The sequence below is a fragment of the Peromyscus eremicus genome, chromosome 8a, assembly GCF_949786415.1.
Source record: "Peromyscus eremicus chromosome 8a, PerEre_H2_v1, whole genome shotgun sequence".
Lineage (NCBI taxonomy): Eukaryota > Metazoa > Chordata > Mammalia > Rodentia > Cricetidae > Peromyscus > Peromyscus eremicus.
Window position 1 is genome coordinate 81,822,232 of NC_081423.1, and position 71,334 is coordinate 81,893,565.

General features: G+C 43.2%; 3 protein-coding genes and 1 long non-coding RNA gene across 4 annotated transcripts; 2 read left to right on the plus strand and 2 right to left on the minus strand.

Moving 5' to 3' along the window:
- Nucleotides 1-19,764: 19,764 nt before the first annotated feature.
- Smarce1 (SWI/SNF related, matrix associated, actin dependent regulator of chromatin, subfamily e, member 1) lies at nucleotides 19,765-42,739 on the minus strand. The gene is made up of 11 exons (XM_059271729.1): nucleotides 42,613-42,739; nucleotides 40,816-40,867; nucleotides 40,597-40,640; nucleotides 37,300-37,404; nucleotides 32,937-33,017; nucleotides 31,969-32,100; nucleotides 31,518-31,689; nucleotides 26,174-26,346; nucleotides 24,592-24,693; nucleotides 23,636-23,846; nucleotides 19,765-21,147 (listed from the first exon to the last, which is right to left on the minus strand). The coding sequence occupies exons 2-11, from the start codon at nucleotides 40,820-40,822 to the stop codon at nucleotides 20,939-20,941; spliced, it is 1,236 nt and encodes a 411-aa protein (XP_059127712.1). The 5' UTR covers nucleotides 40,823-40,867; nucleotides 42,613-42,739; the 3' UTR covers nucleotides 19,765-20,938.
- Nucleotides 25,237-28,058, plus strand: LOC131917706 (uncharacterized). Its single transcript, XR_009380729.1, has 2 exons — nucleotides 25,237-26,416; nucleotides 27,974-28,058. It is a non-coding gene; the product is annotated as an uncharacterized LOC131917706 (long non-coding RNA).
- Nucleotides 42,532-44,340, plus strand: LOC131917703 (uncharacterized). Its single transcript, XM_059271728.1, has 2 exons — nucleotides 42,532-43,138; nucleotides 44,162-44,340. Exons 1-2 carry the CDS (start codon nucleotides 42,574-42,576, stop codon nucleotides 44,209-44,211), a joined length of 615 nt encoding a protein of 204 aa, XP_059127711.1. The 5' UTR covers nucleotides 42,532-42,573; the 3' UTR covers nucleotides 44,212-44,340.
- Nucleotides 44,341-48,686: 4,346 nt separating this feature from the next.
- On the minus strand, nucleotides 48,687-58,926 carry Krt222 (keratin 222). The gene is made up of 6 exons (XM_059269677.1): nucleotides 58,831-58,926; nucleotides 54,571-54,699; nucleotides 51,869-52,089; nucleotides 49,959-50,038; nucleotides 49,633-49,765; nucleotides 48,687-48,915 (listed from the first exon to the last, which is right to left on the minus strand). The coding sequence occupies exons 1-6, from the start codon at nucleotides 58,924-58,926 to the stop codon at nucleotides 48,687-48,689; spliced, it is 888 nt and encodes a 295-aa protein (XP_059125660.1).
- Nucleotides 58,927-71,334: the final 12,408 nt, after the last annotated feature.

The window sequence follows — 71,334 nt, forward strand, 5'->3', positions numbered from 1 at the left end:
CTCATATCACTGGTGCCAAGTAAGGCCCTTGACAGACGGAAGGTACATAGTAGCCATTTGTTGAGTGACTCAAAGGAAACTTGTGAGTTGCTGGCCTCTCGGCTCAGCCTGGGCTGCAGAGGCCAACGACACAGTGTTCTGTCCTGATGACTGTGACTCAGAATTTCCCTTTCTCTCCTCATTTCAACCACAGCTTGAGGAAAGTAGGACGGCATGAGTCTGTCCGACTCCCTGCATACAGTTTCAGGCTCGCCTTTATTTAGTGAGGTGACCAACTTGTTTCTGTTACCCAGGGACTTCCCCAAGGTTGTGGTGAATGCCCTTACCCAGTCTCGGGTTCAATGGAGTCAGATTTTGTCCTGGCTCCCCGGGGCCAGTTCTCGCCGAGCTCCTGCAGAGGGCGCTGGAGGCCAAGCAGAGGAGGCGGTGCCAACCTGCTCAGATTGACACTTCCGGTTCGGCTATGAAAGTGCACGCATCCCGGGCACCAGCGGCCTTGGGAATCTGTTATCGCTCCCTCCTTCACCTTCCCGCCAGGCACTGCAGTCAGAGACGATGCTTGTTGGAAAAGACGCGGCAAACCTGATGCCTTTAAACCTCTCTCGTCCCTCCTTTCGTCCTTCATTCTTTTTTTGTTCTGAGACAGGGTCGCACTCTGCAGGCCAAGCTGCCTTCAGACTCACAGCCATCTTCCAGCCTCAGCTTCCCAGTGCTGAGATCACAAGTATGAGCCACCAGGCCCCGCTTACTTTCCTTTCTTGATCCTAACGAAGCTAATTGCTTGTAAAGAAATGGAGTTGTTACAGATTCCCAGGCTTCCAAGTGTGTTCTTGCTCTCACTATCCCGATGGCAGGGCATTCCAGCAGCACTGGCAACTTAGACCAGAACAGGAAAAAAAAAAAAAAAAAGCTGATTTTATAAGCATGGGAATCTCTCTGACCCCACCCCCTTTAACCCTTCTGGGTGCCTGTCTGGATTTTTGTAACAAAAGACAGATGAACAAGAAAAAAAATCATTGAAAATTTTAAAAGTTTTATATGACAATAGAACCTTATAAGGAAGGAAGGCTGAGTGCGACACAGTGCAGTAAAGAAACTGAGGGCAGGACCACTCCTTTTTTTTCTTTTTTTTTCCTTGATTTTTTTCGAGACAGGGTTTCTCTATGTAGCCTTAGCTGTCCTGAAACTCTGTAGGCCAGGCTGGCCTCGAACTCACAGAGCTCTGCCTGCCTCTGCCCCTCCCCCCCAGTGGTGGGATTAAAGGCCTGCACCACCACTGCCCAGCCCATGACCACTCATGGAAAGGTTTTTATTGTGAATAGGAGAGAAATTATCCAGAGGCATCTGGAAGAGTCCAGAGCAGAGGGAAAGAGAAACAGATTGGACAGGCACAGGGCTAGAGAGCTGAGAATAAAGAATATCAGAATATCGGGAGATGTGAGAGATGGGGGGGGGGAGCCTGGAGGTGAGGAGAGAGAGGATGCAATTGTGGTGAGTAGGGACTGAGCAGCTGGAGGCCAGCACAGGCTTTGGTATGCCATCACAGGTATAGTCAATGTGTGACCGGCAATGTCAAAATGCTGGCACTTTGTCAAGCAGCAAGCCATGTCCCTTCTGCCAGAGACAAGGAAATGACTCCCCTTGGGGATGGAAAAGCTGTTTCACAAGTTCCTGAGCTGGCTTTTACCTAACCACCAGGAATCCTTCTCTAGTCCAGCTTGACCTCATTTCTAGACATGTGGAATGTCTGAGGCCTAACAAAGACCCCAAGAAACAGTTAACTGTGAGCATGTAACAGGTTGATGGAAAGTGCAAGGCTTCCACATCCCACAGGACAGAGGGAGCTGAGGGGAAGAGGAGGGAAGCTGGCTCGGTTGGGAATGCCTGTCTAACCCCTCCCCATGTCCCTCTTTGGGACAAGGATGTTCCCTTCCTGAGCCATAGGGAGGACACCTCTCAGAGCAGTCTAAAACTCAGTTCAAGAGGAATTCAGAAAGTCCATTTCTCAAATTTCTTCTACTTAAAATATTCAGTAGTTTGAGAACACAATGTTTTAAGAAAAAGTTGTGGTTTTTGTTTGTTTTTTTGAACTCATATGGAGCACCAATGACTCCACCTGGATTGTGATAATGCTAATCACTGCACATAATGGCCCCAGGCTTCGCCTGACACCAGGGCTGTGCCCAAAATGTGGACACTGTTGGGGTGAGTGCCCTACTCTGCATAAGTCAAAGTGGGGTCAATTGTCCCAAATTCCACAGGAAAATCTCCCAAACCTGGGTCTGGCAGCCAAAAACTGGTGCTGCTCTGTATGGCAGATTAAATTCTGTTTTGTATAACAGCCAAAGACTGACCACTGCCTCCAAGGAAGCCACTGAGACCATGGGAGCCTAGGGCAACTGTCTAGGTAGAAGGTAAGTCTCTGTCATTTTAACTGATACATAGGCCATTTGGTCTCCATCATTACCCTTCTCAGGTGGAGTTGACGCCTTCTCTGCTGGTGTTGACGGCTAACTGTAGGTCAGAGTTTAGCAGCCACTGCCTGGTCACTGCATTTCACATACGAAAACCAGGCCTTACTTTTCTAGAGCTATTAGGTGTCCTGATGAAAAAGACAGACTGACAGACAGGTTTGCCTCACCAACGGGCTTCGTATTCAAGGATAAACAGGTGTCAGGTGTAACTTTCACTATTTAAAGGAACTTGCTTTGCAAAGACTGCTGTCAGTAATTAACCACTTATATATGTCTAATGATAAATAATTGGATAGAAAGGTTTATATAAACCATGAAAGTCTAAAAATAATTTAAATTAGAAACATCAAAGGATATAAAGTCTAAATAAGTTGTGAAAGTCTAAGAAAATGTTTTAAGGTATATAAATACAAGTTACTCTGTGCTATTATTATACTAAGGTTTCAAAAATTCAAAGTTTTAACATTAATCAATGGAGTTCTAATAAACTGGTAAAGTACTGACTACTATTATCAGTTACAAAATGATTTTGGATTTCCTCTGGTTGTTTCTAAATATAGACTTAAAGATGCCTCTCATCATGCTGAAAGCACCTCTCTCCAATTTACATATCCAGCCCCCTGGAGAGAAAAAAAATGTTCTTTTTAACCCAAAGCCATAGCTTTTGGTATGACTCAAAGATATGACTCTACTCCAGCTGTTTTACAGACAATTGCTGGCTGCTATGTCTACAATGTGGATTTCGGTGCAGATTCCAAACAATGGTGATGTAAGCTCCAGGGAGTCAGAAAGTCTTAAGACGGGTCCACCTCTCACAGGTCAAATAGACTCTGGACAAGTACTCCTGCCAATCAACAGCCTAAGCTTCCCTGCCTTTTGCCTATTCCTGAAGGGAAAGCTCCAAATGTAAGGACTTCCTTTAAGTTCTTTAACATCTGTCTCTAGTCTGTATCTGTGTTGGCAGAGTTCCACTCACCTGGTAGCCACCATCCAGAAATCAGCTGTGGACTACAAACTGCTCCAAAGGTGATCTCAATCACACCTGGCCCAGGTAGTCCTACAAAGCCTTGAACTTGATGAAAGCTGATGTAAACCAGTCCAGTCAATGTGACTGCTCCCTGTCTCTTCAGCTGGGTCAGCTAACCGGATACTTCTAATGAATACCATATTGCCCTAATCCCCTCCTGGACTTTGGCTAATACCGCAGCCTTCCAGGACCCTGTCAATGGTATCCTAATTTCAGCAGGAAGTAGTTACAGAGGAGAATATGTTGCCCCTTGTCATTAGGTCCAAGGGAAACTCACTGGCAAATAGCACCTATTAGTATACTGCTGTGGGATGGTCTGTATGTCAAGTGTGTTGCTGATTGGTCAATAAATAAATCACTGATTGGCCAGTGGCCAGGCAGGAAGTATAGGCGGGACAAAGAGGAGAATAAAGCTGGGAAGTGGAAAGGCTAAGAGAGAGACACTGCCAGCCACCACGATGACAAACAGCATGTGAAGATGCCGGTAAGCCACGAGCCACGTGGCAAGGTATAGATTTATAGAAATGGATTAATTTAAGCTGTAAGAAAAGTTAGCAAAAAACCTGCCATGGCCATACAGTTTGTGTTTACTTGGTTGAGTCTGAGCGGCTGTGGGAATGGCAGGTGAGAGAGATTTGTCCTGACTGTGGGCCAGGCAGGAAAACTCTAGCTACAGTATACCAAGATTATATTGCTTTAAAAATTTTGTTCTTTTTTGATGGGCAGTGGTGGTGCATGCCTTTAATCCCAGCACTTGGAAGGCAGAGGCAGGAAGATCTCTGTGAGTTTGAGGTCAGCCTGGTCTACAGATCGAGTTCCAAGAGAGCCAGGGCAACACAGAGAAACCTTGTCTTGAAAACAACAGCAACAACAACAACAACAACAACAACAACAACAAAGGACTGGAGAGATGGCTCAGCGGTTAAGAGCACTGACTACTCTTCCAGAGGTCATGAGTTCAATTCCCAGCAATGACATGGTGGCTCACAACCACCTATAATGAGATCTGGTGCCATCTTCTGGCCTGCAAGAACACATGCAGACAGAATATTGTATATATAATAAATAAATAAACCTTTGGGGAAAAAAGTTTTTTTATGCTAACCAATCAGGTATAATTTATAAATGGACCATGTATATTTCAAAGAATTATAAATTTTGTTCCCTCCCACCCCCGGTTAAAGAATGCTTAGAGCTAAGACTCTATCAAAGATTGACAGGCACACATAAGACAAGGGAGGAATGATGACCCAGCCTGCCTCCATCTTAGGCTTAAAAGCCATCTTATAGTAAAGACAAACCAGGCTCATTCATGTTTATAACTAAATTAAATCTTTGTTTCTCAAGTATTGGGCTGTGCCCCACCTTTAACCTTAACTACAAATGGTTCTGTACTGTCTGCTACAGGAAAGGCCATCATGTCTTTGTTTCAAAACCATCTTGCAACCTCTACCTTTGTTTCAAAAGGTTGTTATGACTACCTCATTATGACCACCTTGCAATCACATCTTTCTTTCAGGAGCTTGTTACAACTAACTTGTTATGCTTATGTTTTGCTCCTGTATCCCCGCCTATTTTGGTCATTTGGAAACCCCTTATCCCTGAGCTATAAAAACTTTGTCTTCCTCACATCCAAGGCTGACCTCCTGAACCCTGTCTTAGGGGGAGGCAGCCCATGTACACAAATTAAAAAAAAAAATCTTGCTTTAATTAATTGTTTGCTTAAATTAATTTGGCCGTGATAATTTGGGGTGGTGGTCTTTCTCCTTGACTCTTTGGGATTAACAGTGAGAATACAACTTTTTGGAAGCCAGTTCTCTCCATCCTGGGTATGGGTTGTGGGAATCAGGCTCAAACCATTAGTCTTGAGAGCAAGCACCTTTGCTGCTGTGTTATCTCACTGACCCCACACCATGTTTTGGGGCTGGTGTTTCCCAAACCCCATCAACTTTTTTTCTCTCCACTGCTTCTTCTCAGGTTTAACTGCCTCACTTGGGAAGCCGGGTGAGTGGGAAAAGACAAAATTTATTTTCACAGTGGGTAGAAAGAGTGAAAAAAAAAAAAAAAAGACTTTTAAAATATAATTCCAGCAAGCAAGGAGACACACACAGATCCTTCTTTGGGCACTGACTTGGGTTTAAGCTCACAGCAAGTGAATATGGCTTCTGCCAAGTGAAGATTTCTTGGGGCTTTCCACATGTCCATCTGTTGTGTGATATTTTGTTTGCGTTCTGACAATAAAGTTTCTTTGAATCAGAGGGTGGGGCTAGCTACTAGCTGACCAAAATTAACCATAGAGGTTTTGGAGGACTGAGGACAGAGAGAGAGACAGGAAGTAGTAGGGCAGGGCTTAGAGAGGGTCTAGGCCTTTTGGATGGAGGAACGACAGAGATAGGAGGTCACTGGTCACTTCTCCTCCACTTTTCAGATCATTCAGGTTCGTACCCCAGTATCTGACTCTCGAGTTTTTTTTTTTTTTTTTTTTTTTTTTTTTTTTTTAATGATTTATTTATTTATTATGTATACAGTGTTCTGTCTGCACATATCCCTGCAGGCCAGAAGAGGGCACCAGATCTCATTACAGATGGTTGTGAGCCACCATGTGGTTGCTGGGAATTGAACTCAGGACCTCTGGAAGAACAGCCAGTGCTCTTAACCTCTGAGCCATCTCTCCAGCCCGACTCTCGAGTTTTTATTGATAAAGAATAATTAGATAAACTCATCATCCACCCCCCAGCTTCACTGCATATTTTGTGCGGCTTAGGTGCTCAACTGGATTGTGAAGTATTTAGGATAGATAGCCTCATGGTTGGCTCTTTCATAGGCTTTTCCATGCAGTCTTTGTAGTTAAAGCCTACACTCTGTGTAACAATAGCAGCTGGGTATGCTGGAAGAGTTTCTCTGCAAAGAGGACCAGGCTAGACACACCCACCAAAGGATTTCGAAAACACACACAGCTGCTATTTACTACTGGGAATGTCATCTGTGTTTTTGTTTTTTTCTTTGCTAAGCTCCGGGAAGTGACTGTGGGATAAGCATGTCTCTTCCTGTTCAATAAGAGGAAGTCATTTGTAAAAGTCATTCACTCTCTGTCATGAGAGCCCTCCCAGCCAAGCAGCCTCCTCCATCTTAGCGATTCTGCTGTGCACCATGCAAAAGCATCAGCTCAGCTGGGCTTGTTGACGGCTTACACTCTGTCTTAGGGTTTCTTTTTTCTTTTCTTTCTTTTTTTTTTTTTTTTTTTTTTGTTTTTTCCAGACAGGGTTTCTCTGTGTAGCTTTGCGCCTTTCCTGGATCTCCCTTGGTAGCCCAGGCTGGCCTCGAACTCACAGAGATCCGCCTGGCTCTGCCTCCCGAGTGCTGGGATTAAAGGCGTGCACCACCACCGCCCGGCGTCTTAGCGTTTCTGTAGCTGTGAATAGATGCCATGACCATGGCAACACTTATGAAGGAAAACATGTAACTGGGGCTGGCTTACAGTTCAGAGGTTTAGTCCATTATCATGGTGGGAAGCATGGCAGCATGCAGGTAGACATGGTGCTGGAGAGGTAGCTGAGAGTTCCTGTATCTGTATCCGCAGACAGCAGTAAAAGCAAGTGAGTTACTGGGCCTGGCTTGAGCTTTTGAAACCTCATACTTCCTCCAACAAGGTCACACCTGTTCCACCAAGGCCACACCTCCTAATAGTGCCACTCCCTATGGGCCTTTGGGGGCCATTTTTATTCAAACCACCACACACTTCCTTGTGAAGGGGTGGGGAGGGTCATGAGACCCTTACCTGAGTACCCAGCTGCTTCCTACTACCTGTTGTGTGCAACCTGCTTTAATTGCTGCTACTGGGAAGCCTCACCCCTGCTGGTTAAAGGCTTTCCAGGTGTGGTCTGATGGGGAGGAGCACTCACATCCCTGTAAGTAACCCTCTGCTCCACAAGGGAGCCCAGTAAACTCATTGGTTCCCCAGAGTGAACTTGGGCTTGTGCCATGATTTGATGTTGGAACCTTAGGAGAAGTGCTAGATGCTGTGTTTCCCCCTGGGGAAGATTTTAGCCACACACTCTTTAAAGGTTTATTTATTTATTTATTATGTATACAGTGTTCTGCCTGCACATATCCCTACAGGCCAGAAGAGAGCACCAGATCTCATTACAGATGGTTGTGAGCCACCATGTGGGTGCTGGGAATTGAACTCAGGACCTTTGAAAGAACAAGCAGTGCTCTTAACCGCTGAGCCATCTCTCCAGCCCAGCCACACACTCTTAACCATTTTTTTTTTTAAGAATTAGATAGGTTGACAAAGAGTTTATGGTTTTAAAATACGTACATTATTTTGTTGTTTATCACTGTGTGTACAGGGTTGTTTGTTTTGTTTTTGAGACAGGGTCTCACTGTGTAGCCCTGGCCTGGAACTTACTATGTAGAACAGGCTGGCCTTGAACTCACAAAGATCCATCTTCCTTTGTCTCCTGGTTCTAGGATTAAAGGCATGTGCCACTTTGCTTGGACAGAGGACAATTTTGTGGAGTCCATTCTCTCCTTCCATTTTTTTCATGGATTCCAGGGATTGAACTCAGGATGCTAGGTTTATGTGGTAAGTACCTTTACCTCCTGAGCCATCTTAATAGCCTGGTTGATGGGTTTTGCTTGTTTGAGACAGAATGTCCTGGCGTGGAACTTGCTAGGTAACCCAGGCTGGCCTCAGACCCACTGCCTAGCCAAGGATGACCTTGAACTCTTATCTTCTTGCTCCTACATCCCAAGTGACAATAGGCATGTGCCCTCATGCTTGGCTAGGGGTGGGATTTTGAAGAACTTCAACGAGGAAAAGGAGTTTGCTATCATTCTGAGTTTGTATCTCACAGCAGGATATCTATCAGCCAGATCCAGGTGGGAATCCAGCATTCAGTATAAGTCTTAAGATCTTGGACAAGTTATTTGACCTGACTGAACCTTGATTTCTCTATCTGCCAAATGGGAATGATGTTCCCAGTCCACATCATATTAAGGTATGGTGTAGCTTAAGTTTTCCTGCCTGGCCCACAGTCAGGATATATCTCTTTCACCTGCCAGTCCCACAGCCTCTCAGACCCGACCAAGTAAACACAGAGACTTATGTTGCTTTCAAACTGTATGGCCGTGGCAGGCTTCTTGCTAACTGTTCTTATAGCTTAAATTAATCCATTTCCTTTAATCTATACCTTGCCACATGGCTCGTGGCTTACCGGCATCTTCACAAGCTGTTTCTCATCGTGGCGGCTGGCAGTGTCTCTCTGACTCAGCCTTCCACTTCCCAGCTTTATTCTCCTCCTTGCCCCACCTATACTTCCTGCCTAGCCAACAGCCAATCAGTGTTTTATTGATTAATTAGCAACACATTTGCCATACATCCCACAGCAGTATGGGTAGGCTTCCATGAGATTAAAGCCTGGGAAGCATTTGGGCCAAGACTGGCACCTGCAGGGTTCTGCAACGTGAAAGATGGAAACGCTTCCTTTTCCTAACTCCAAGCTGACTCTCCGTCCTGTTAACCCAGTGTTGCTCAAACTTACATTGTGGTAGATTGAGTCATAGCTTTCCTTGGTGGCATTTAGGTACATCGATGGATGGTGTAGATGTTTCTCGAGTTTTCTCAGGAGCTCTGTTTTGATTTGTCACCATCATCACAAGATGACTATCCTTGTTTGCTTTGTCCTGTTGCTGTGACAAAACACCCTGAACAAAGCAGCTTAAGAGAAAGGAAAAGCTTTATGTCATCTTACAGGTTACAGTCCATCCTTAAAGGAGGACAAAGGAGGCAGGAGCTCTGGAGGAACACTGCTCAGAGGCTTCCTGTCTGGCTTAGTTAGCTTTTTTTACAGGACCCATCTGCCTAGGGATGGTGCTGCCCATCATGGACTGGATCCTGCGTCATCAATCATCAGTGAAGACAGTGTCCCACAGATATGTCTGCTGCCTAATCTGATCAAGGCAATTCTTTCACTGTGGCTTCCTCTTCCCAGATGACTCTAGATTGTGTCAAGTTGACAAGAAAGACTAAAATAAAGCACAGTTGTCATAATCCATGACAGTAGCAATTGCAGCTAAGGGCTGCCAAATGTCTACTTTATTTCAGGCAATGGACAAAGTGCTTTCTACACCAACTCATTTTCTTCTCACAGTCACGCCAAGAAACGGATACCACAGTCATTTTTCTCTCTTGTGCACACGAGGAAACACAAGACTCAGCTTGAACTAAAACCATACTGTAGGTGGAAGTTTTTGTCCTGCAAGCTGTTTCCCAAATAACTGACACAAAGACTTAATATTAATTGTAAATGCTTGGCCAATAGCTCAGGCTTGTTACAAGCTAACGCTTACATTTAAATTAACCCATATTTCTTATCTATGCTTTGCTACATGGCTTGGTACCTTTTTTCAGTACAGCATGCCCATCTTGCTGGCATCTCCTCTGACTCTGCTCTTCCTCATCCCATCATTCTCAGTTTGGCTTTCCCGCCTAACTTTATCCTGTTCAGCTTTTGGCCAGTCAGCTTGTCTATTAAACCAGCCATAGCAGCATATACTCACATAGTGTACAGAAGGATGATTCCACAGTACCTCACTGAAGTTTGTGTCCTTGACCTGAGCTCTTCACTACCCATCCTTGTATAGTCAAGCATGGATTGTATCTTACCAGTTCTGCTCTGGAAATCTCAGAAAACTGTAGTTTCTGGCTGCTGCTTACACCTGGTTTTGGTGTTTGTGGACACTGGGGAAGGAAATATGCTGTCACCCACTACTGGAAAGCAGCTGGACACTGTTTTGGGGAGGAAACATTCAGAAGTCCCACATGCTGGAGGATATGTCAGGCTCGTGGCAGAGATCAGCGTGGTCAGGTGTGAACATGTGGTTCTTGCTCTGAAGATGATCTCGCCCCAGGAGAAAGAAGCCAGATAGAACTAGTCTTGGCTAGTTAGTTCTAGTCTTGGCTCTGAAGTAGTTGGGTTTGAGAGGAGTCACTCACATCTTTTCTTTGGGTATTGATTTCTCTTTTGTTAGATGAAGGGCTTCAGCAAAATCAATGTGCTAGGTTCCTTGGCTCCATCCTGACCACCTTGGATGCAGTAGTTGTCGGTGGGGCCCAGGCATCTTTCCTAGAGAAATGCTGACTGACATTCAGTATGGGAACTTGCCACAGAAACTGCCACTGGTATTGAGCTCCATTAAAGCTAGTCTCTCGGGGCTGGAGAGATGGCTCAGGGGTTAAAAGCACTGACTGCTCTTCCAGAGGTCCTGAGTTCAATTCCCAGCAACCACATGGTGGCTCACAACCATCTGTAATGAGATCTGGTGCCCTCTTCTGGCCTGCTGTCATACATGCTGTATACATAATAAATAAATAAATCTTAAAAAAAAAAAAAAAAAAAAAAAAGCTAGTCTCTCAAAAGATAGAGTGGAGAGGGGTCACGGAAAAAGGCCTACCCAGAGCTCACACAGACAAGAAAAAGTAGGTCATTTTTATTTTTTTATTTTTATTTTCCCCGAGACAGAGTTTCTCTGTGTAGCTTTGCACCTTTCCTGGAACTTACTCTGTAGCCCAGGTTGGCCTCGAACTCACAGAGATCCCCTGCTTCTGCCTCCTGTGTGCTGGGATAAAAGGCGTGCACTACCACTGCCCGGCTATTTTTTGTTTTTGTGAAAGAGTCTTACTCTGCAGCCCAGGTTGACCTCAGACTCCAGATCCTCAACCTCCCAAGTGATAGGATTATAGGCATTCGGAACCCCAAGAGTGAAGATTCACAGGAAACCACAGTAAAGGTAAACACACAAACAAAACCCACATAAAAACTCGGAAGATGGTTGTCTGGTTGCCCATCTTGAATTTTCCAGGCTTTCAGAGCTTCGGGCTTCTGTCCGCTGTGTGTGCACACTTTCATTTTGGCAGTACAGACAGCACCGGAGGGCAGGAGATTCAAAAGGGAGTCGTTTTTTACATGTGCCCCTCCCAGTTTTACATGAGAGGCTGGTCTCATGGATTTGTTTGCCTTGAATCTTTTGAGTTATTGACTCACATCTTCTGTCACTTAGCACCTTGTGCTACAGCCTGAGGCTGTTTTTTTCTCTTTCTCCAGGAAACATGCTTTATAGGAACTCATTTATCAACTCAGGCCAAAGATTTCAAACATAGATTGCCTTGGTAAAGTGATTCATTTGAATATTCACTTCAGGATTCAGACACTGAGTCAAAAGGGTCGGAGGTGACTCAGTGGATAAGACTGCTTGCTGCACAAGTGGGAAGACTTGAGTTCAAATTCCCAGAACCCTGGTGAAAGGCTAGGTATGTGTTGTGGGAATTCATTCCATTCAGCCAATGGCTTTGAAGTACAAGCCCTAGGGCGTGGCTCTGTCTGCGTATGTGCATAAAAGCTGAGGGAGAGGAGTCCGCTCTCTTGGGTGGTCAGGCAGCCGAGGGCCGCTTGCATCTGGTCCCTACCGGCCTTGAGCAGAATGGCAGCTGGATCAGCGGCAGATCAGCAGGACGTCTACCTTGCTTTGTATTAGTGAGTCTGTATTCCAATTGCACCCCTTAATAAATTGAGATATAGACTTTGGTGGGCTCTCGTTTCAGGTGCGGTCTCATGTAAAACTAGCTTGTAAAACTAGCGGTGAGGTAGAGGGGCACAGAGACAGGGGGATCACTGGAACTTCCTGGCTGTCAGTCTAGGCTTGGGTTAACTGAGAGACCCCATTTCTCCAAGGGACAAGGCAGACAGTGACAGAACAGGGCACCTGGCACTCTTCTCTTATTTCCTCCTACCCACATGTATGCACATCAAACCCATATACACATGCAGGCACAAAAAGTAAATCTTTTTAAAAAGCCAAAACAATCAGACATTGCATCAAAAGCTCTTGAGCACAGAGTAAGCACTCATGTTGGCTCTTATTATTGCTAGGTGACTATGAACGTAACTTCCTCTTATTGATCCAGTATATTAGTAACATCTCTCATTGTGTAACTGGGCCATGCCACCCGTCACACGGGCAAAACCCAGGAATGGAATCCCTAAACTATGCTTTATTCAGAGAGCCAGAAATCTGGGGAGACAATGGATCACTATCCCAAGGAGCCATCTTCCACCTTAACTACAGCATACAGATTATGTAGGGGAACCAAGCCATCTGTCACCGGAGCTCAGGCGTGGCCTGCTGTCAGTTGGTCAGCCATGTTCTTGAGGCCTGTGATGTCTATGTCTCCCTCCTTATTGTCACTTGCATCCTTCTGTCATTCTCTGCCCATCAGCCACTTCTTGGTAGAATGAGTCTAGTTAGTGTCTGCCAATATCAACCTTGTGCTTCTCCAGGGGCGTGTGGTCTGGGAAGGGATTAATTTAGAACAAACAAACCATTAATGGTCTGTAGGAGCTGGACTGGGGATAACATGAAATTGCTTCCTTTTTATGACATGGAGCACATGTATGCCCGGATAACACAGAATATGAAAGCACCCCTATTAGTTGCTGTGATAGAACCCTGACAGAAGCAATTTAAGGAAGGAGGGGCTTATTTTGGCTCACAGTGAGTGGAGTGTGTAGTCCATTGTGGTGGGGTAAGACATGGAGATAGGAGTGTGGAGACGCTGATCATACATGCGGCATTCAGTCCCAGCCAATGGAGTGGCGCCATCCATATTTATGGTGGTGCTTCACACTTAACTCCCTCATACACACACCTAGAAGTTTGTTTCCATGGGGATTCTGAATCCCATCAAGCTGACAATTGAGATTAATCCCCAGGAACAATTTTGTTTTGAGATGGGGTCTCAACTAGCCCAGGCTGTCCTGAAACTCACCAAGTAGCCAAGGATGACCTTGAAAGATCTTCCTGCTTTACCTCCCAAGTAACTGGGATTAAAGGTGTGTGCCACCAAGCCCAATTTTATGCAGTGCTGGGGAATGAACTTAGGACTTCTTCTTCTTCTTCTTTTTTTTTTTTTTTTTCCCTCTGGAGCTGAGGACCGAACCCAGGGCCTTGTGTTTGCTAGGCAAGCGCTCTACCACTGAGCTAAATCCCCAACCCCTCAGGACTTCTTGAATGCCAGGCAAATACTCTACCAACTGGGCTACATCCCCCAGGCCCAAGGGAAGAATTTCTAAGCAGACAACATTCCTGCAACCCTAGCAACTTTAAAATAGTAGATGTTAAATTTAAGTACAATTCCTGACATCTTTGTGTTTAAGATGGTTTTCTTTTACACAAAGCAATAGTTTTGTATTTGTGCTGACTGAAAACTTCCCCTTAAAATAAAGAAGTAGGAGAAGCTAATTCCAAGAAGGCTGTTTAGTAATAACAGCAGCGGTGGTACCTAGAAATGCTACAAACGTAGTAAGAGTCTGAAAATGACTGAGCTTCAGGAAGCCCCAGCACAGCATAAACAAGGTGTGGCTTATTCCAAAATGCCAACACCTGGGAGGGGCAGGAGGAGGATCAGGAGTTCAAAAGCATCCTCTGCTACATAGGGAGTTCCAGACCAGCCTGGGATATGTGGGGCTCTGTGTCAAAACCACACACACACACACACACACACACACGAAAGAAAAGGAGAGAAAGAAAGAGAGGGAGAAAGGGGAGAAAGAAGGAAGAAGGAAAAAGGAAGAAGTAAGTATTGAGCTAGTGAGTTGTATCTGTATGTTCTCCATTTTGCTACTTATGAAAATGCCCATCAATATTTATGGTTGGTTCTATAATATGGCTAAAACATTTTTTTTGTGTGTGTGTGTTGTATGGGACCCTGAAATCACTATAGGGGATCCCACTGTAAACAGATGTTTCCTGTTCTGATTGCCTGGTCTCAAATAACTAAGAGGCTGACTATGATTATAAATGCTTGGCTGATAGCTCAGGCTTGGCACTAGCTAACTCTTACATTTAAATGAACCCATTTCTATTAATCTATGTATGGCCATGTGACTCATGCCTTTACCTGTCCTCTAGCATGTCTTGCTTCTTGGGCAGCTGGCTGGTGTCTCTCCCAACTTCACCCTCCTTTTTCCCATCATTCCCAGTTTGGCTTTCCTGCCTAACTTCCTGCCCAGCTATCAGCCTGTCAGCTTTTTATTAACCAGTGAAAGTAATACATATTCATAGTATAGAAAAGGCTTGTTCCACAGCACCTCACCCCATTTTAACCAATGATTCTAGGGTGTAGGGATCTGGTGCCTCAATTGAATGCCAAACACTGAGAAAAACCATGATTTTTCTGTGCTACAGAAGGTCACTTTCTGGACCTCAGAGGTAGAAAAGGCAGTCACATGGCAGGAGAAGAGGATTATGAGCTCGGTATCTCAAGGGACACTTTTCTTTCTTTCTTTTTTTTTTTTCCGAGACAGGGTTTCTCTGTGTAGTTTTGCGCCTTTCCTGGATCTCACTCTGTAGACCAGGCTGGCCTCGAACTCACAAAGATCCACCTGGCTCTGCCTCCCAAGTGCTGGGATTAAAGGCTTGCGCCACCAATGCCCGGCCGACACTTGTCTTGAAATAGTTAATCTTTTACTTGGAAGGATGTCACATTTGTTCTTTTTCAAACCAAGGTGTATTTGTAAGAAGATTTGAAAGTATAGGCAAGCAGATTTTAGCTCAGAGAACTTTTTTTTTTTTTTTTTTAAATTTGGCTATGGAGGTAATGAGCTATTATAAGAGACGATGGTTTATCCTAGACCAGAGTATTTATTTAAATAGAATATGATGCCCTCGGGAGACCTTTGGACCAAGTGCCTGGCAGGAGCTGGAGGTGGCTCATCTAAGGTTGCCTTTCCTGAATGTCATGCAGTCTCTCTTACTTTCAAACAGTACATCAAAAGGAGCCATTATCTGCAGATACTATCTGAGTTTTATGTAAAGAGCAAACTGCATTTGGGAATTTCCCCTCCCTACTTAACATTTTTATTCTTTAAGTAAATGAAGAAAAACATTATTGATAGTGAAACCATGTGAACCCAAACAGGTGGTTTGACTATTTGGCTACTGGGGTGTGTATACCAGCAAGTTGGGGCTGGAGAGATGGCTCAGTGGTTAAGAGCCCTTGCTGCATTTGCAGAAGACCCAAGTTCATTCCTAGTACCCACATCAGGTGGTTCACAATTGCCTGTAATTCCAGCACGAGGGGTCTGATGTCTTCTTCTGGCCTCCGATGGTAACTGCATACCCATGCATATACCCTCACACAAACAGGGACACATTACACATAATGAAGATAAAAATAAATCAGAAGATCAGGATGTTAAATGCTGAGTACCTTGGGATTTGAATTTTAATCTGGGTTTCCTTGAACACTAAAACTACAGAAGAATGCAGGTCAGACTGGTGAATTGCAAACTGCATGCAAGCACTCGTACTTGGGGGTTAAAATGCAGATTTGTTAGCAAGCAGGTAGAAGTGTCATTCTGTAGATAACATGGGAGGTGGCTCAGTTGGCAAAGTGCGTGTTGTGCAAGTTTAAGGATCTGAGTTCGAATCCCTCACACCCACATAAAAAGCTGAGCACAGTGGTGTGTACCTATAATCTTAATGCTTGGTGGGTGGGGGCGGGGAGGGTGGCCTGGGTTGGGAGGTAGGGTGGAGATCCCAGGGGCTTGCTGGCCAGACAGACTAGTTCAATCAGTGAGCTTCAAATTCAGTGACAGACCTGTCTAAAAAAAGGTAGAGACTGATAGAGGAAGACATTTGTCATCAACCTCTGGTCTCCACATGCACGTGTGTGCACCTGCACACACAGACACAGATACACAGACACACACAGACACACATGAACGTGTACACAAGCACACACACAGACAAAAGCAAACTAATCAAATTGTGGGCAATTTCATGTGGTTCAAGACGACAGTTAAGACATTGATAAAGTGTTAATGGTTATTAACACACGTCTATCATTTTGAACTAAGCTGTTTTCCTTACCATACTGTTGGAAGACTCATTTTCACAGTAAGTCGAGTTATAATTCAGCATGGTGTCTTCTAAAAGGGCTTCAAACGTGCTCCCCAGCAGTCCACTTTCCATTTGGAAGACGTTAAGCCATCCTAAGCCATCTGAATGCAGATCATTAGGAAGTCAGCGGTAGTTGTCCCAGCAAGGTCGCCCCAGGGTGAAGAGCAACAAGACAAAACCCAAGCAGGAGGTGAGACCAGGTGGAGACTCGCTGGGGTAGCGCTTGGGGGTGGAGCGGAACTGTTTCTAAAAGGAGGATTTAACAAATTATGATCTCTGCTTCATTGCTTGTTCACATGAAAAACTAAAGCTTCCGTTTAACTGCAGGCGATAAGAATTTCATCCTGTTGGCACCCACTGTCTCCTCTCCAGGACTGGTATGGAAATGGGGAGGAGCAAAACCAAAGATTTGGATGCGGGTTAGCTACACCCAGTAGCCATCCATGACTTCAGATTCCTTTTTTGGATAGTCCTTGAATATTTTCCATTTGGCCTTTACATTATCACACCAAAATGAGATAGCACTTTGCTTCTCCCCAATTCTCTGCTTTAAAGAATGCAACTGTCAGTGGTGGTGCACGCCTTTAATCCCAGAACTTGGGAGGCATAGGGCAGATGGATCTCTTGAGTTCAAGGGCAGCCTGGTCTATGTACAGCCAGGGCTACACAGAGAGACCCTGTCTCAAAAAAACAAAACAAAAAAATTATATATAGCCATGCATCACTTAGTAAAAGGGACATTAAAAAAATCTATTGTTGGGTTATTTTTGTCAAGCAAACATCATGAAGTGTGTGTCTACAAGCCTAGATGATATGCACTCCAGCTCTAGATGATGGCTACTAGGCTACAATCTGTCAAGTCCATGAATAGGGAGACATAGTTCCATGATGCTGCCTCCAAGCCTGGGTTCTCTTATCTTTCAAGAGACTTGACTTTTTTTTCTTTTTCTTTTTGGTTTTTTGAGACAGGGTTTCTCTGTGTAGCTTTGCGCCTTTCCTGGAACTCCCTTGGTAGCCCAGGCTGGCCTCGAACTCACAGAGATCCGCCTGGCTCTGCCTCCCGAGTGCTGGGATTAAAGGCGTGCGCCACCACCGCCCGGCTCAAGAGACTTGAGATCATTGGGTTGGGCATAGTAAATAATTTCTGGACTAGACAGTATGAAGCAGAGGTGGGCTTATTATATTAGTTATCTTTAAAAAGGATTTATAAGTGTCTTGCCTGCATGTATGGGATGTGTACCACCTGCATGCCTGGTGCCCTCAGAGGCCAGAAGAGGGCATTGGATCCACTGGAGCTGGAGTTAAAGATGGTTGTGAGCTGCCATGTGTGTACTGGGACTCACACCCGAACCCTCTAGATCAACCAGCATTCTTTTTTTTTTTTTTAAAAGATTTATTTATTTATTATGTATACAGGAGAGGGTACCAGATCTCATTACAGATGGTAGTGAGCCACCATGTGGGTGCTGGGAATTGAACTCAGGACCTCTGGAAGAGCAGTCAGTGCTCTTAACCTCTGAGCCATCTCTCCAGCCCCTCAACCAGCATTCTTAACCACTGAATCATTTCTCAGTCTCATATTAGAGGTATCTTAATTTAGATTTTATAAGCCATAGTCAAAGAGAGGTGTTCAGAAAGAAAAACATACCCGAGAGCATGTGTGTGGGCTTCTCAGAGTGACACTTCATTGTTTTTACAATAGTCATATAGAAAATTTTGGGTTTTGAAGCTATTATCTTCAAAAGGTTGTGAAGAAACCCAAATGAGATCAAAGGGTGGTTCCTGAGGGGCACTGCCAGGATTATAAATTATTATGGGAGAGGCAGGAAATCATTACTAGCTAGTGTTGAAATTCCTAGAAAACGCCTGGGTGAAGGAGCGAGGCCCTACAATGCCACGCACACCCAGGCTTTAAACCGGCTTCATTGCCGTCTTCACAACACCCATACTGGAAAGGAATGTTCTGTTGGCAGCCTTCACAGCAAAGGGCAGTTGTGTTTGAGCCCCTGCCTGGCCTTCCAGACTCCTTGGTGAGCGGCTCCTTTGTTTCCATGTCCCCACGATCTTCTTTTCTGTCCTGCCTCATAATTCAGTGCAGTGTGCTACCACATTCAATAACAGGTACCCACAATCCAACAGGAAGCATTTGTACCTAAACATGTAAGAGTACAGTGGAAATTCCAACAGCTCAGGTATCTGTGATGGGACCAGTCTGACACACGCGCCTCTTGCTGACAGAAACACTATTATGCTGCACCTAGCTGTTCTGTTTGGGTCAGAGTCATTTAGAGAAAGGCCTGTAGGCTGTCTGGGCAGGTTGCAGAATAAGAATTTTCTACAAAATCGGGCGATTATGAATTCCTTTTTTCCTAGAACCAATAAAATTTAAATCCTTAAGTTTATGCACTCATAAACAAAACAAATGAACATCATGTGAGGTAGAGAGGCTTAAGATATTTCAGTGTAGTTTATACTTACCCAGTTTAAGCTACTTGTCCAATGCTTATGGGACATGAGATATCAAAGACTTGTTATACTCTGTATTCTCTAAATCAAGAACCTTCTCAAAGTGGTGTCTACATGCATTAGTCTAACATAAACTTCAATCTAATCCTTCCCCACTGACTAGTCCTATCTTAAATAATTCACTTTTGGCCAGTGCCAGCAGCCTACTCTGGCAGCCTTGGTCTAGAGCTTCTTCCCCAGTCCTCGGTAAAGGCAGGAGATGCTTCCATGCTCTTGGCACTGTAAGAACCCCAGGCTTCACAAGTTTCCTGCTCGTATTTAACAACTTTCCTGCTCCATCTCACCTTCTGGGAGTCTATCTATCTGTGGCTATCTAATTTGTCTGGAATGAGACGTTTTGAATAACAGACCTAGACCTGTTGATAACAGAGTTCTCTGACCCACAAGAAACTGTGAGAAAGTTCCATGTAGAATCATGGAAAAAATGACCAAAGGATGACCGCACACATCAGGCTTCCTCTCAGGAAACCGAAGAGTGTGGAATCAAACATTAACGGTGCTGGGTAGTCAACTACAGCGAGTTACTGTAACTGAGGAATGCAGGTATAGTGTCCCTGAATGAGCACAGGCTACAGTCATTACTTAGCCACACTTCTTACACACTATTCAAACATCATAGATTTCTTCACAGTCCGATTAACACTGACAGTTCATGAGACAAGGGTCTTATGTATGACATTTCATGACTGTGGGTCATTCCATGATGTCCATAAATAGGGATCAAATTATATGTCTGTCTTTTATTTTCTATAGGGCAATAAAAACACTGAGACCTTTGTCTTCATTTCTTTATTATGTTTGGATCTTTAAGAAACATACCATCATATATACCACTATTCAGTAAAAATCTATTCTAGGTTTTAGGAAACATACACCACAAACTATTTTGTTTCTGGTCTCTAAGTCTAGTAAGGGCTTATCAAAAAAGTAGGCTCTGATTTATGGAATCTCAAGCCTTGGGGTTTTCATCACTGCAAAATATGTTCAAGTGGATAAACTTCATTCCTGTTTTTCTTCTGGAATGGGAAAATAATCATTTTGAAGTTTGTAGTCCATTATAAGAATATTCCATTCCACTGGATGTGGTGGCTGACGCCTTTAATCTCAGCACTGGGAGGCAGAGGCAGGCAGATCTTTGAGTTCAAGGCCAGCCTGGTCTACAGAGGGAGTTCCAGGACAGCCAAAGAAACACAGAGAAACCCCGTCTCAAAAAACCAAAAGAATATTCCATTTCTTATCTTTCATATCTTTGGAAAACCAACCTGGTAAAAAGTATTTCTTTCCCCTGTACAGTAAGGATGAATTTCCCAGAACACATGCCATATTACCTAGAATGAAACCACTATAGACAATGTACACGCGCTGTGCTCACTTTAAGGACTATTCACACCAGCAACTACTCCACCATGGAGACACCTCTGCACCAGTCCGATCTACGTGTAGTTAGTTTCAGGCTACAGTCTACCCTGTAAGAGAACTCCTGGTATCTGACATTAGAAACAAAAAAGGGTAAGTGAACAAACATACTCACAGGATGTTTTCCAAAAGGTCCTCTGTACAAGTACACAAGACGGGGCCGGGAAGGTTTAAAGCTATGGCTTTGGGGAGCACCCAAGTGAGATGAAGAAAGGCATTTGTAAGAGTAGATTCTGCAGCATCAAAGGTAATTCTCGAAAAGAGCTGGGTGTCTTCTCGATTAATCTCAGTTCTGAGGCTTCAGAAGTTGAGAGCTACCAACAGTATCCAAAGGAAAGAGCCATTTCCAAAAAGCTAAGAAAGGTACGTGCCTGTCATTAGGCTACGATGTGGATGGTTGAAAACACTATGGTGGTATTAATGGAAAAGGAAATAATTAATACACAGACCACACAACACCATGAAAAGCAAAAAAACCTTTTTTTTTTTTCCTACATTTAAAAAAGTTTGCGGACACACAGACAGGCGACACTCATTCCTTCTTCTCGTCTTCTGGCGTGGGGTCTGTGGACGGCTCCTCCACTGTCGCACTGTTGCTCTCTGAGCCAGTGTTACTGTCACTGGTCCCTTCCACCTCCAGGCTGTCCACCCCCTCCTGCCCACTCTCCTTGTCCTCAGGAGTGGACGTGCCTTCCTCCCCGTTCTGTTGGCTCTCGGTCGACTCTTCCAGGTGCGTCTCCTCTGCAATCACACATGTGCCCCGTCAGTTCCCAGACAAACACTTACTCTAACTATGCTGACGGCACAGATGTCTGTTCAGTACGATAGCCACTAGCCTCACAGATCCGGACAAGCACCTGAAATGGACCAGTAGGACCCAGGGATTTTTAAGCATATTTGAGACAACTTCCGGTGCAACAAGTCTACATTTTCCGTTACAGGTTTATGAAATTTAAATCAAACCAAACACTTGCGAGAACTGAGCTTTTGAAATTATCAAGTCTATAAAATACACACTGAATTTCAAAGACTTGCTATGACAAAAGAATGTAAGATAGTCATAGGTGTGTGTGTGCACGCGCACCAAACACCATGTGTAGGTTAGAGGAGGACTGCAACTGTTGTGTTCCTTAAGAACTGTCCGCTGGGCTGGTTCCTCAAGAACTGTCTGTCTTAGCGGTTAACAGCACTGGTTGCTCTTCAGAGGTCCTGAGTTCAATTCCCAGCAACCACATGGTGACTCACAATCTATAGTGAGATTTGGTGCCTTCTTTTGGCCTCCAGGCATACATGCAGACAGAATACTTGTATACACAATAAACAAATCTTAAAACAAACAAACAAACAAAACTGTCTGCCTTTTGGAGACATGACCTCTCACTGGTCTGGAAGTCACCAAGCAGGCTAGGCTGCCTGGGAATGAGCCCTAGGGATCTGTCTGCTTCAGCCTCTGCAGTGATGGGATTCTGAGTGTGTACTGCTAAACCTGCTGTTTACACATGGGCTCCGGTCTCACCCACTGAGCTCTCTCTAGCCTAGAATGTTAATAATTGAAAGATGTTGGTAACATTTTACTATTTTGCATACTCGGGGTTAAATGTAACATTAAAATTAAGCTAGACACAGTGGCACCACTTGACATTTCAGCTACTCAGAAAGCTGAGGTTAAGACTGCTTGTGCCAAGGGTTTGAGGCCAGCCTGGGCCATACAGTACAGCAAGATCCTGCCTGAAACACACAAAATGAAGGCACAGGATGGAGATGCATGCTCTGTTGCAAGTCTTGCTGGGTCGTTTCCTTTAGGAAGTTAAAAACCACAAGGTTTTTGACAACTCAATTTTTTTTCCTCAGTTTCCCCCTCCTTTTTCTTTTCCTTAAGTTAGAAGACAGAACCTGAGTAAACACCCTTTGCTGTCAGAGTAAGACAGACCTCATTCAAGGGCAAAACAGACTGAGCACACGGTCTTGTTGCAAGATGAGCAAAGAACTGTACTCTGATTCTCAAGCATCTGCTGTAACCACAAAAATGTGCTTCAGTCCCAAATTTATGGTAAAAAACAGGTTCTCAAAAACTGAAAGAGGCCCAGAAAACAAAGATTAAAAACAGACTTGTCTGAAAAGATAATCTGCTGAGTTAAATACTGCATAACCATCTGGTAGAGGTAGTGATGTTCCATTAAACATTGTATAGGCAGTTGCTATTTAGGTACAAAGCATGCCCATGTCCCTTCTATTTCCTGCAGACTCTGCTGAGACTCTACCTCTGGCTTTACTCCTGTTTACCCACTAGGCAGGGCCAATAGTTGCCAGAAGGCAAGTTGATCTCAAAACTCCAAGAATAACCAAGTTCATTAATATTTTAAGTAAGTTTTTACCTATTTTTTTTTTTTTTTTTTTTGGTTTTTCGAGACAGGGTTTTTCTGTGTAGCTTTGCGCCTTTCCTGGAACTCACTTGGTAGCCCAGACTGGCCTTGAACTCACAGAGATCCGCCTGGCTCTGCCTCCCGAGTGCTGGGATTAAAGGCGTGTGCCACCACCGCCCGGCTATTTTTTTTTTTTTAACCCCAAAGAATGCTTTTACAAAAAGCAATTGCTCTAGGGGAAGGTCAGCTATCCATATATAAGGCCTAAATAATTGTCATTTTAGGCTTTGTGGGCCAGGAAGTCTTTGTTTCAAGTCCTGAAATCACACACACACACACACACACACACACACACACACACACACACACAACACACAATTACTCTGCCCAATGTCATCCTAAGACACCAAAGACAACAAATCTTGGGGACAATGATCACATCTTATGTAAATAAGTAGCCATAAAGGTTAAAATATTATTGCCTATTAATCCTATGCCAAATCCAGGACTGGAACACAGAGGCAGATGCTTATCAAATGAAGAAATAAGCTAAAAAGCTCAGTGAAGTCACAGTGCCAGCAATGGGGAAAGGGACGAGGCCCCTTTGTGTCTCCAGAGCCACACGCACCCACCTGGGTACAACCAAGAGCTCAGACCGCGAGACTGAGCCACCATAGTGCCCCGCAGCACCGAGTCTACTGTGGAACATGAGATTGGACAGTCACAGAGATGAACTAAAGAGGGCGCTGCAGAGCACCCATCAAGGAAGGGTCAGAAGCCAGCTGTCAAGGGCCCTCCCACATGCCAGGGGCGGAGAAGCCCGATTCTACTGGTTTCTACGAATTCTACTGGTTTCTACCAGTTACCTGTTTCTATGGGGTTGTTCTCCTCGTCCTTCTTCTCCTCGGCTTTGTTTGCCACTTGCTCTTCCTCAGGGGCGATGCCGCCCTGACTGCGCTCGGCTTGCTCCACTGCCTCCTTCTCCCTCTCCTCCTGCCTTTTGCGGGCCTGTTCCTCCGCCTGGGCAATTTCAGCTGCAATTTTCTCCATGTCTACCTCCACCTTCAGACCGCATAACTAGTCAAAAACAAATCAGAGAACTCTCAGCAATGCTCTCTTCTTCGAACCCTGGAGTCAGGCAAGTTGTTTCTTGGCTTAATAATGGTATTTACACGAGGGAGAAAAAAGAAGCAGTGTTGTGTCTCCAAACTGTACAGGACGCAGCACACCAGACAGCGCAGGGCAGGGCTGCTGGGGCACTGCCCAGGATCGGGCTAGCCTTAGGATGCCCTACCCACACTTCAGCTACCAAACACTCCATTCATTCATTTATTCATTCCTTTATGTTTTTAAGGTTTGGTTTTTTTGAGACAGGGTCTCTCTATGTAGTCCTCACTAGGTAGACCAGGCTGGCCTTGAACTCACTGAGATTCTCTTACTTCTACCTGGGATCAAAGGTGCGCTGCACCATACTAAGTTGAGATTTACTTGTTTTAATACAAAGTGCAACTCAACTACATCTAGTGAAGACATCTATGAATAAATTACAATAAAGTGAAAATAATCCACAACTACGAAGACTTTAAACAAAAGCATTAGAGGGCTCTATCACCTGTGGGCCTAGTCCTTAAATGTATACTACATGACACTGCAAATTTATTGTAATTTCACAAAAATGGGAATAATTTTATAAAGACAGTACAAGCTCTACTATGATGTTAGTACTGTTTCAAAGGGACCAACACTCAACAAAAAATTACTTAAAAACAAAAACCCAAAGCAAGAGGCACATAATAAAGGCAGTCAATGAATGGAATGATACCCTTTTCAGTTCATTGTTAAAGGAATCTGTGCTTTCCAGGAACTTCCTCTTCTTCTCCTGGTGTCGTTCCTCTATCTGAAGAAGTTCCGCTTCTAGTTTTCGCTGCAAGGGATCAGATCAGATTACGGACAATTATGTTTTCTCTAAAGCAGATGTAAAGCACACATAGTATGTCGTTTTAAAAAAGAGTTTAGTCGGGCGATGGTGGGGCACGCCTTTAATCCCAGCACTAGGGAGGCAGAGGCAGGTGAAGCTCTGTGAGTTTGAGGCCAGCCTGGTCTGCAAAGTGAGTTCCAGGACAGGCTTCAAAAAGCTACACAAAGAAATCCTGTCTTGAAAAACCAAAACCGCCGGGCGGTGGTGGCACACGCCTTTAATCCCAGCACTCGGGAGGCAGAGCCAGGCGGATCTCTGTGAGTTCGAGGCCAGCCTGGACTACCAAGTGAGTCCCAGGAAAGGCGTAAAGCTACACAGAGAAACCCTGTCTCGAAAAAGAAAAAGAAAAAAAAAAAAAAAAAAAAAAAAAAGAAAGAAAAACCAAAACCAAACCAAACCAAACCAACAAAAAACTTTTATACTTTAAAGTATAATTTTGCATTTTAAATTATGTGTATGTGGGTATGTACATAAGTGTAGGTGCCCAGGAGGCCAGAAGAGGGTGTTGGGTCCCCAGGAGCTGGAGTTATAGGTGGTTTCAAGTCACCACATAGGTTCTGGGAACTGAATTCAGGTCCTCTGGAAGAGCAGTACATGTTCTTAACCACTGAACCATCTCTCCAGCCCACTAATTTTACATTAAAAAAATCATTTAGTATAAAATCTAGTTATTATTTAAAAAATGTAACATAGGGAAAGACTACCATTAACAATATGTTAATGAGTAAATTCTTTGGGAAAACCTTTTTTTTTTAAAGTGATTTATTTATTTACATTGGTGCATCTGTGTAATGATATTGGATCCCCTGGAAGTGGAATTACAGACAGTTGTGAGCTGCCATGTGGGTGCTGGGAATTGATCCCAGGTCCTCTGGAAGAGCAGCCAGTGCTCTTAACCGCTGAGCCATCTCTCCAGCCCCCAGGAAAACCATTTTACAATAATCCAGTAAAGGGGGCGGTGGTGGAGCACACCTTTAATCCCAGCACTCGGGAGGCAGAGGCAGGAAGATCTCTGTGAGTTCGAGGCCAGCCTGGGCTACAGAGTGAGTTCCAGGACAGCCACTACACAGAGAAATCCTGTCTCAAAAAACAGAAAAGAAAAGAAACAGAGGCAAGTGGATCTCTGAGTTCCAGGCTGGCCAGAGCTACATAGCAAGACAGTAATGCGGCAAAGGCCGATGGCGTGCTCCCCATTCTTCAGTTGGTACCCATCTTGTAACAGCTGTACTTGCCACTACCATGTTCTATCAGTCTTCAGTGACAAAACTCACTGAACGTCTGCAATGGTCCTCTCCCTTAAGCTTCTGTCTCCAGTCAGGCACAGGTGACACTACTTGACAGGTCTACTTATACACTCTATCAGAGCCACGTCACCTAGGATGTGTGCCATAGACTCTTTATTATAACAAATGCTTTCTGCCCTTACCTGATGAACCATTAAAGACTGGACCTGTCGCTTGAGGACCTGCATTCTAGCTGTTGTGACAACCGACCGCACATCAGGTACCACGCTCTCACTGAGGATCTCACTGATGAGGCGGTGGTTTCTCTGGAAACGGGCGGTGGCTGTATGCTTCATTGAAAAGCCATCATCATAATCTGGAATGAAGGAAATGTCCTGGAAATTAGGTGGCTAGTAACCAGAACAAGGTTAACAAGCAATTACCAAGTAAGTATGGCCCTCAGTGTCCTAGCAAGTGGGCTTGTCCAGCATCCTGGGAGTCAGAGCAGGCCACAGTAAGAACCACACAGAGACAGAAGACAACCAGCTGAAATGTCATTTCCATAAAGCTAGTAAGACAGGGTTTCTCAACCCATGGGTCAAAGCCCTGGGTGAGGCACCAAATGACCCTTTCACAGAGGCTGCAGATCAGATATTTACATTACAATTCATAACAGTAGCAAAATTAGTTATGAAGTAGCAACAAAAATAATTTTATGGTTGAAGGTCATCACAACATGAAGAACTGTATTAATAAAGGGTCACAGCGTTAGGAAGATGGAGAACAACTGTACTAAGGGATGATTTGTGTCTGAGGTTTAGTTAAAACACAAACAACATACGTTCATATCTTTTAGCCCTGGGATCCATGTGGAGCCCTCATGTGATGGCAGAACTGGAAATTCTGCCCAACGTTCCACTCTCCCAGTAGTGATCTAAGGCATTTGATAAATGCTGGACTGTAAATAGTTAAAACTAATGAAAATACTCATTTGTAAAATTAACTTATCACCATCTTCTCTAGCAACATTTTAGTTTGCCAGGCAGTATTTATGGTTTATTACATTAAAAGTGGTAAAGACCCAAACTAATCTTATAGAAAAAAAAAAAAAAAAAAAAAAACGACCCGATTTCAAGGCTGGGAGATGGTTCACTTGATAAAGTGTTTGCCAGGCAAGCGTGAGGGTCTGAATTCGGATTCCAGCCAGCATCAAGAAAAAGCTGAGCGTGGCAGATTCGGGAGACTCAGCGGTCACTCTGGCTAAAACAGCAAGCTCTATGTTCAGAGAGACTGTCTCAGAATACAGCAGAGAAGACACTGAGGAGGCAATCTGGATGTCACCTCTGACTTCCACATGCTTGCACACGGAAGTACAGGGCATACACTACACCCAACCACATCACAAAAAGGTGGAGACTAAGGAAGATACCCAACATTGACACACACATGCATGAACACACACTACACACTCAGAGATATTTGATTCTAAAGTTATTATTTTTACCAGTTTACAACTGTACATGGCTGTTGTTAATGTGTAAAGGTGCTACTCAAATTTAGGTACATTTAGTACACATCTGTGTTATTTTTGGTGTGTGTGAGGCATGCATGTGGAGGCCAGAGAACGGCAGGTGTCCATCTCTTTCTGCCCTATCCCTTTGAGACAAGGTCTCTCACTGAACTGGAAGCTCACCATTTTGACTAGGCGGCTGCCCACCATGGGTCCAGAATCTGCCTGTTTCAGCTCTCCAAAGCTGCGCTTCCGGGGATGTGCCAGCTCTCCTCTGCTTGACTTTTTATATGTGGTTGGAGATTTGAACTTAAGTCCTTGTGCTTGCACAGCAAGAGCACTTACCACTGGGTCATCTCTTCAGCCCCAGGGTGTGTGATTTTTTTGAGACAAGCTGTCTTAGTCTCAAGTGCTGGGACTAACAAGTGTGTACTACCATACCCAGCATATATGCTTATTTCTAGTAACACAAGTATTTTCCTTTATCTTGCAGTATCATCTTCGCACACCTGGTAGCAATCTGCACTAATATCTTATTAACGATCAATCCATGTGAGTCTATTAAATGGGTAACAGAATTTATTAAGATATAAAGTGAGAAAACACACTCACAAATAGAGAACAGAGTAGACATCTGACGTCGTCTTTGATCTGACCAGAAGTGAATCTACCTTACAGGCAGGAGCAGGGAGATGGGCATGTGACCCTTCTCTCTCTCCTTTTAAGAGGTCTTGTACAATGGCAGGAAACACCACCTCCTTCGGGCCCTATAGCCCGAGGTCATGGGCGGAGCAAATACCACTAAAATATCTACTTACTCTTTTTCTTTACATTAACTCATTAAACAAAGCAAGTTCTCACTTGCACAGCAGTGGTGCTCGCCTTTAGTCCCAGCACTCAGGAGGCAGAGCCAGGTGGATTTCTGTGAGTTTGAGGCCAGCCTGGTCTACGGAGCAAGATCCAGGACAGGAACCAAAACTACATGGAGAAACCCTGTCTTGAAAAACAAAAACACAAAACAAAAGATCAAAGCAAGTTTTCCTTCCAATATAGATAAAAATAAAGGTTGTCTCTGGACCACCCAGTCCTCTCAGTGTCTCACTGGGGTATAGGTACCATACTTAGGAAGCCCTGTTACACATGGAGACCTGCATGCTACACATGATGGTCTCTGAAGAGCCATTTAAAAAGCCTTCACTATCTTGCATGAATCAAGGTCTGCCTGGTAGATGGACCTTCTAGCAGTTTCTAGGAAGTTAGCAGATGCTGCCCTCATCTCTTGATGGGTGGCTCCCATCTCCTGGTTTTCTGTATATTTCTGCTTCTCAAGTCCTAGAGCAGTGGCTTTCAACCAGTCTGTCATGACCCCCTGGGGGATCAAAGGACCCGTTCATAGGGTTGCATATCAGATATTTACATTAGGATTCATAACTGTAGCAAAATTACAGTTATGAAGTAGCAATGAAATGAAGTAGCAATGAAATACTTTTATGGTTGGGGGGGGTCACCACATGAACTGTATTAATGAGTTGCAGCATTAGAAAGGTTGAGAACCACTGTCCTAGAGTCTTTTTTTTTTTGGTTTTTCGAGACAGGGTTTCTCTGTGTAGCTTTGAAGCCTGTCCTGGAACTCGCTCTGTAGCCCAGGCTGGCCTCGAACTCAGAGATACTCCTGGCTCTGCCTCCCGAGTGCTGGAATTAAAGGCATGCGCCACCACCGCCTGGTGAGAGTCATATTATATTAATGTAGATTCATAATTATTATATTCCATGTTACTGTTCATGTAAGAACCTCTCAAACTTAGTTCCTGCTGTTACAGTTTGCTTAGGAAATGTTGTATTTTCTACATATGGCTTCTAAGTTGCTAACCTTTGTTCCCACTGTACAGACCTCCATTCTCCCAGTTATCTGCAGACTTGCTCTTCTACTAGTTTTCTTGTAGCAATCACTTCATCTGGATAATTAAAGTCTGCATATGTACCTTTAGCAGTGCTAATAACGCTTAGCACTCAATTTCTGTTTCTAGTCCACATTATTCAGATCAACCCACATGAGTCTATTAAATGGGTAACAGAATTTATTAAGATATAAAGTGAGGAAATACACTCACGATTACAGAACGGAGTAGACATCTGTCTGAAGTTGTCCTCTGATCTGACCGGAAGCGAATCCACCTCGCAGGCAGGAGCAGGGAGAAGGAGCATGTGACCCTTCCCCTCTCCTTTTAAGAGGTCTTGTACAATGGCAGGAAGCACCGCCTCCTTTGTGCCCTATAGCCCGAGGTCATGGGTGGAGCAAATACCACTACTCCACATTTTATTACATTCTATTGCATTTGTGAGAACTTTTGCCAGTAACCCCAATGAGTCCTTTTGAAGCTCATTTCTGAGACTTCCTCCTTACTTAGCTGAATTTATTCCTGTCGTTTGGTGCCATTATAACCTCTTCCACTTTTTAAATCTCTTTAAAGTTCTTAAGAACTCCCTCAGGTGTTTTTAAAGTAGGCTCTTCAGTTAGTTCTTGGCGTTGTTGTTGTTTTGTTGTGGCTGGTAGTTGCTGCTCCCACCCCTGTCCACTATGCAGCAGGACACAGAGACACTGACGACATTTACACAGCAGGTTCAGTTTGCAGATGAGCACGCTCCTGAGGGGAGGTGGCTACCTTGGGGCCCTTGCAGCTGCAGACGGCCAGGCTGCAGAGGTCAGGAGAGCAATTTGCACATCCACACATGGAATCCTAATTAGGAAGCCTGGTCATCTGTGAGTAATGTATGTGTAACCCATGACACCCTGTCTACATGTAATATATGACAGGCACTTACGAGTGATCTCATGAGTGGTATTCTCAAATTCATATTGGATTCTGAATTATGATGCTTTTTTTGATGTTTTTATGATGCTTCCACACTCATAAATTTTTACTTCCAAGAGTCTTTAATTCAGCAAATTTAGGTAATCAGTAAGATTGGATGTGGCAATTAAGAGCATATACAGCTCTTCTACAGGACGTGAGTTCAATTCCTAGTAGCAGCTCCAGAGGATTTGACACCCTCTTCTGGCCTCCTCAGGCACTGCACTCACATGTACAAACCTACAGGCTTGCTACACACATAATTTAAAAAAAAGACTGGATGTAACTGGAATGCCTTTAAGTTTTTAGAAAATAAGTAAGTTGGGTGTGGTGGCACACCCAGCACTTTTTTTTTTCTCCCCAGACAGTGTTTCTCTGTGTAGTTTTGGAGCCTGTCCTGGAACTCATTCTGTAGACCAGGCTGGCCTCGAACTCACGAGTGCTGGGATTAAAGGCTGCGCCACCATCGTCACCCGGAACTCCCAGCACTTTTATCTCAGCACTCAAGGCAGAGTCAGGCGGATCCTGGACTGTATAGTGAGCTCCACTCCAGGACAGCTAGGGCTATGTCAATACCTTGTCTCAAAAAACCAAAACCAAACCAAACCAAACAACAAACAAAAAACTCAAAAGGACAAAAACAAACAAAACAAAACAACAACCAACCTACCAAACAAACAAAAAACCCAAAACCGAAAAAAAAAACAAAAACAAAACAAAACAAAACAAAAATCAACCAACCAACCAACCACAACAACAAAAAACCAAAAACAAACAAAAAAACTCTATAATGTTGCTTAGAGTGTGTCATTAGAAGCCTGTAATCCAGAATTTGGAGGCTGAGGCTGGAGAATGAGTTCAAGGTAAATCTGAGCAACACAGTGAGACCATCTTGAAAAACAAACAAATCCTATATTCTGAGTACAGACTTTGAAAAGTAATAAATACATCTCCCCCCCCCCCCCTTAATCATTTCCCACACTCTAAAGGGTATTTTTCTCATGGCAAAGTCACACACACACACACACACACACACACACACACACACACAATTAAAATCCTATTATTGGAATAACTTAAAATTATGTTTTTCCATTTAAAAGACTAAAAGCCTTGAATTAAGATGTATCTTCTAGTTTAATTCAGAGATTAGAATGCACATACAAACCCCACTTCCCTCCTCACCATCTGGGTCCTCAGCAGGCTGAATGCTCATGTAAGGCTCTCCTTTCTCCATGCGAGACTGTCTCTGTCGACTCTCCTCCTCTAATGCAGCTTCTGCACGGCTTTTCGCATTAATATATGCAAGGTATGCAGGGGAATTATGATAGGCCTTCATAGATTCATTGTACTCTATCTGCAATGGAAAGGGGTGTTGGTTTTATCATGTGCATCTTATAGGCTACCGTGTGTGCCTGCATTGGCCATCTGAATGTCTGGGGCGTGAGGCAAAGCGCGGTGGCATTGGCACAGCCATCTCTCTTTCTGAACAGAGACCACGAGGTTCAGACGGCGGGTGACTGGAGCTTAGTGGACGACAAAACTTCAGTGCTGCCTCAGCTTTCTGGTCAAATCTTATGTTTCTTTCATAAATAATGTTTTATTTATATTTAAAATATTTGATTGATCTCCCTACCTTTTCTGCTTCGTATTCATTTAAATATTCTTGTTTCTCTTCATCAGTGAGATCTCGCCACATGCCACCAATAATCTTGCCAATCTCCCACAACTTTAGGTCAGGGTTGGAAGCCTTTACTTGGTCCCAGACCTTAAAAGTCAACAGTTGAAAATTCAATATTAATGCCTAAGTATATAGTCATTTAAAAATACTCTACCATGGAAACCTTTAGACACAAACAAAAGCAGAGAAGACAGTTCCGATCTACTACTACCAATCAGCCTGCTTCAAAACCGCCAATAGCTGGTTCATCTCATTTCATCTTTACCCTGCTGGACCTCATACACCATGTCATTTTACTCAAATACTTCAAACTGATCATTTAAGATCATTAATCACAGTACAGGCTTACAGCAAATTAACCAAACAATTAAGACTATGTCTCTAACAGTTCAATCGAATTTAGTAGTAGTTAATTTGTATTATACAATGGTATCATACTATCAAACACATATGTAATAATTATGATCAAGACAATATTTTACTATACTCACTAATTAATTCATTTTGTGCTCTTAGAATTGATCCTAAGGGCTCTTACACATAGACTAGGCAAATGTTTTACTATTGAACTACATCCCAGACTTACTATTATTTTTAATAAAAATAATATAACAATATATACAGTCTTACATTTTCCTTTCTACTTAACATTTTTCTCATGTCTTTCAAATATTCTCCAAAAGATATTACTTTCATGGCTATAGACTAATCTGTTTTAAAGATTTTAGCAGTTTATTTAACCATGCTCTTCTTGGATCTGAGTTCTGGAATTCTGAAATCAGAATGAACCACTTAAAAAATTACAAGTTTTTTAATCCTTCCCCCAAATATGTGTAAGAGAGATGCCAAGCCAGTCTGAAGTGGCATGTAAGGCCAGTCAGCAGAGCCGGGGTCCTTGCCATCTTCTAGTCCCTGGTACACACCTTTCTGCTGTACCTCATGTAGGGCATCAGCGGCTTATCTGGTGGCTTTGGAGGCTTTGGAATCGTAATACCAGAGGACGCCTGTAAAAGAGTTAAACATATTCATTATTCAACTGCAAGGAGCTCACGAGCACCTGACAAGCAAGTCCCTGAACAATTCTAGCGCGCCTTTCTTCTACTCGTCCACGGACACAAGATCCTTATATTTTCTCCAAAGAAAACAGATATCACTGCAAATTCAGAAATGTTTATATCAAAAGAAAATGACTTTAAACACGTAATATTTAATGTTTTACTTAGCAGTTTATTTCCACTGTTTGACAACCTGGCTGCAAGAATAAAATATTATACAGAATCCACACACTGAAAATGGGGTTATATGCCAAACACCTCACATTTAGGACATTACCTGGTATCCTTTTATTTGCTCAGTTAATATTATGCATATAGTCAACATTCAATATCTGTAGACTCTGAGCACTTAGCACTTACCATACACGCACTGTCTACAGGGGAATCTTGTAATCATGTCAGGAATGTACTCCATACAAACAACACAAAGACCACTTCCCAGGTTTAAAAAAAAAATCACCAGTAAAAAACAGGAGGTAACTAGAAATCTAGCAAATAAATTTAAAAAGAAAAGAAAATATGTCCTTTAGAAATAGAGATTTTTTTTCTCTTAAGGTTTTACATTAACTTGTAGTTCTCTGTCTTATGTCTTTGTAGTCTTGGGGTCAAGATGTGCAAACTGGAGTCCGACTGTTCTTGTCCTTGTCAGACTGCCACACAGAAATAAACAAGCGTTAGGTGCTGAGCACTGGCAGACCCTGGGCCCTACTTATGTTACTTCTGAGGCCCATTCCACAACACTGTTTTTGTGGAAAAGAAAGGAGGACAAGGAAAGACAGGACACAGAAAAAGGAAAAGACAAGAAAAAGGAATAACATCTTTTCAAAAGGGCAGTGAGGAAGTCGGTGAGAGAAAACATAAAGGAGGAAGCAACAGAGTGTTCAGTGACTGGTCCTGGCTACGTGAGGAGACAGAGGCAAGGAGACACCAGGGGACTTTGCGGATGCCGCACAGAGAGCTGCCGCTCCAAGGGCACCTGGGTCTGAACTTTTCTATCTCTTCTTCATATCACTGCTTTGATGAAGGAGTCAGAATAAGAATAAGTAACACAGTCCACCGCACTTGGCTCTGACGTTGCGGGGAAACCTGACACCGACTGCCAGAACAGGGAGAGAACTGCTTGCTTCCCTCCAATTACCAACACACACACTGGCCAGTCCTTGCTGCTCTGACCCACAGACAGATCTGGGCTTAGCCAGCAGTGGGCAGTGGAATGATGTGAGACGTGTGGGCAGAAACTGTCACAGTGGGTACAGTGGCCAATCAGGGAAGCCGGCATCACGGTTCACAGGAGCCCTAAGAAGTCCGAGTCCTGTGTGGCTAACCTTATGCGTGGAAAGTCTGCTTTTCAACACAGAACGTGATTAGAAAACATTTTTTAACCCAGACCCCAAAAGAACTTTTGGAACACAAAGTGGGTTACAAAAAAAAAAAAAAAAAAAGGACAAGGTTGTGCCCATATTTGAAGGTACCAAAATACTATTAACTTGTAAAAATTTTAACGTGTTTACTTTTCAAACTTTTAAGTATGAATTAAAACAGCTAAAAAACAAAGTTTATTAATATTTGCTGTATCTTCCAAAGAATCACATTTTAGAACATTAATAGATTTGCTAATCCTCCTTTCCCTAAGAAAGTTACCCAAATAAAATTACAAATAAAAAACAAAACAAAACAACAACACAAAACAACACTTCCCCCATTCCCTAAGAATAAAAAAGAGAAATTCCAGTTGGTTTGGGGATCCTAAAGAAGCTTATCACCACACATCACCAATTCTTAACATCTCAGTCACCTTCCCGGATGTCCCAAACAGTTTTCTACTCTGCACTGAGCACTTTAGCTCATCCTTTCTTGTTAAGAGTCAACTAGAACCGACCTAAGGGAGGTCCTAAAGGAGAAAAACTACAACTGGCTCTTCGGCTAAGTGGCCCCGGAGCACGACTGGAGAGCTCAACTTGGCTTTGCCGATGAGGCCCTTACCCTGCTGCTATCAGGGAATCCCCCAGCTGCAGCACCCATTCTCCATCTTCCCAATTTCTCTTCCCATTTGCAATGAATTGGAGGTGGAGAAGCAAACATATGCTTGTTAAAACTGTTCTTATCTAAGAGTTAGGTCCTAGTCAATCTGAGGACAAAGTCCATGATTTTGTGATCGATTCATCTGGGATAGCACAACAGAATTTTCTGTTGTTTCTCAATTCTTAGCTGTTTCTCTGGTAAGGTCTTATTTAAGGATTTTCTTCTAGAGACAGGATTTCTCCTAGCAAGAAGTAGGCTGCTTTTAACACTTTGTCTCAATCTGTGTATGAACCTGTATATTAGGGAATGAGAGGGAATGTGAACCATCATCTGAACAAAGTGATCAGGTGTGGGCTGCACTCAAAGCTGTCCTGGGCCCTCCAAAGGTCTCAATATGGTACCTAAGCACTTTATTATCTGAAAACAACCCACATGTAACAAAGCTCTTACTTGGGGTTTCACTGAACTATTGCACCAGATCACTATGGCTATTTATAGACAACAATTTACTCAACATTCCTCACAAAGTAGTTCATTACTGGGGTCATTCTCTACAAACACATTTTATAAGCAACCAAGTCCCAGAACAAGAAGTCAGGGATACGAGAGAGGGCAAACCCCTAGGTTTCTAGCAGTTTGCTCACAATAGGGACAAGAGGACAATAATACAGAGGAAACAACCACAAAGCAAACACGAAACTTCTCACTCCTAACCCACTCCCCTACACTGAAGGCTAGAGCTCACTCTGCATTCTGAGTTCTTCTGTTCCCCAGGAGGGAAGGGGTTGAAAACACATGACCAGCCTAGGCCCAGAAAGGAGTACACTCTCCCTTTTCTAGTAAGGTTTCTACCAGAGAAGCCTCACAGCTATATACAAATTAAGAACTGATTGTTTATACAAACCCCAAACCAAGTTATTCTAGGATCACAGTGACCCCTGTTCCATTAGCATGGCCACCAAGAGCTTTCTGTATGGAGCTATTCAGAATTATCGTTCTTAGTTACTACCCATAAGTAAATTTCTACATTAACACAAATGATCCAAAACTAATTCTGCCTACTATGTAAATTATACTGTTCTTTTTCATCTGATAACCTTGCCACTCATTACACTTGTGAAACAACACATTTAGGCCAGGGAAAAACATGTATGCTGCACACAGAAACTATGTGCAAGGCACAACGCACACATAAACATAAATTTTGTCAGAATCCTTTTCAGATACTGTGAAATACGTATGGCACATAGAACTTGATATGCTTATGAAGTACAAATTATGCAGAAACAATGAAAAATTTAGACAAACAAAACCTATCAAGCTAAGCAATGTGCTTATCAAGATAGACACACGGTTTGATAGGACGAGTTTTCAGCTGTAGCTTTACTACAGGGTGAGAGGGCTTTTTTTGAGTTACATTTCTTTTTTATAAATACAGCAAATGAAAACCAGATACTAAAAAGTTTACAGCCATTCTGTGTTGTATATATTCTTACCAACACCACATTCTAATGTAGGTATTTGACTTTTGGATTTATTACCTTAATTTCCTTGGAGTTTAAAATAATTTTTAGGAATCATCTTTCTCACAACGGATTGGAAATGGACCTCTAGTTGTTCTTATGTAACACCTAGAGTTAATTCCACTCCAGTTTTATTATGAAATTCCTTGGGGTTAACAGTAAAATCTCTTTTTCTGTATTAAACCGGAAAGAAACAAGTCTCAGATAGGTCAATTACTAAATCCAAAAGACAAATAACTGAGTGTGAAAGTTTGGATGGGCAGGTCTGCCCAAAGCTTTCTAGTCCAGATGAAGCCAGGTCTAGAGTCCCAGCATTCCTTATGAAACTACATCCTTGAGAGTAAGGCCAATTACCTTAAACAATGAAAGACACTCTTCATGACATAAAATATTTTAACCAAAAGAATTCTAGTTTTGTTTACATATATAGTATGAGCATTAAGTGTTCAAGGCTTAATCCCTACTGATCACCAAACAGAATGGATTTCTTTTCTTCCAAGTACATATCCAGACTGTAGTTTTTTTTTTTTTTTTTTTTTTTCCAGTGTAAGACTGTACAAAACAGTTGAACGTCAGGTTAAATTTTTTTAAATGGCTGTGCTTCTGATTCAAAAGGACCTAACTCTGGAGGCATTTCTGGTCAGTTCCAGTTGTTTGCCGGAGGCTGTAATAGTTGATTCTCCTACCGTGACCCGGCTGTTGGTGCCCGGGTTCCCTCCCAGCCTGTAGTTGTTGTAGGCGAGATGACTGTATGGATTGTATCCCACAAACCCTGGTGTGCTGGGCATTTGCTGATGGAAACAAATGAGACAAAAACACGAATGAGAAATGAGCTCAAACGAGGAAAACACAGAAATGAAAAATGATCTGCATATGGCATGCAAAAGCAACCTGAATTTAAACAAGCAATGATGGGTTGTAACTGTTTTCTGTTGTTGAGGAATTTAGTTTGTCTTTTTTTAAATTGAGAAACCAGCCTGCAAGTATGTATGTGCATGCATGTGCGTGTGAGTCTGTGTATGTTTCTTCTCTCTCCCTCTTCTCCTTGGTGGGGGTTAGGGATGCTTGTGGGACTGAGTATGTTGTGCGTTGTTTCTGAGGAAAGCATCCCACTGCAGTTTCAAACATCTACAACTATTTCATGGTCAACAGCATGAGGTAACAATTTGGCAATCTGTGATGTCTGAGATGGGAAAGCTTCAAGTATGATAAACTTTAAGTCTGAAACACTACATGCAAACGAAACATGATTTATTTGACAGTTATGTGGATGTCACCAATGTACTCATTTACTCAAAACAAAAACAAGAAATGGATCTGCTTTTCAAAGACAGCTTTCAATCATTTTCTATGTGACAAATGAGAAGAGACTCAAGTCAGGAAGCCAGGAATTGTCAATAGGAAAGAACATATGCTGGATTCAATGGATGCCACATGCATGATTTCAAACAAGGACTTGTAAGAAATGCATAGGTTTCATACTGGGCACTATCTGATCTTTAACCCAGTCAGTCTTTCACAGGCTTTCTCTTCCATCTCTTCTTTGATCCATCTTCCATAGGTAATCATGAACAGTTTATGCATTTAATTTTAATAAGAACTACTTTTTTTAGTTGACAGACTTGAACTTCTTTTTCATCTGATTTCCTGAAGGCTCTCAGCCTTTCCAAATACAACTGCTCACTGCAGCGAAAAATTCTTGATTTTTGTGAATTATGTGTTGATATAATCACAAATGGGTTCTTATGTAATTGTGGCCTTGTGGTTAACATAATGACATCCAATGTTCATAAAATCAAGGCATAATGCATAAAAAGAATGTAGTAGAGAGACCAAAAGTGTCTAGTTTACTTAGTAAAACTCAATCATAACAAGTGATAGCAATGCCATTTTTACATGCAGTTAACATAGCTCTCCTGAATTATACAAAAGGACACTTGACACATCCCCGCTAAACTTAGGTTGTCACAAAATAAATGCCATTTCCTAAAACCCTTGTACATGCCCTTGTAAACATCCTTAGTATCCAAAGACATTCAAGCAGGCAGCACATGTGATACTTTTTAGAGGAGAATAAAGTGATCAATTATAGCCCATAGTTAGAAAAGACGCAAATTAAGCATATTTAAGTAGCAAAACACAGATGAAAGAGTAAAGGCACAAAGGAAGTGTGCATTACACATGGAGTGGGTGGTTCATCTGAGTGGTGGCTGTGGACGGGGTGGGTGGTGGTGACGGTGGCAAAAACAATGGAGTAAAAAAAGAGAGAGACTACCTCATTTTGATCTACTCTGCTAGATGCTATAATCCCTAGTTTCTGGATTTTGTGTGAAAATGTGAAATTATGGTATGAGGGATAAAAACAATCCCCTTCTTTGTATGAAAACTCAGAAGGGGATCCTGGTTTTTAAAATACCTTTATCTCAAAAATAATAGCAGGTCTGTTCATTACACACTACTGGAGGCAGTATTTATATGAAATGATACCTCCAAACACTGCATAAAGAATGAGAGTCACAGGTTCAATATGAAGCAATAATGTAAGCAAATAGGGGAATTAAAAAATTGAAACTAGTGTATTGTAATTATACCACTTCTAACGTTGAGAGACCTAGTTATATCTTTGAGGTGAGGCTCTTAATCGCTCAACTCAATCTGTACACAACCATGAGGATATGATGGAGATGGTGATAAGAAATATTCTTTAAGAAAGAAAATAATGAAGCACAAGACTTTAGAGTCTACCGGAAGCAACTTTACAGACTGTCAATCACATGGAGTGAACTTAAGAATGTATGATATGTTTTTAAAAAGAGCATCTAAGGAGAGACAAATGCTGATAACTGTAACTAAAACATTCACCTACGGGTTAGTGAATCAGACTAGTTACCTAGTGGAGAAAACCAAATGACACAGGAACTCATTAGTAGTAATAAAAGGAGACTAGCCTGAAATTAGTTGTAGAGGGCATAGAAGGAAGCGCTAGCAGGTATTAAAGAACTAATTTTGGGCTGGGCATGCTGATAATCCCAGCATTTGGGAGGCCGAGGCAGAAGGATCACCATTTCGAAGCCAGCCTGGGCTACATAGAGACCCTGTCTCAAAACAAAACAAAAGAAATCAAAATAACAACCCTGATTCTGATTTGGTAGGATATGATTATGTTAAGTGGGTTTTGTTTTGTTTTGTTTTTTTTTAATGGTAAGAAAGCCATTTCAGCATTTCAACATGGCCTGTACAGCTGCTGTTAAATCTGAATTGTGGACTGGACCATTATTTTACAAGCTGATCAAGCTGGGCTAGAGCTTGCTGGGTGAAAACAGTTCCCACCATTAGACACTTTGAAACAGATCAGTTGGCCAATCATTAAAATTTATGGAGAAGAACAAAATTCAGTAGCAAGTTCTGATCCACAGGTAATGAAATCCTTATTTGAGCAGCTTGAAAATAAGATTTATGATGAGTGCAGTTATCTTCAGAACTAGAAAGTTTATTTAATGTGAAAATTTTATATATAGACAAGAAAGTTTAATCAAATAATTTGTGTTGCTGGGGTTCCAACCTGGGCCTTGCACATGCTAGGCGAGGGCTCTGCCCCTCAGCTATGTTCCTAGCCCTTAGTGAGAGAAAAATGGAACCAGGTGAAGGTTAGGTTTACAAACAACAACTACAAAAGAATAATGTCAGAGGGAGCACTTCACTCAACTGGAAGATCTAACAGGGACGGCGAGACAGAGTGCGTCACTCACTTCCCTGCGGAAAATGAGCTCAGGAGCTTGGAAGCTCACAGTATGTATTTCAGGTGTTGGGTTTGGTTCAAGGTAGGATGAAAAGAATTATTTTATTTAGTAGGAAGTGCTTATTTTTAGCTGAATTTTCTATCTTGTGGCTGTGATGACTGAGTGACTGTCACTGGAAGACATCTGGGTTTTTGTATCAAGGCCAGACTTGGCTATTACATTAACAAGAAAATTAAAACTTACTGTTGCAGGAGCTGGGGTGGGAGGTGGGGCATAAGATGGTCTTTCTGTTTGAAAGAAAATAAATAACTTCTTGTAAACAACTGAGATATAATACTATGCAACAAAACTACCAATGGTCCTGTTTTGAAGAAAAAAAATGAGAGTATTTTGGAATTCCCATTTGCTAGGGCATTAGTCTCGTATTAACACAGATTGATAAATATAAAAATTGAAACTTACTTGACATTTTGGAAGATTAAGTTCTCAGTTCCTTAAGAATGAATCTGAGACACTAAAATAAAAAAAAAGAAAAAAAAGAAAAAAAAAGAGAATCAAAACTCAGCAAGCATAAGAGAATGTTTTCCTAAAGAATAGGGTAGTTTGATTGGTATTTCTGAGCAAAATTACTTCACTGTTAATTGCTAGTAATCAAGCCTTTTGCATATTTTTAACTAGTTCTTATAGTCATTTGACTGATCAGAATTAAATGATGAAAATAAGTTACTGGGAAATTTAGAGTTATATTAGAGATGGATTTTAAGTTTTTGCTTATGATATTGAGCCACGTCTTGTATGGAAAACATTTTGCTGATGCCATGCAAACGTTTACTTAGACTGGTAAAAAAAAATAATGACAATAGAATGGGATGTATTATTAGGGTGACCCCAACAAGGCCTACCAGATACTGACAAATCCCTGATCAGCAGCTCTGTTTTCTTTAGGGGACATCTTTTATTAAACAGAGCACTGTCTTATTCCTGGAAGCAGTGTGAAAGGTAATTTGGTATGGTACCGAACTTTATACTCTCTTTTATTGGTAAATAGTTTCATAAGTGCTGGAACCAATTTTTCAGAGTCTACTTGGAGGACTCTTATTGATCTTTTACCGCCCATTTCAAAAAATATTTCAGGTACTTTCTTGATAAATTATCTGGGCAGAATAACTGCATCTCCTCTGTATCCCTATCTGGTTACAAAGATCAACGGCATTTCCCCTTACACAACATGCCAATATGGCTAGGTTTTGTCTTGAAAGAGAGGAGGGATGGTCTAATTTATTACTGTACTGCTCAAACCTAGCTCAATTCTTCATAAACTTGGTCCTAGTATGACCAGCTCACAACACAGACAGATGTGAGCTCGCTCCTTACTCAACACACACCACAAATGGTAATGTATAAAGAGATGACAAATTATTTTCAGAAAGAAGGTAAGTAAACTGTGACTACTGGAGTATTTTCATCCAAAACTATGTAAAACAAACACCTTTTTTTCTTCTAGTTTTCATTTTAAGGAAACGCCTCGCCTCATCAGGGTAAGAGTTCTGATGTGGAAACACCTTAGTTTTTTCAACCCAGGCCTCTTTTTCCCCCTTCCATCAACACCCAGTAGGCCTTGCTGTGGGGAGCCCCGACAGAAACTCTAACAAGGTCCCTGGTACCTTACACTTCACTGCTAATACTGTCAAATGACGGCTCTCCTGTGCTAAGAATATAAGCCCTGAAGAGTGGACCTAACCCCAGTGCCTGGCAGGGAACTCAGTGTCTCTTGACTAATTACCTTACAAGGTAGGCTTATTACACTGCCTCGCTCACTAATCACAACGACCCTACCAGATACATGCGGCTGTCCCGGTTTTACACACGAGGAAACAGTCTCGGGGCGATTAAGAGATAAAGTGTTTAAAGCCACAGGCCCAGAACTGCCAGAGGTGGGTTTAAACCCAACCCACACCGTCTCAGAGTTCACTCCCCACTCCAGGCCACCCCGGGAGTCTTTAGGTCGCTGCCTGAACCCCAAAGGGAACCATCTTCCGGGTGGGCGAGGACCCCCCCGTTGGCCTTGCCCGGAGGGCTGCCCGAGGTCCTCTCTGTAAGTTTGTGGCGGAGGGTGAGCTTTTCTGGCAACTCCCCCGCAGGGGGGTGTGCATCGGTGCTCGGCCAGCGTCGGGGGTCCAGCGTAAAGGGACAAGCGGCGCCTCGCAGGAGCTGTCCCGGATGGGGCTTTCTGGCGATCCTGCCGCCGCTAGGCCTCGCCGAGGCCGCAGCGGCCCTAGTTCCCGCCTCGGAGCTGAGCTGGATCCCCAGCACCCCGCGGGAACTCGGGGTCCCGCCAAACCGAAACACCGCAGCTCGCCATCCTCCCCAACCGGGTCGGGCCCACTCGAAAACACTCACCCGCGGGCCGAAAAGGCGCCCGCAGCTCCGGCTTCGCTTCCCTTTGTCCCGCGCTCGCCCCGCCCCTCGCGCCGGAGCTTCCGCGCTCGCACTTTCCACACGCTCCGGGATTTCTCCGCGGGCCGCGGCCGGCTCTCCTCAGACGAGCAGCCCTTGCAGCGAGGATGCGGAGAGGCTGAGTGCAGCCAAGGATTTTTTTTTTTTCCCCCCCAGGCTCCGCAGTTTTTCTCAGAAGTCTTCCAATTTGGATCCTGTCCCAGCCGGGCGCCGATTCGTCACGGCGAGGAGGGCGGAGAAGGCCGGGCCGCGTTGCGGGCCCCGGTTCGCGGCTCGCGGCCGGGCGGCAGGAACTGCGCTGGGAGCGCGGCGGGGATTCACCCAGGCGGTGGGTGCCGCCGTGTGAGACCCGCGCCGGGCGACGGCACGCCGGAGCCTCTCCCGGGAGAGGGCGGGACGCAGCTCCCGCACCCCCCGCACCCGGGCGCTTCCCTTCGCTGTGGTCCTCAGCACGCCGATGCAGGATGCAGGATGGAGGCGGGGAGGACTCGGGTCCCCGCGTTTAGGTCCTTGCCAGCGCCCAGCAGGGCTCCCTGCCTCAACAGCCTCAGCGAAAAGCAACACGGGAGTTTTTTGTAGTTTTCTAGAGGCTGAGTGATGGCGACGGGTTTCTGAGCCTAGGGTCCGCAGATGTCAGCTCACTCTTACCAGGTCCTATACCTGTGGCAATTTACATTTCTTTCCAGGAGAACCAATTCAGTTTAGCCTCGCCTGTCTTCAAATAGCCAGCCCAACTGTTTCTTTGTGATGCCCTCCTGGAACTTTTCCTAGGCCTCTCTTTTCTTTGGCTCTCTGTAGTCCTGAGTCTTGATACCCTCTGTATGGGACTGGGCCATCTGTAATCTTGGAAAGTCTGAACAAAGGTTCAGACATCTGGACCGGACAATTTCATAATTACCAGTGGGTTTGTTTGTTTTGTTTTGTTTTGTTTTTTGAGACAGGGTTTCTCTGTGAAACAGTCCTGGCTGTCTTGGAACTCGCTCTGTAGACCAGGCTGGCCTCGAACTCACAGAGATCCACCTGCCTCTGCCTCCCGAGTGCTGGGATTAAAGGCGCCACCATCGCCTCGCAATTCTTACCAGTGTTTTCTAAGAGCTAGTCTTGTAATTAGGTATTCCCTAAGTGTGTGTTGTGGGGGGCCCAAAACAGCTTCACCACACAGCTTCTGTGACAGGCTTACTGGCAGGCAACACCCAGACCCAGGAAAAGCCATAAACTGACCCCACCCAGGAAGGCCCTACATCCAAGGAGAAGTACCTGACATCCTAAACATTCCAACCATTAGATAAGGTTAGATAGATAAGATGGCCAGATGTCCCGAGTCTAGCACACACCTTGTTCTGTTTTACAGATACCGCTAGACAAATGTCGGCCAATCAGGGTCCTGAACCCTGGAAATAGCCTCATCCCAGCCTCTGCTATGAAGAAAACTACCCTGCCTGAGCTCAGGGCTTTCTGCTCTCACCGCTGCATTGGACAGACAGACAGACCAAGCTTGGAGCTTGAAAATAAAGGCTCTTTGCTTTTACATGTGGGATTCAGTCTCCGTGGTAGTCTTTGGGGGTCCCCGAGATCTAGGCATAACATGCGTAGAGGCATCTTTCTGGACCATTCCAAGGCTTGTTTTATTAATTCCAAGTACTTTGGCGGACCATATGAAGTATAGAGACACCTGGCTAATGTGGGCCACGGTGGAGGAAAAGTGAAGAGATGACCTGTGTTTATCTAAGGACACTGTTGGCATTTAGAGAAACTGGTTGAATTCTGGGGCCTCCCGTTGGCCCATATCCTGGTTGTGACAACAGGAAGTGGGGTATCTTTAGAAGTCTGCAGAGCCAGGGATAAGTGATAACACTGTCCAGTTCTTCCATCGCCCAACATTTTCATACTCATGAGTAGAAATAACAGAGTGAAAGGGCACATTGAAAGGAAAGACCAAAGGAGAGTTTGTCGAGTGAATGGGCAGCATGAGGGAATGTATCCCGAGCTGCATTTTAACACAAAAAGCATAGAAAGGGTGAATGTGAGCCACAGCAGGGATCCCAGAACCCTCTTCCTCTGGCTGAGCCTCTTAATCTGGCCTGCTCAGCAACTCCAGCCTTGTTTCTTCCCTGCCTTAGCAATTGTGGGATGGAGTGGTGGAAAAGGAGGTGGGGTGGGGGGCACCGTGCTGCTGTATGTGTGTGTGTGTGTGTGTGTGTGTGTGTGTGTGTGTGTGTGTGTATCACATAACTATATGGACACAATCTGTTCAGGCCATTTCGTGTTCCTATTATATGATTTCAGAGCTGACCATTTGGGATTGGATAACCACTTAAGGGGGTTCATCCCTGGGGAGGACTTTCTCCTGCTGTCAGTGTTCCTACAGGTTGCCTGATGTTCATTGTCTAGGGGGTGGGGATATTTGATATCTTGAACACAATGGATGATATATTTAGATGCTTATTAAATCTGTGAAATTAATGGATGATGATCTCATCCTCCTTTGGTTCTTCCTCTATTCCTTAAGATTTCAAAAACGTATAGAGGGGGTTGTCAAGATGGCTTAGCTGGTAAAGGCACCTGCTTCGTAGCTTGATGACCTGAGTTCGAGCCTCAGGAGCCACCCAGATGGAAGGAGAGAACCAACCCCTACAAAGTTGTCCTCTGACCTCCACATGCTCCGTGTGATCCACATGCAGACAGAATAAGTAAATGTAATAACTTATCACATGCATACAGTTGGTACAAAATCAAAATTTTAAATAAATAATTTATTTTTAAACCTTTGCATAAAAATCATTTCTTTTTCTTTAGCCATCACTGGTACTTCAAAGACTGCCATGACAGAACAGCACAAGTTGGGTGATTGACCAGGAAGGAGTAATTTTTCCTGAACTAATTGAATTGAAAATAGCTATTGCGCTTGGAACTTTTGCTTAGTCATCGTCAGTTATAATTTCCCTCACAAGTCCTTCACTTCCAGAGACAGTTTTCATTGAAGTAGAATTGTACATTTGAGTAGGCCTTGCCAGATGTTTCAGTGTGCATATTATTTCAAGCAACCGCGAGGCAGCCCGGGAGGCAGCAATTAGAAGTGAGCATCTCCTTCTCTTTGTCTTCAAGTGTGAACTTGAGGCCTTGGAGACAGAGTCATGCCTCCTCTCATATGGCTGATTAAAGGCAGAGCTGCAGCTAGGAGCCTACAGTTGTTAGTAACTGGAATTACGCTTTATTTTGCCTTCCAAGTGCTGGGATTACAAGTGAATGTGGTTTTTTTCCCCCTTCCTCAAGTGAGCTTAGCTTTGTTTGGCTTATCCATATATAGACATCTTTGAAATAAGAGAGCTCAAATACAAGGCAGCCTTAAAGGTCGTGTGTGGTGATATTTTGTTGTATTCTAATAAAATTTGCCTGAAGATCAGAGGACAGAGCCAGCCACTAGATTAAACATAGAGGTCAGGCGGTGGTGGCACACAGAGAGGTGGAGATCTGTCTGGATCTCTGTGAGTTCAAAGCCACCCTGGACTACAGGAGATTAATCCAGTCTAAAAGAAACAGAGCCAGGCAATGGTGGCACACACCTTTAATCCCAGCACTTGAGATCTCATGCCTTTGCTACCAGTATTTGGGAAGCACACACGCCATTAATCCCAGGAGTAGGAAGGTTGAGACAGTAAGTGATATGGCTGGGTGGAGAAAGGCATGTAAGTGTGAGGAGACAGGAACTGAGGCCCTTTCAGCTGAGGGCTCAGGGGCATTCAGTCAGAGGATTCTTGAAGTTGGTGATGTGAGAACAGGCTGTGGCTTGTTCCTTTGATTTTTCAGCATTTGCTCCAGTATCTGGCTCTTTTTTTTTTTTTTTTTATTGTAAGACCATTTAGAATTCGTGCAACAATCATGTTTCAATTTTTTTATTATAGCGGTATCATTTACTTTGGTAAATTCATATTCCGATTTTAAAATGCTTCGAAGCAAACAAAAATCATTTACAAATTCAAGTACTGCATATTATACACACACGATAGCTGCATAGTGGAATTTCTTTAGCAAGCTGTTAATTCACAATGCCCAGTACTAACAGTACTGCAGTAGACTACCCTAGATGTATCGCTTTACCATAATCATCGTTGCTAGAACAGTAACCAGTACAACAGCTTACATGATTGCATTTCAAAGCTTTAATAAAGTTGTAGCATGTAATGAAGAATGAAACTTTCCCCCTTTTTTTCCTGAGGTCCAAACCCAGGGCCTCCTGTGTGCTAGGTGAAGCTCTGGCCTCCAGCCCCCCAAGAAACATTTTTATGTATAGGATGCAAGTTTGGGATGGATGCTTATGCAAGAATAAGCACTTAATATGCTGCTCTATCCTTGACAGAACAGCATCATTCCTTTTCACTAAATAGAGTGAGTCAGGCTAAAAGGAACCCGAGGTAATAGAAAGAAAAAGGCAAATGTTAAAATCCCTGTATTATATTAAAAGTTACTTAACATAATTTCCTTGTGGCTAAAGCATATTTACTGGTCAACATATATACATACATACATACATACATACATACATATATATGCAGATACACACACATGTGGAGAGAGGACAGGGAGGGAGGGGTTGATTTTTGAAGGCTGCGCTAATGCTAGTACAGCTATAGCCCTTATGATATTTCAGCTGGAAACAAAGAACAGTGGTTAGTACTCCTTTTTGTTGTTGTTTAGAAAAAAAAAGCCTATAACCACCTAGTGTCTTAAAACAGGTATTTATTATTTAAGGTCTCAAATATACCTGCATTAAACAAATTACGTTGTTTTTAAAAATGTTGCAACACCTTGTCATCTATTCACAATTATATTTTACGTCTGTATTTATTACAGTTTGAACATTTTTAAAGCAAGTCCTGCAGACAACTCTTAGCTCAGCTAGCAATACTATGCTGTTGGTTCACATAAATGATTGCAGGAACTCTTTCTCCCAGTTCATGGAGGACCTTCTCTAAGGCCCAGAGCAAATGCCACTCACACTTCATTTTACAGATGGAAGAGTTCAGATGATGCGCAACTGGGTAACTGTCCTAGTAACTAGAGTAATCACATTTTCCATTTGCTTTTAAAGTTTTGTTTGTACAGCTCTCTCTCTCTCTCTCTGTGTGTGTGTGTGTGTGTGTGTGTGTGTGTGTATGTAAGGATACAACTTTTACAGTTCTTTCAACAAAGTGATTCTCCTGCAAATCAGATTCTTATTCTAAAAGAACTGTAAGATATAGGGCACCCCAATTTTATTAATCATCAAAATAGCCTTGAGGTGTACTCAGTACTTCAGAATTGCTCACAGACAGATCACTTCTTAATTTTCTTAATTCCCAGGGTTCAAATGATTGTCTCAGATGGAAAAATCCTAAGAGAAGATCGAGACCCCCTCCATAAACATTGGTTCCTAACTGTTGCCTTTTTAGAAGTAGAACAAACATTTTAGGTTCGGCTGGTCCTGAAACCAGGGGGAGTAACTCAGTGTAACTCTTCAGTATTCAGACAAGCTATTCCATTTTCCTTACGATGTTCAGCCATTGAGTGAAATTACAGACTTAACCAAGCCACCTTATACTTCAAGTCTCTGATAAAGCTCACCAGGATAAAGACTATTTGGATGACAAACAAAACAGAAATCACACCAAATTTCTGATTTATTTTTAAGCACTCCCCTCTTCAAAAAATATGCTCATCTTTGGAGTCCTAGCAACTTTACCTCTTACTATACGTGTTCTCTGAAGAGAGCCGCACGCAGCCCACAGCATCTTCACATTATCCATACGTATGGAGTAACTTACATTTGGGACTGGGCGTCAGCATGGCCAGCCTAGGTCCATCCTAGGGTCTCTGATAAATCAAATACTATCTCTGGGTTAGTTGGTTGCTGGTGGGGGCTTGATGGAGGGAATACTACATGATCTTCGCATGATAAGCCTTACTTCGATGTCTGGCAGATTCTCCCGCCTGCTCTGTAAACACCCTTCATCAGTGGCTGCCAAATGGAGGTCAAATCGAAGAGAAACAGACTTTTTCCTCAATCGGGGGTTATCTTTAAAGAATGAACCTTCCCATTCTTTTATAACTTCATCCACTTTCTCTGTCCTGAAATGAGGAAAATAAACTTTTTTATAGAAGAAGAAATAGACACAAAGTATAGTTCATATTTATGAAAAATATGTATAATGTATGCGTTGTGGGATTTTTAAACACTTTAGATTTGTTTATTTTATTTTATGTGTGTGTTTTGTCTGCATGTATGTATGTGTAGCAAGTGGTACATGCCTGGTGCCCACAGAGGTCAGAAGAGGACATCAGATTCCCTGGAACTGGAGTAGTGTAGGGTTGAGAAACACCAGGTGCTCTTTATCACAGTCATCTCTCCATACCTAGGTTGTGGAATTTCTAATTGACACATATAACTTTAACAACCATAAGAATATAATCTTTAATATGGATTTCTGTGGAATTTCTACACAATTCTTGTATTCTTATTTTTTTGAGATGGGGTCTTGCTATACAGCCCTGGCGGTCCTGGAATTCACTATGTAGACCAGGCAGGCCTCGAACACACAGAGATCCACCTGCCTCTTCCTCTCCAGTACTGGGATTCTACACAATTCTTATGTTTTCATTTTAGTTTTAGAAAAAAAAGGTGAATTATTTTCACATTCTTATTTGTGTTGTTATGTGTGTATACTCGTGTCTGCCTGAGAAATCACAGGATATTGAAAGTATTTGGAAAGACTGCTCAGATTTGCTCGACTGAGGTGAATTGCATCGTGTTTAGTAGTATTTCATAGTCCAAGCTGTTTTACTTACTGAATGGTGCCGCAAGCCTCTGCACTCTCCTCCACACTTCCATTTAATTCTGGCTGTTTAGTCTTTGTCTCCACACTTTCATTCTCATACTTTTGTGAGACTTTCGTTGAAAAAGATATTTCATTTATAATGGCTGTGAAAATATTACATTAAATCACAACGTTGAAAAAGAAAAGGAAAATGAAGTACATTAGTGTGTGTGTAGGGGGGAAATCACAACATTGAAGTCCTGAAATTCCTTCTCTTGCTGCTTTGGAGAAGTTTCTGTATAATCTCCACAAATAACATGACTATTTTCAAATTAGTTTATTGGGTCAGAAACTCACCGGAGGGGAGAAGAAAGCCAACTTTACTCCTGGTAGTAGGTTTTTCTTCTTTTTTCTCGCCTTGGATACAACCATAGTATCTGAAACGGAAAGAGTCATAGAAGCAACACTGTAGTAGCAAAAATACAAAAACAAAAACAAAACAAAACAAAAACAAACAAAGGAAAAGAAAACAGACAAGAGAATGGGTAAGTTGTTACATTCACACAATGGGAATACTATTCAGCATTGACAGTGATGAGTGAGGCCATGCAGCGTCTCTGTCAGTGAATCTCCCAGGCACAAGGAAGAGCGGAGGAAAACTAGGAGCTAGCTTTATAAGGGTTAAAACAATACACAGATCAATTTTATACATTGTATAGATAGGCATCTATATTACCAAAAGAGCTGTGTGAGACTAGTAAGTATCAATCAATTCGGAGCCAGCCTGGGGGGGCGGGGCGTGGGGGCGGGGCGCATGGAGGGCGGGGTTTAGATGACCAGAAAATAAAACATCTTAAACTGGAGCAACTAGGAGTATGTTAACACTAGGATTTCAAAGGTCATAGGAATACAATGTATAATACTTAATATCATTGTTCACTATATTTTCTTGGTTTTGTGTAGTAACATTGTTCATTTGTATTCTCCTGTATTTATATCTTAAATACAATAATACAAATTTAGAAAACTAGAAAAATATTAAAAACCAATTTGTCAATATCTCAAATGATTAGGAATGAACATCTATGGTCATTATTTAATCATATATTACATTCACACCATATATAAAGTTATGTATTTTTCACAGAGCACAATGTGCTGGACAGTGCTTTAAGCACTTCACAAGTGTTAATTCATTAGATTCTCACAGTAATCTTGTGATGCAGATAATATTATTCCCATTTTGCTGATGAGAAAACTGAAGCACAGAGAGGTTAAGTAGCTTGTCCAAGGTCACTCAGCTAGTAAGTGGCATATTTTGAATTCAATTTATGATTTTTGAAGGATTTAAGCCAAGGCTTATCACAGGCTAAACTTATTCCATCTGGTTTTGCAGAAGACTCAGAATTCTGAAACAAGCAAGAACAAAGATTTATTGTTGTGGGAATGTAGAGACGTGGAGGTAATGCCATGCTCAAGGGTCTAAGGCCTTTTAAATGGTTGTAAAATACAATATTGAGTAAGTAAGAATTCCCCCGTTAACACCTTCTTATCTCAGGATACCCGAAGCCTTTTAAATGTGACTCAGAACAGTATTGCTTTCCATACTCGTAACAGAATCACATGATTATTATTTTTCATTTTTTGAGAAGGTCTCTTGTAACTCAAGCTGGCCTCCAACTTGCTGTGGAGCTGAGGATGACCTTGAACTCCCGATCTTCCTGCCTCCACTTCCCAAGTGCTCTGATCACAGGCATGCACGTCTGGATTATGTGATGCTGGGGAACAAACTCAGGGGTTCATGCATGCTGGGTAAGCCCTCTCCTGGCTGAGCCCTATCCCCTAACTACAGTAGTACTATTTTGGAGTTCACTGTGGGGTGGGGGTGGGGCCTTAGGGCCAGGTTCTGGTGATAATGTATGAGTCACCAAACTTCTTTGGGGGTGATCCATCAAAGGCAAAGACTAGTCCTAAAAGAGAGAGACAGTGAAGAAAGTGGGAAGGATAGGAAAAGCCTCTTTAGTGAACAAGAGTTGTAACAGCCAATTCTGCTTATGAGCGTGCTGGTTGGAGCCGGCTGGGCTGGACATAGTTCTTCATGCTCCCTGGAGAGTCTGCTAATCCTGCTCTACTATAGGAGCTCAGTGAACAGGCTGTGGTGGTGGCGGGCTTTATTTTTGGATTTGGTTTCTCTGATGGCATCAACAGTGGCTCTGTGCGTGTGTCCCCATGCCACCCTGTGCCATTAGCGATGTGGACTTAGGTACCTGATCTCCTCCTGTTCCAGCAGGCGGCGGTACGTGGCAATTTCCTGCTCCAGCCTCATCTTCGTGTTGAGAAGCATCTCATGTTCCTGAAGCTGCTTCTCGATGCCACCCCTCACTTCCTGCAGCTCCTTCTCTAGGCCATCAATCACCGACTCCAGATCTTGCAGCTGCATCTGGTAATGCTGCTCACTGGCCTGCAGGGAGTTTTCAAGACCCCTTTCCTGTTGACAGACGTCATCAGCAGTGAACCAGTGACACAGACAGGCTTCTGAAGTCTCATAGTCACCTGTTCCATTCTGTCTGTCTATCTATCTATCTATCTATCTATCTATCTATCTATCTATCTGTCTGTCTAACTATCTATCTATCTATCTTTTTTTTTTTTTTTTTTTTTTTTTGCATTAGCAATCAAAGCCAGGGCCTTGAACAGGATAGGCTCTGAGTCACACCTGTAGCCCCACCTTTATTTATTTATTTTTTATTTAAAGTTTATAATAGTTGTGCTTCACTTATACAAGAGGACCTTTTCTTTTTGCTATTTGAATTTTTTTTTGTTTTTGTTTTTGTTGTTTTTTTTTTGTTTTGTTTTTTGAGACAGGGTTTCTCTGTGTAGCTTTGTGCCTTTCCTGGAACTCACTCTGTAGTCCAGGCTGGCCTCAAATTCATAGAGACTTGCCTGGCTCTGCCTCCCCAGTGCTGGGATTAAAGGCGTTGAATTTTATTTATTTATTTATTTATTTATTTATTTATTTATTTATTTATTTATTTATTTATTCCGGAGCTGAGGACCAAACCTAGGGCCTTGCGCTTGCTAGGCAAGCGCTCTACCACTGAGCTAAATCTCCAACCCCGAATTTTTTTTTTTAACATTTATTTTGTGTATGCGAATGTATGCATGTGGAAGTCAGAGGACAGCTTTCAGGAATTGTTTTTCTTGTTCCATCATGTGAGTTTGGGAGATCAAACTCAGGGTAACAGGCTTTTCGGCAAGCACCTTTACCTGCTGAGCCATCTTGCTGGCCCCCTTTCTGCTGTTTGAGACAAGGTCTCATGATGTAGCTCAGGTTGGCCTTGGACTTGGCATTACCGGTATATGCAACCAGGCCTGGTTCATTCTGTAGTTCAGTCTGACCTTGAACTAATGGCAATCCTTTCTCAGCCTCCGAAATGCTGGGATTATAGCCATGAACCACTATGCCTGGCTTCCATTTTTTTTTTTTTAAGAAAATTATATTTAGTGGCTGAGCAAGATGACACTCACTTGCAATCATAGCTACTCAGGAAGTGGAGGCAGGAGGGATACCAGTTCAAGGCCCACTTGGGCAACTTTGTGAGACGCTGTCTCAACAACAACAAAATGTCAAGAAGAAGAAGCAGGGCTAAGGATGAGGCTCCACAGCAAAGCACTTGTTTATGGTGATATTTTATTTGTACTGAAATGTGATTTTATTTGTATGTTAATAAATAAAGTTGCCTGGGGGTCAGAGCTAATAGCAAGCCATAGCAGAGCTGGGCGTTGGTGGCACATGCCTTTATCCCAGCACTTGGTAGGCAGAGCTAGGGCGATCTCTGTGTGGTCAAGGATATAGCCAGCATTGGAGACACACGCCTTTAATCTCAATACCAACCATAGAAAATCTGGAGGTCTGTACAAACAGGCGGTCATGTGGTTGGGTTTACAGCCAGTGAGAAGGCAGAACAGAGAGTCTATATAAAGACAAACACACAGGAAGTAGGTCTCTCTTGGCTGAAGTGGCTAGCTGCAGCAGACGGGTAAGGCTCTTAACTCTGATCTCTTGGCTTTCTTCTTTGCATTGGTTCTGTGTTTCTTATTTAATAAGATGGTTGGTTATGTCTACACTTGTTCACCATGCACAGGCCCTGGGTTTAATCTCCAGTACTGGATATTTAAAAAAAAATATGTAACTAGGTAGCCTTCTGTATTTCAAAATAATGTTGTAATCACTCCTTTAGCAAGAAAAAAAGAAGTCCTTTACATTGTGATTAATATACTGTCATCCTGAATTATTTAATTTTTTAAAATATTGAAAATATAATGACTCTCAAAGGTGAAACAGACTGCTTACAAAAGGCATGTTAGGGGCCAAGGAGATGGCCCAGTGGATAAAGGCATTGCTCAGCCCGAGTTCAATCCCCTGGTCCCACACGGTGGAAGGGGATAACTGGCTCACAAAAATTGTCCTCTGACTTTCACATGTGCACACACTAAACAAACAAACAAACAAACAAACAAACAAACACAAACAAAACTTTAAAAGGGCCTATCAGGAAAGTGCATAACTATTTTCCTATTAGAAATCTCAATGGCAGGAATGCTGTTAGAATACTATAGACAATAACAACACACAATTTATTTTCTCATATCAACAGTCAGGGAGCCCCAGAGCCAGGAGCAAGTACAACTGAATTTCTCTAGATGTAAACTGGACCTCCAGGGAGCAGATTACAGCCACTGGCTGGGAAAGAGCGAGGATCCCAGCCAGCATTCAGTGGCCTCCACTGTTCAGTGGCCTCCACTGGTCAGTGGCCTCCACCGTAGAGCAATGGAGTCTTCTTTTTCCTCTCTGTTATACATGCTGGGCAGATGCTCTGCCAGCAAGCTGCCTTCCCCAGCCCCTTTCTCTCCCTAAATCACATAGCCTCTGGGGTGCAATGAGCCAGTGTCTTGGGGTCTTCCTTACCACAGCGTGGAGAGTCTCAATTTCCACTTGCAGGTGGTGGCACTGGCGGCGGGCCTCCTTGAGTTCCGCCTGAGCTGCTTTCAGAGCCTCCCCATCCTTGTCCATTTTTTTGGTGATATCTTCCTCTAGCTGTAAGAAAGTCAACAATAACAACAGCAAACAACAACAAAACAACAAAACCAAAAAACCCAAACCAACAACAACAACAACAACAACAACAAAACAAAACAACCAAGGGGCACAATTGAAAAGGAGGTGTTTAAACAATTATATAGGAATCAAATCACATCTTTTCACTATTAGATTACAAGAGTGTGTTCCGGTGCTTCATTACTAATCAATCAAATACTTGAGCCAGTGAATTATGCTCTCAGTCCCAATCTTCTCTGCTATCAAATGATCTCAAAAGTTCCTTTCTGACTACAGCAGCCCATGAAGATACAGAGGAGGGTCTGGAGAGATGGCTCAGAGGTTAAGAGCACCAGCTGCTCTTCCAGAGGCCCTGAGTTCAACATGGTGGCTCACAACCATCTGTAATGAGATCTGGTGCCCTCTTCTGGCCTGCAGGCATACATGCAGGCAGAATACTGTATATATAATAAATAAAAACTTAAAAAAAAGGAAAATACAGAGGAACACATCTATTTTAATGAAGAGGAAGTTTTCGAGACAAATTTGTGACCTCTGATTTTTCACATTCACCTATGTGTTGATAAGGAAGATCAATTGAAATTCAGTGATTATTTTCCAACATTTGTTTTTGTAGGCTGCTTCAGAGAGGCAGATACACAGCTGTATATCCAAAAAGGGGTCAATTCTGGATGTGTAGATTAGGAGCTAGACACCGTTAGAAAACATATTACTATGCTAGTAAATTGGAAAATTAAGTTGTCACAGGCTCCAAGGTTCTTAAATGAAGTTCTATGTTGAGGAAACCTTTTTACTTTTTTCAAAATGATCTTTTTAGAGGCATCTTCAGTTTGGATATTTGGGGTAGTAATGAAAAAGATACTGTGTGTGTGTGTGTGTGTGTGTGTGTGTGTGTGTGTGTGTATGTGTATGTGTACTATGTAGGTGTATGTTTGTGAAAAAAATATATATGCTAGAATCAGTCTGGGGTGTAGTTCCTCAGGAGCCACCCACTTTTTCTTTTCTTAAATTTTTTTTTTTTTTTTTTTTTTTTGCCGAGTGGTGGTGACGCACACCTGTAATCCCAGCACTTGGGAGGCAGAGGCAGGTGGATCTGTTTGAGGCCAGCCTGGTCTACAGAGCTAGTCCAGGATAGGCTCCAAAGCTACAGAGAAACCCTGTCTCAAAAAACAAAAACAGAAAAAACAAACCACCTTTTGTTTTTGAGACATCGTTTCTCATTGGGACCCAGGCTTGCTGATTAGGCTAGAATGGCTGGCCAGTGAGCTCCAGGGATCTACTTACCTATCTCCAGATCTTATTGCTGGGATCACAATTGCACACCACCATGTTTCACTTTTATGTTGTGGGTCCTGCAGATCAAAATCAGGTCCTCATACTTCCACAGTAAAACTAGCTGAGCTATCCTCTAAGTCCCAGAAATGACATCTTAAAGATTATTTTCTAAATTGTCTCCTCTTATAAAAACAAGTAGGGGAAAATGTGAAGCTCAGGGGTAGAATGCCTGCCTGGCAAGCACAGGGGGGAAACTGGGGTATTTTCTGTTTTGCTTGAAATGTTTTCATGCTGATGGAATTAAAAGAAAACACCAGTTAACAGCATTATCAACATTTGACCTCATTAGGAGCAGTGTATTGAGTTGATTTGAAGTAAAAAAAAAAAAAATGACAACTTTTTAATGTTCTTTTAAATCTGTAAATTTGGTTATATGGTAGATTTTATTTAAAGGAAGCCAGAGTCGATAAAAGTCTGTGAATAAAGTTTAGGGCAAGATATTAGAGAAAAGGGCTGGAGATTTGGCTCAATAACTAATTGCTTGTGACACAGCCTACAGGCAGGAGTTCCGATCCTTAGAACCTCTGTAAATGCTGGGTAAGTTTGGAAGCTTGCCTGTAATTCCAGCCTGGGAAGATGGGACAGGAAGTCTCAAGTCTGGACATGTCAGTGAGCTCTGGATTTGACTGAGAGACCTTGCCTCAACTGACAAAGTGTAAGAGCGATGGAGGACGATGTTTGAGATCAACTGTGCTTCCCTACCAGCATATGGTCCAACACGCATGTGAATCTTGCACAGTTCACCCATACACATGCAAACATGCACACACACATATACATAAACATACATACCCCCCCATCCCCCAACCCCTTACCCCCTGCGCTTTGAAAAATGGAAAAAGAAAGATGTTAGAGGGAAATTTTTCCTCCTTTCTTTTGTCAGCTTATCACGTGTTTAGTGTTAACTTGGCAAAGTCAAGCAACCAACATCTACGGGAGCAACTATAAAAAAGAATGAGGAGACTTTTGGAAACAATGTAAGGCTATGGGGACCACTGGTCTTGTGAATTCCCAGTGAGGAACTGGCAGGTAAACTGTGTGGTAGCTAGATTCCCAAGGTGGTTCCCAGTCAACTACCCCTCCTCAAGTTCATGTCCTGAGTCTTGCTGTCATCAGTTGGATATGGTAGAGCTGATGCTGTGTCCATTATAGGCTATGCCTTAAGAAGCCTGCTAGCTTCCACATTGTTTTTGGTAAGCCCTGGGTCATCATCGTAGAAGAAATCTGGATACCCGGTTAGAGAGGGTTGTGTAGGAAGGCTAGGTGGAGAGGAACCTGAGATACATGGAGAGGGAAACAGGCTGAGGTGTCTCAAGCCAGCCTTTTGGCAATCTACTGCCAAGGTCCCAAACACATTAGCCAGTCACTTGAAGCATGCCAGCCAATAGGGCCCTGAGGTGACTGCATCCTATTCAGCATCTCACGTAGCACCAGAGTCCCCATATCCCAGCATCCTCATCCCACAGAATCACAAGACAGAATACAATAGCCTACACTTTAGCCCATTGAGTTTTGGGGGCGACTTTTTATGCAGCGATTGCTAGCTACAGCAACTATATGCTTATTTTATTTGGCTTATTTACCTGTTTGGTGCTAGGGTTTAAACCCAGGGCTTTGCAGTATGTTGTGATAATAAAGTAAATTGACTTTGTGAATTACTTGGCAAAAACCATTTCTCTCAAGAACCTTTATATTATAAAATGTTGCAAACAGATCTTACGAGAGTTTTGCTTTTTTATTCAAAGTCACTCAGTTCAGCGTTGGGGCTTGTACACTAAACTTAGATTCCTACTTTGTAAAATAAAGTATTCACTTGGTATATAATTTCCAAAAGTTGTCCTCTCTTAATATTTTCCCCTATCATATGAAGGTGAACAAACTTTTCCAACATCTAAACCAACAGCCTAGTGACCTTATTTAATCTAGGGAACTGATCATTCTTTTTGAAAACTTAAGATGCTACCCACAAGCAAAATTTATAATGATGTTCCAGTAGGTTGCTAATGGAACAAAGTCCTGTGATTTCTCGCTAACAGTTTTTGTATGGAATTTGAATTGAGCCTTGGTCTGAGTTGGCTCTGTTTCATTTATTTATTTTAAATGTCTTGCAAGCTTTGTGTCAGAAGTACATGGTTCTCATAGTTCAAATGCAAAAATGGGTACTTCTAAGTGTAGAGTCCCTACCCAGCTGGGGGATTTTGATTGTCAGAATTTGTATCCTTGACTCTGAAAGCCAGGTTCACACACTCAGATGATTCTATTTATAGCCATCAGTATAAAGCTGAATGCATGGAAAAGATGATAGAAACCTTTTAAAAATATTTTAGTTGCTTTTATCTCTTCCTGAGAATGTGCAGGCAAACAATCTTGACTATCAAGCTCATTCTACAGATGTTATTTAAATCACTTCTATAATTAACTCCATAATATCTTTGAAGAGTGTTTGGAATGCGTCTTTCCTGAAAAATCTAAAGAGGTCAGAGTGCACCATTTTATTATTTGTTGACTCCATGTTTTAGTAATGACGGTCACCTTATGATCTATATAAAATTTCAATTCATCGATCAATATTTATTGAATGGCCATTCAGCAGCACAGCCACAGGGTTTATCCCTATCTGTCACCCCAGACCCAGTGCAGAAACACCTACATTGCCTCCCCAGTAGATGCTGCGTGGAAAAGAAAATACTGTACCTCAGAGAGGCCGGGACAGGAATCGGGTAGACATGGACTGTCTCCTTATCCTGAAGGTGCCTGGCTGAATGAAATCATTACCTGCATCCGTGTTGACAGCACCGTCTCTATCTGATTTCTGGTGAGAAGCTGTTCATAGTTTGCCCTGATCTCATTGAGGAGCTGGGACAGCTCCATTCTTTTCCCATCCTCCACCTTGGCTAACTGGACCTTAGCGACGGGATGAGTCCGCTGCTGCCGCAGAGCCAGCCCTGCCTGCGTCGCCGGAGCAGACAGCCCCGCGGAGCCTTAAAGATGCAGAGATCCATTTCCCCGTCAGAAGCGGGGGAAACTCCTGGGTTGCTAATCAGTCACTCAAATGTGAGAAACTGTTCGCGCCCACTGTCGTTGGTACAGCAGAAACCTCAGAATCTCCAGGGAAGAGAAGAAAATGACACCCTCAGGTCACTGCAGTGATCCCCTACACAAGGGAATGCTTTGCCTGTGGGGGGCGGGGCGTTCAATTGTTTTGCGGTAGGGAATGGGTCACGACTTTAAGAAAACTGTCCTTAGCCAGGTATGGAGGGCAGTCAGGTTTGTTATCTCAGCACTCGGTCAGAAAGATCTTGGATTTAAGGTCAGTGAGGACTTCGAAGCGAGACTGTCTTGGGAAGGGGTGGGGGAGAAAAAAAAAATCCAACCAAACCACCACAAAAAAAAAAAAACCCAAATAAAACACACAACATTTTATTGTGTGTAGATATTGTGTGGGCATTAAACTGGGTTCCAAATATGGTATTTTACATTTCACACACACACACACACACACACACACACACACACACACACACACACAATATCTATCTATCTATCTATCTATCTATCTCACCATTTCGATTTTTTTTTTTTTTTAAAACAAAATGCTAAAGGAGAGGGGCAGCAGAGGAAAACAGGAGAAAGGAACACAGGTGATAAGAAACAGACTGGAGACTGTTCCCAGGGAGGAAGGGATGCAGCAGAGGTACCGATGAGGTTATGGGCAATGGTGAAGGGCGGTGGTGGAGGGGGTTGAATACAAAGGACAATGATAGGTATGGACGAAAATGCTGTAATGGGGCCTCTAACTTCGTATGCTAACTTAAAAAAAATTAATAAAAAAAAACAAAAGCCAAATGCTATGGTAAGTCATCTAAATGCGTTATCCATTGCAAGCATGCTGACGGTTGTTAGACAAGAGGACCCTCAGATGGAGTTGGTAATTATCATTGGCTGTATTTCTCAAACGGTGGTGGACTGCCAGCCCAAGAGCAGAGTGCTATGGGTTGAAGTGAACTCTGGAAGTCACTCATGTTACAGACGAAGAACCTGGAGGTGGGCACTAGAGTGTGGTGATATTTTATATATGCTCTAACAAATAAAGCTTGTCTGAAGATGAGACGGCAGAGCCAGCCACAGTTAGCCACAGAGGCCAGGCAGTGGTGGCACACACCTTTAATCCTAACACTGGGAGGCAGAGACCGACAGATCTCTATGAGTTCAAAGCCACCCTGGACTACACCAGATTAATCCAGTCTAGAAGAGAAACAGAGCCAGGTGGTGATGACTCACGCATTTAATCCCAGTACTTGGGAGTCACACACCTTTAATCCCAGCACTAGGAAGGTTGAGACAAGAAGTGATATGGCTGGGCAGAGAAAGAATATAAGGCAGGAGGAGACAGGAGTTTGCCTCACCTCCCCCTTCGGTTGAGGACTCATGGGCATTCAGTCTGTGGATTTGTGGAGACAGGATCTTTCCCTTTTGGCTGAGGAGTTGGTGAGGTGAGAAGTGGTAGTGGCTTATTTTCTCTGATCTTTCAGCGTTTACCCCAATATGTGGCTCCAGGTTTTTATTATAAGACCAATAAGGATTCATGCAACACTTGAGCAGTGAGTTAACACTGCCAGTTTTGTGAAATTGGGCCCTTTGGTCCCTGTAGTGGGGCATCCGCTGAGGGAGACATTTCTGTTGCCAGTAAACATACAGAGAACAACACCGCACTCTTACAGACATGTCTTCAGCTCTTCCGACAACACTGTTCTACCCAGTCTTTCCAGGTCCTGACATTCTGTGACCTGTAAAGATGGAAGGACTATGGTCAGAGGGGACAAGTGTCCTACCCAAGGCGGCTCATTAAAGTGACAGCATCACTAAGGCAGCGAACTTGCCTGCATGCTGCATGCCATGTCCGCTTCTTCATTCTCTCCTCCCCTGGATTCCTGTTCAAGATGGCAACCATGTTAGGTGCAACTGAAACGTTTTTTGAGAACGGGCCTCTTGTTGTTTACAGAGTGAATGAATTTGATCTTGGTTCTAGAACCCACAGGGCCTTTGATATGCCTCTTGTTTAAAAAAAAAAAAGTGTGTGTGTGTGTGTATGTGTGTGTGCATGCGTGTGTGTGGCTTGCCATAGGCACAGGTGTGAAGGTCAGAGGATAACTTTCTGGAATAGTCTCTCTTCTTCCATATCGCAGTTCTAGGGGTTGAACTCAGGTTGTCAGGCTTGATGGCCAGCGTCTCTACCAGCTGACCCATCTCGTGGGCCCACCTCTAGCTCTTCTAAATTTCTGAGTTAACTTACTTCTAATGAAGTATGTTTTTTATTTATGTGTGTGCGTGTATACGTGTCTGTGTATGTGTCTGTGTGAGTGGATGGATACATGTGTATTTAGTTAGGTACCTGAGGGGACCAGAAGAGGGCATTGGATCCTTGCATTGGAGTTATTGGTGTTAGCGAACGACCCGACATGAAGTATGTGCCAGCTGTTCCCAAAGACCCCTCCACGCAAAGCTGACCTACTCCTGGTCCCAGCTGAGGGGGGACAGCCATTCCTGTCATTTCTTCCACCTTCTCTGTTGGCCACAGCTCGACAGTTCCTAGTCTGGTCAGACCTGGAGACAGCCTGATACAAAAACCTCTGACTACAGAGGGGCGTGGAGGAGTCTATCGGCCAAGCACAGTTTCCTTCTGGATAACTGAGAGTAAGGAACATGAGGAGGATTAGGCGTGTGTGAGTCAGAGGAGAAGAAAAGAAAGTAATGAGTTAAATGTATATATTTTAATGATTTATTTTCATTTTCACTTATGCATGTGTATATATGTGTCTGTGTGAATGTATGCATACATGTGTGTTTGGGTACCTGAGAAGACCAGAAGAAGGCATTGGATCCATTAGGATGGAGTTATTGGCATTAACGAGCCACCCAGCATGGGTGCTGTTGGACCTGAACTTTGGTCCTTGTGATTAAGCAACAAGTGTTCTTAACCACTGAGCTATCTCTCCAGCCCCCAAATTAAACTTGGCTTAAATTCAGGAGGAAAAAATCAAATGCTCAGGTAGCTTCTGCCCCGAACCTAGAGAGCTGAGCCAGATGCAATGGAGGTCAGTCCTGCAGTCCTCTCTTCAAGCAGGTCCCCAGTATTTCCTACTCACCTAAGCCAGTGTCCTCTCAGAGAAATACAATGTGAACTACAAATGCAAGCCACGTGTGTAGTTTCAAATGCCGGGCGGTGGTGGTGGTGCAAGCCTTTAATCCCAGCACTCGGGAGGCAGAGGCAGGCAGATCTTGTGAGTTCTGTGAGTTTGAGGCTAGCCTGGTCTACAGAGCAAGATCCAGGGAAGGTGCAAAGCTACACAGAGAAACCCTGTCTTGAAAAACCAAAAAAAAAGAGAAAGAGAAACAGGTGAAATTAATTTTAATGTATATTTTGTTTAATATATATATTGAAAATATGATAATATAAAATATTTACATTCTTTACTTTTGATACTGTCTTTGAAATCCAAGATGTATGATAGATCCCATTTCAGTTCGGGCAAGTCACATTTAAAGTGTTCATTAGGGGCCTGAGGAGATGGCTCATAATGTTGTGCATGCTGCTTGAGGGCGAGGATCTGTGTTTGGATGTCCTGTTCCTGCATTAAAAAAAAAAAAAATGGCTGTAATGATATGCGTTCCTAACTCTAGCATTGTGGAGGTAAAACAGGCAGATCCCTGGAACTCATTGTCCAACCATCCTGAGTAGATTCACTCCAGGTTCAGTGACAGACCCTGCCTCAAAAATAAGGCAGTGAGGGATTTGAGAAGACACCCAAGACCTACCTCTGGCGTATACACACATGCACACATGTTTATGAATCCACACACAAATGCACACACACGCATGTACACACACACACACCAATAAATAGTGTCAATACTTTGGGGATATAGTTCATTAGTAGTCAGCTCGCCTAGTGTGAGCAAGGCCCTAGGTTTCAGTCCCAGCACCAGAGAAAAATAAAACCATGTGGCTAGTAGCAAGTGGATTAGACAGTGCAAATCTGAAATTTGAACCCCTGGCTGGGAACACTCCTCCTGAACATCAGGAGATGCTATTCACATACTTTCTCTTGCATAAAGGCAACAGAGTTGAGGCCAGGTGACTGTGGCACATGCCTTTAATCCCAGCACTCAGGAGGCAGAGGCTGGTGAATCTCTGTGACTTCGAGGCCAGCCTGGTCTACAGAGTGAGTTCCAGGACAGCCAGGGCTGTTACACAGAGAAACCCTGTCTCGAAAAACAAAAACAAACCCAAACAAAAAAGAAAAAGGCAACAGCGCTGGATTTGTTCCGAGGGATTAGAATTTACACATCTACAAGCATGTGAATGAAAAGGTTAACCACTTCAAGATTTCAAATTCCTTTTTTTTTTTTTTAAATGAAAATTGTAGCTACTTTGGAGAAATCCTGTCTTGTTTAAGAAACCCAGTCACAATAGCTCATCAGACACCATTTGCAGAGTTCATGCAGCTCTTGGTGCATTGGCTGCATGCTTCAGAATAAACAAGCACGGGTGCCATTCTGATGCTCTCAACGGTACCTGTGCGCTTGTGCTCACTGTAGTGTCCACAGCAGCCGAGCTGTGGGAACAAGCTGTGGGTGGGGGGTGGAGTAGGACGTGGGGAGCTGAAGGTCAAAGGACGCAAAGTGGCAGGTAGGTAGGGTGACCAAGCCTAGAGATCTATTTTTTGTTTTTGGTTTTTATGAGAAAAAGTCTCTCTATGTAGCCCTGGTTGTCCTGGAACTTGCTCTGTAGGCCAGGCTGGCATCAAACTCACGGACACTGCCTCCAGAGTATTGGAGGAATTACACATGTGTATCACTTCTCCCAGCAAGCCTAGAGATCTAATACACAGTTAACAAAATTTTTTTTTTTTTTTTTTTTTTTTTTTTTTTTTTTTTTTTGGTTTTTCGAGACAGGGTTTCTCTGTGTAGCTTTGCGCCTTTCCTGGGACTCACTTGGTAGTCCAGGCTGGCCTCGAACTCACAGAGATCCGCCTGGCTCTGCCTCCCGAGTGCTGGGATTAAAGGCGTGCGCCACCACCGCCCGGCCAGTTAACAAAATTTTGTGGTATGTAGAATTTTTATTGAACAATGGAGTTTAGCTGCCCTTGTCATGAAGAAAGTAACTGTGTGAGATGACAGATATGTTCATTCTCTTCACTACGGAAATCACTTTCTCATCTCTGTGTGCACCACAACATCATGTTTCAGCCTTCAAATACACACTGTAAAATTCATGTGAAAAACACCCGAAGAAAAGGAGGCGCATCTTATTTTCAATAGGTGCTGCTAGACCTCTTCTTTCCCCCATTAAAATAAAGTCAGTCCATTCTTTGACAACTTCATATGCATATATAATGCGTTCTAATTGCTTTCCTTCCTACTCTTTTTTTAAAAAAATTTATTTTTATGTGTAAAGGTGTTTCTTGCACATTATCTGTGTATCATGTGCCTGCAGTACCTGAAGAGGCCAGAAGGAGGAGTCTGAACCCCGAGGACTAGAGTTGCAGGCTCTCTAGTCCCCTCATGGCCTCATTACTACCACTCCTTCCCATACCCCCACATCAATCCCCTTCCTGGATCCATGACTTCAGGCTTTGTTTTGTGAATTGTTTAGTTGCACTACAGCCTGCTGTGTGAGCATTTGACTGGGCCTATCCATTGGAGAATGGTGGAGTCACCAGTGGGCACACTCCTGAAGGCAGTGACACCCCCTCACCCTGAATCTGTTAGCCAATAGTTCAGCATGCATGACTGTTGATAGGCCCACTGGTGTGCAGACCCAGTGTGGGCATCTGAAGCTGCTCAGAGTTCACGATTGTGATGGCCGTGTCCTCCCCAGAAAGTGGCATTTTCCACTCCTTATCCTTATCCTTCGGCTCTTACATTCTTTCTGCCCCCTCTTCCCCAGTGATGTTCTCTGAGCCCTAGAGGGAATGTTATACCTCTTGTTCGGGGGTGAGTACTCATCCATTACTTATTCTCAGTACCTTCTGTACCCACGAGTCTCTTCATTTACCATCACCCACTAGGAAGAAGCCTTTTATATAATTGTTTGTCTTAAAATGTGTTTTGAGACTGGGTCCTGTGTAGCCTGGGCTAGAATTAAATTTGCTCTGTCGCCAAGAATGTCTTTGCTCTTCTGTTCCCCCTGTCTCTATCTCCTGAGTGCTGGTGTCACAGGCTTCTCTTACCATACTCATTTTGTATGGTGCTGGGGATTGAACCCAGAGCTTTGTACATGCAAGGCGAGTACTCTACTGACTGAGCTACATCTCCGAGCCAAGCCACTTGTTTTTAAGCATCCAGCCCCTCTCTCCCATGCATCCTCCCACAGGGGAGGACTTGAAGGTTGGTGGCCAGGAGACAGCGGGTGGGTTGTTGTTGGCTTCTTCTAGAAGCCCAGACTCCGTGTGCACCCACAACCTATTTGGCTCTTGTTTCTTTGCTGGGGTACAATCTAGGGAGCAGGGCAGAGTTCTACACAGTCACATCCTCAAACACCCCTTCAGTTTGGTTAGTTCACAGGCTCTCTGATGCAGATGCAGGGTCTGCAGCCCCACTCTTAGGATCCAACCTCTGGCCATCCCCTTAAGCTTATCTTCTTTCCCCTTAGTGTGGGAAGGCTGTTGTCTTCAGGGGAAGTTGGGAATTCCTGCTCTTAGAGCCAGAAGCTCAGCTATGTAACTTGTCTGACTCCTTCACATGGCATCACTGCTGGGCCAGGCACAGAGCAAGGAGAAAGCATCTCTGTGAGGGGAAATGAAATGGTATTTCCACTGAACATGTTTGTGGGCCCAAGTTCCCTCCACTCTGAGACCAAGGCCTGGGAGACAGCTTGGTTTTGTTCAAATTTCCCCAAAGACAATGATCACAGAGTAATCATGTCAGACACTAAGAGAAAAAACTCATCAGAACATCACTTTTAGTCCCTTTTTCCGTGTATGAAAAATGTTTTGCCTTAGAAAATCTACAATATTAAGATTCTTAGAAAATCTGCAATATTAAGATTGCAATGGATGATAAAGCTCTGAGCATCTATCTCCTCCAAGGGAGCCAAACAGATATAGTTAGCTTCAGCATTTATCTTGTGTCAAGTAATTGGTTGGATCAGGATTTTCCACTTGTCTTCCGCTCAGATTTCTGTCCTTTTACCCGCGCGGAAATGCTCTTTGTAGAGGTAACTAGTTTGCATCTTCTGTATTCCCTATCTACTCGAAGGAGCTGAAGGAAGTGGTTTACAGGAGGTAGCTCAGAAGTACTCCGCCCCTCATGTTTTTAGTGTTCATAAACTTCAGCACGTGAGACAGGCAGCTGTCCTTCATGTTGGTGATTTTTTACTAAATGATATGGTAAGACTTTGGGACATCCCCTTCAGACTATGCTTAGGAGAGCGTGTGACAATTGTGAATGGGAATTTTGCTTTTAAGAGGGAAAAATATTGAAAGGAAAGTAACAGATGAGTTTATTGTTATATGGCGCATTGCTATATATAAGGGTGATAAATCTTAATCCGTTTAATACTCTTATCTGTCACAGAGATTATCTATCTATCTAATCTCTACCTACCTCCTACATATCTATCTATCTATCTATCTATCTATCTATCTATCTATCTATCTATCTATCTATCTATCTATCTATGTCTATCTACCTACCTCCTACATATCTATCTGTCTATCTATCTATCTATCTATCTATCTATCTATCTATCTATCTATCTATCTATGTCTATCTACCTACCTCCTACATATCTATCTGTCTGTCTATCTATCTATCTATCTCTATCTACCTACCTCCTACATATCTATCTATCTATCTATCTATCTATCTATCTATCTATCTATCATCTATCTATTTATCTATCTATCTATCTATCTATCTATCTATCTATCTATCTATGTCTATCTACCTACCTCCTACATATCTATCTGTCTATCTATCTATCTGTCTATCTATCTATCTATCTATCTATCTATCTATCTATCTATCTATCTCTATCTACCTACCTACTACATATCTATCTATCTATCTATCTATCTATCTATCTATCTATCTATCTGCCTACCTACCTACCTACCTACCTACCTATCTCTCTATATATTCACATATACATATATATATATGTGTGTGTGTGTGTGTGTGTGTGTGTGTGTGTGTGTAGTTAAACATGCATTGATTTGTTGGGTGTGAATACATGCACCATGGTGCATGTGTGGAGGTCAGAAGATAACTTGATGGCGTTGGCTCTCTTTTTCCACCCAGTGGGTTCTGGGAATCAAACTCAAGTCATGAGTTTTGACAGCAAGCACCTTTACCTGCCGAGGCACCCTGCTGGCCTTGGGTTGTTTTTATTCTAAAAAGCATCACAGATAGAACTGATGGCAATACAAGTTTACACTAGTCAGCTTTTCCCTCCGGGCAGTTTGTACGTAAGCATCTCTTTAGATAGACAGGTCAGTCCACCGTCTTAGTCTTAGGCAGTAGTCTCACAGGGCTTGGGGATTACTTGATTTACAAAGTATAATTTCTTTAACAGCTTAAGATGTTTTTTGAAATCAAGCTTATATTTTAATAGGATTAGAGACACACAACTAGTCAGCAAACATAGGATTTTTTTTTTTAACTTTCAAAAAACTCGCTATGGATGAGAGGCCTTTACCGGCTTGTCCCTTTTGTGAGCTGTGGCTGATTTATGTCACAGGATGTAGCGTGTCTCCACACGACGTGGTTGAGCTTGTTCTGTGTGTCAGTTAGGAAGATACTTTGACGAGGAGTTTTGCAACGAAACGTGCTTGTTCATCAGCGTTTTCCAGCAGGTTTTCGTGTGGAGTGATCCAGCAGGGTAGATGTCACATGCTGAACTCATCCCTTGTCCCTGTGGCCCAAGGGTAAAAAGCAGGACAAAGCCTTCTCTGGCATTGTCCATGGTGCTTCTGATTCCTGCCTTGTTTCTTGCTATTACGCACATGCAAATGCCTCCTGCTCAAAAATAAGTTTATTAGAGGATGACGCTATGTTAGGACCTCAATAACACATGGTTACAGTGTAGCACAAAAACATTCATAGTTTATTGTTTAACTACGGCTTTAAAGACTATAAAAATTCAGAATCTGGTTCCTCTTCCCCACCCTGTTTTCCTCTGTAGCCACTGTGAGAAATGTGGTTTTTTTGTGTTTGTTGTTGTTTTCTTTTCTTCATCAAAGGTAGTTCGCTGGGCAAGGGCTTATGTTTCCTAGCCTTTCCCTTCCTTTGTGACCATGAGCCAATCACACCAGATGGTGAAGTCGAGCTCTAATGGGTAAGCACAGTTATCACCGGCGTGAGCGCTGGCCCCGTTGAGTTGCTAGCCCAGTTTGGGATCCTGCACAAAAAAGGATTTCCCTTGTCGAGATACTTTCGCTTTCTGCATTCCTTTGCCTGATGCCGAGACTATTCCTTAACACCACGAGCCTTGAGGTTCTGACCTGTGACTAAAAGGGCACTCTCGTGCCCCAGACCCACACGGATACAGATGTATCGTCCCGTATGACTCCTGGCAGAGAAGGCTTTGTTGGGTCCGAAAGAGTCAGATTAGAAAAAACGGAAAATGAGGGTTAGAGAGAAATGTCCCTCACGCTGGTGCCTGGTTGAAGACCCTGAGAGGCACAAATTCCAGCACAACTAATAAACATACTGTGAAGGCTGCAGACGGAGCTTCTCCTTCTATATAACTGTTTAAAATAAGAATGTTAGGGGTTGGGGATTTAGCTCAGTGGTAGAGTGCTTGCCGAGCAAGTGCAAGGCCCTGGGTTCGGTCCTCAGCTCCAGTAAAAAAAAAAAAAAAAAAAAAAGAATGTTAAAACAGCACCAGATCCTCAATGACGCATAAGTGTGTGGGATCAAGTGTGGCTTTCTCCTAGTCTAAGGGTAAACCTGACATTATCTAGGAATCTTACAAGGACTTCCGTTGGTAGTAAAAAGCTCGCCTTAATCTCCTTGTGCAACCTCTGTGATCTGTGCGTTCGCCTTATGTGATTGTGTTCCTATCCAAGCATTTACCAAAAGACGGGATTCTTAGCAACTATTTGAGATGTAACTGGAGAGGACCCTGAAGTCCTCTGCACCTGACTACTGATAAGAAACGTGCAGCGTCGGGCGGTGGTGGCGCACGCCTTTAATCCCAGCACTCGGGAGGCAGAGCCAGGTGGATCTCTGTGAGTTCGAGGCCAGCCTGGGCTACCAAGTGAGTTCCAGGAAAGGCACAAAGCTACACAGAGAAACCCTGTCTCGAAAAACCAAAAAAACAAAAACAAAAACAAAAACAAAAAAAAACAAAAAAAAAACAAAAAAAACCAAAAAAAACCCCCACAAATACAAAAGAAACGTGCAGCGTAACTCCCGCTTTGGAGGGCCATTCCCATGCTTGTGTGTGTACTGTCCTTTCCTGAGTGCTTTTCTTTTATGAGCCACACACTGAAATCGATGTTAAAAATCTCTTCTCCTAGTGTGTTCTGTATTTATATCCATGTATGTTGATTTGTCCTCGTGTGGGGTACGTGTGGTTAGAGGTCAGAGGTTAATGCTGGGTGTCTTCCTCAATGGCTCTCTCTTATTTTTTGAGGCAGGATCTCCCACTGAACCTGGAGCTCACTGATTGGATGAGGCTGGCTGACCAATGAGCCTCAGGATCCTCCTGTCTCCACCTCCCCAGGGTTGGGATTACAGTGCCAGTGACCACTTCCAGTTTTTTTAGGTCGGTGCTGTGGATCTAAACTCAGGACCTTGTGCTTTCTGAGCAAGTGCTTTACTGACCGGTGCTGACTCGGTAGTGACTGTTCTGATTTAAGGGAGGAAGCAGGAAGTGTCACAAGACACAGTCCTCTGAAGGAGTGACAATTTACTGTTTTGTACTGGAAACTGAAACTAGGGCCTTACACATACATGTTTAGTGTGTGCATCTGTTACCAAGGTAATCCTGACTATACAGTTCTCTATCTCTCCGTGTATCATCTATGAATCTATCATTTATCCACTATCTATCGATCAACCTATCATCTATCTACTTATATTTTGTTGAAAGAATCAGAAAAGACTAAAAAAGGGTAAAAAAGTCAAGAGTCCTCTTTCTTTCTGTTAAAAACAAGGGAAGAGTAGTCCCCTTAACTCCCAGAACACACACACACACACACACACACACACACCCCAATAACAACAACAAAGGAAGAAGTGGACATGGTGGTACGTGCCTATAATCCCAGCAGCACTTGGGAGGCGGAGGCGGCAGGCTCCAAGTCCGAAGGTCGTCCGAGGCTACATAGCAAGACATTCTCTCAAAACCAACAAAATCAGGGAGCAGGCATCCCCTCCACTCCCTCTAATCTGATCATTTATGCATGCTTTTGTAAATTCTTTTCTTCAGCTCTTTGAAGTGTTAGTCTTTCAAAAAGTCAAATAGGGCTGGGGAGACGACGGCTCCGTTGGCAACGTGCTTGCTCTGCAAGCCTGGGGACCTAAGTCTGGATTCTCGGCACCCACATAAAAAGTGGGGTGTAGCTGCATGCACCTCTTATCTCACCTGAAGACAGAGACAGGTGGATCCCCAGGCTCTCTGGCCAGCCACTGTAACCAACTGGGAAACTCTAGGTTAAGTGAGAGGCCCCGTTTCAAAAAATTAGACAGTGAGAGAGCGAGGAAGACCCTGGGTACAGCCTCTGGATCTATTGTGCGTGCACACCTACTTGTGTACACGCGGACATGTACCAGAACAAATGAACAAATGCACAAAAAAGGTTGAATAAGGCTTTCTGGCAGCTCCCCCTGACCCCCCTGAAACAGGGTTTCTCTATGTAGCCCTGACTGTCCTGGAAACTCACTCTGTAGACCAGGCTGGCTTTGAACTCACAGAGACCCGCCCGCCTCTGCTTCCCGAGTGCTGGAATTAGAAGTGTGCCCCACTGCTCTTGCTTCTCTTAAGGAGTTGGAAACTATCTCTTTGGGATGTAAATATCCAAAGACACGAACACCATTATCTTCCAAGTTCAGCAGGTGAAAAGAAGCTTGCTGTCTGTGGGCACCTTGTTCCTAAACTGCCTTCTGTTATAAAGATAGAAGAAGCTTATTTGTCCGGTGTATAAAGTCTATAAAATAAGACAGACATCACCCTAATTAATGGGCATCCAGGGTGAAGTCTGTGTGACAAATGGCCCACCAGATCATCTTACTAGAGAATTAATCCCTGTTTATTTTGAGAACACAACC

Bases quoted from the DNA above. Each gene is read 5' to 3' on its own strand.
- LOC131917703 (XM_059271728.1), top strand. From the start codon at position 42,574: ATGGGGCTTTCTGGCGATCCTGCCGCCGCTAGGCCTCGCCGAGGCCGC. The intron at 43,139-44,161 runs GTGGGTGCCGCC...TCTGTTTTACAG, and splicing joins GGCGGGGATTCACCCAGGCG to ATACCGCTAGACAAATGTCG.
- Smarce1 (XM_059271729.1), bottom strand. The intron at 32,101-32,936 runs GTGTGTACCAGG...TTGACTTTTAAG, and splicing joins ACATGAGGTACAGCAGAAAG to GTCTGGGACCAAGTAAAGGC. The intron at 26,347-31,517 runs GTGAGGAGGGAA...CCTTCATTCCAG, and splicing joins GCCTGCTGAGGACCCAGATG to ATTATGATGATGGCTTTTCA.
- Krt222 (XM_059269677.1), bottom strand. From the start codon at position 58,926: ATGGAGCTGTCCCAGCTCCTCAATGAGATCAGGGCAAACTATGAACAG. The intron at 54,700-58,830 runs GTAATGATTTCA...ACTTTCTTACAG, and splicing joins TGCTGTCAACACGGATGCAG to CTAGAGGAAGATATCACCAA. The intron at 48,916-49,632 runs GTAAGTAAAACA...TCCTCATTTCAG, and splicing joins GAGGCTTGCGGCACCATTCA to GACAGAGAAAGTGGATGAAG.